At 40.2% G+C, this 60,948-nt stretch overlaps 4 protein-coding genes across 5 annotated transcripts; 1 reads left to right on the plus strand and 3 right to left on the minus strand.

Annotated features, from left to right (window-relative positions):
- Positions 1 to 5,483: 5,483 nt before the first annotated feature.
- Positions 5,484 to 16,182, minus strand: LOC143514807 (mitochondrial inner membrane protease ATP23 homolog). Of its 2 annotated transcripts, XM_077006444.1 has the most exons (6): positions 15,880 to 16,182; positions 15,452 to 15,497; positions 15,273 to 15,354; positions 7,704 to 7,841; positions 7,510 to 7,593; positions 5,493 to 6,922 (listed from the first exon to the last, which is right to left on the minus strand). In XM_077006444.1, the coding sequence occupies exons 1-6, from the start codon at positions 16,028 to 16,030 to the stop codon at positions 6,719 to 6,721; spliced, it is 705 nt and encodes a 234-aa protein (XP_076862559.1). In that variant the 5' UTR covers positions 16,031 to 16,182; the 3' UTR covers positions 5,493 to 6,718. The 2 variants fall into 2 exon arrangements, with proteins under 2 accessions (XP_076862560.1, XP_076862559.1); XM_077006445.1 differs by lacking the exon at positions 15,880 to 16,182 and having other exon boundaries at positions 5,484 to 6,922; positions 15,266 to 15,354; positions 15,452 to 15,500.
- A 1-nt stretch (position 16,183) lies between these two features.
- Positions 16,184 to 23,804, plus strand: rpap3 (RNA polymerase II associated protein 3). The gene is made up of 17 exons (XM_077006443.1): positions 16,184 to 16,329; positions 17,028 to 17,207; positions 17,294 to 17,443; positions 17,565 to 17,666; positions 17,946 to 18,073; positions 18,213 to 18,334; positions 18,588 to 18,658; positions 18,773 to 18,910; positions 19,101 to 19,228; positions 19,551 to 19,672; positions 19,973 to 20,043; positions 20,184 to 20,282; positions 20,593 to 20,822; positions 21,356 to 21,566; positions 21,680 to 21,777; positions 22,563 to 22,663; positions 23,138 to 23,804. Exons 2-17 carry the CDS (start codon positions 17,055 to 17,057, stop codon positions 23,221 to 23,223), a joined length of 2,010 nt encoding a protein of 669 aa, XP_076862558.1. The 5' UTR covers positions 16,184 to 16,329; positions 17,028 to 17,054; the 3' UTR covers positions 23,224 to 23,804.
- A 3,974-nt stretch (positions 23,805 to 27,778) lies between these two features.
- LOC143514808 (uncharacterized) lies at positions 27,779 to 46,743 on the minus strand. Its single transcript, XM_077006446.1, has 7 exons — positions 45,890 to 46,743; positions 42,553 to 42,883; positions 30,891 to 31,009; positions 30,599 to 30,664; positions 29,102 to 29,350; positions 28,753 to 29,004; positions 27,779 to 28,207 (listed from the first exon to the last, which is right to left on the minus strand). Exons 3-7 carry the CDS (start codon positions 30,949 to 30,951, stop codon positions 28,116 to 28,118), a joined length of 720 nt encoding a protein of 239 aa, XP_076862561.1. The 5' UTR covers positions 30,952 to 31,009; positions 42,553 to 42,883; positions 45,890 to 46,743; the 3' UTR covers positions 27,779 to 28,115.
- Positions 46,744 to 51,510: 4,767 nt separating this feature from the next.
- cradd (CARD and death domain containing adaptor protein) lies at positions 51,511 to 60,680 on the minus strand. Its single transcript, XM_077006447.1, has 2 exons — positions 59,977 to 60,680; positions 51,511 to 52,977 (listed from the first exon to the last, which is right to left on the minus strand). Exons 1-2 carry the CDS (start codon positions 60,278 to 60,280, stop codon positions 52,682 to 52,684), a joined length of 600 nt encoding a protein of 199 aa, XP_076862562.1. The 5' UTR covers positions 60,281 to 60,680; the 3' UTR covers positions 51,511 to 52,681.
- Positions 60,681 to 60,948: the final 268 nt, after the last annotated feature.

The raw sequence follows: 60,948 nt of genomic DNA on the forward strand, positions 1-60,948 counted from the left end.
ATAATAATAAATATAGCCGCAAGCGGCAATTACGGGGTCCAAGCTGAGGTTTGGCAAGATTTGTGCACCCACTGGTACATCATGTAAAGGTATATGAAATGTATATGAAAGTATATGAAGCACGTTCGTGAATGAAGTGCCTGCTAAAAAAACAGAATCTAAATTGCAGCTTTTTAAACTTATGGTGGTGTGCTGCCCAACGCGGGATTCGAACCGCCATTGTCCACATGCATTGTGGCTGGGAGCACCTTGCTCTACCCATTGAGCTAATGGGCCTGACCAGATTACAGGCTCAACTCTAGCTCTTTTGAGGAAAAGAATGACCTTTGATCAACATGCATGTTCAGCATGGAAAATGAAAATATTCACAGTACAACCATTTGTGGTGGTTTGTACCAAGTTTGGAGTTATTTGGGCAATCGGTGTGGGCAGGAGAGTTTTTTGGCCGTTATAGCGCCACCTAGGTGTGCATGTCTGCCAAAATGTATGTGCAGGTCTAGACACCCAATAGGTACATGTGTGTGAAATTTGGAGTGAATACGTGAAAGCATGCCTGAGATACAGCAGATTATGTGGATTTTTGGCGAAGAATTTTTTTACCTTTGACTTGTGAGGCATGTGGCTACGCCCATGTGTGGAAATGTGCACTTTTGCTCTGCTAGAATCAAAGTTCAGACTCTTCTGAACATTTTGATACCACATATGTGCATGTATGTGAAAAATCCAGGGACTAGTTTGCGCTCAAAAATGTGTGTGCATTTGCATATTATGCAAATTAGCTCGAAATGTAAGGGGCGGAGCTAATGGCTTCAAATTTATTTTTTGTAGAATTGAAGATGACTGATCAGATGCAATTAGAATTTTTTGTTTATGACATACGGTGTAGGCGTGACAATTTTTTGCGCTCTATAGCGCCACCTGTGGGCGGATCGAGCTGGCGTGTTGCGCCTGAGTAGCGGAGAGGAGTACTACAAGTTGGCCAAAGGAGAAGTCTGTAGGTGTTACGGTTTAGGCTGCACGATGCATTTTAGCGGACTGAAAGCTGATTGGTCGATAGCGGCGGCCATATTGGACATATGATGGTGCAGGTCAAGGACCTGTGTCGTAGGGGCATATAGATGATGCGTACCAAGTTTGGAGTTATTTGGCCAATCGGTGTGGGCAGGAGAGTTTTTTGGCCGTTATAGCGCCACCTAGGTGTGCATGTCTGCCAAAATGTATGTGCAGGTCTAGACACCCAATAGGTGCATGTGTGTGAAATTTGGTGTGAATACGTGAAAGCATGCCTGAGATATAGCAGAATATGTGTATTTTTGGCGAAGGATTTTTTGACCTTTGACTTGTGAGGTATGTGGCCACGCCCATGTGCAGAAATGTGCACTTTTGCTCTGCTAGAATCAGAGTTCAGACTCTTGTGAGCGCCTGGATACCACATATGTGCATGTATGTGAAAAATCCAGGGACTAGTTCGCGCTCAAAAATGTGTGCGTATTTGCATGTTATGCAAATTAGCTCGACATGTAAGGGGCGGAGCATATGGCTTCAATGAAACTTTTTTTAGATGAGCACATGCCTGATCAGATGAAGTTTACATTTTGTCTCTAGGACATACGGTTTAGGAGAAACACCTGTTTAAACTTTTTCATGCGTTTGTGTGCGCTATAGCGCCACCTATGGTCGGATCGGGCTGGCGTGTTGCGCCTGAGTAGCGGAGAGGAGTACTACAAGTTGGCCAAAGGAGAAGTCTGTAGGTCTTACGGTTTAGGCTGTACAACGCGTTTTAGCGGAGAAAAAGAATAATAATAATAATAAATATAGCCGCAAGCGGCAATTACGGGGTCCAAGCTGAGGTTTGGCAAGATTTGGGCACCCACTGGCACATTATGTAAAGCTATATGAAATATATATGAAAGTATATGAAGCACATTCGTGAATGAAGTGCCTGCTAAAAAAACAGAATCTAAATTGCAGCTTTTTAAACTTATGGTGGTGTGCTGCCCGACGCGGGATTCGAACCGCCATTGTCCACATGCATTGTGGCTGGGAGCACCTTGCTCTACCCATTGAGCTAATGGGCCTGACCCGATTACAGGCTCAACTCTAGCTCTTTTGAGGAAAAGAATGACCTTTGCATCAGCATGCATGTTCAGCATGGAAAATGAAAATATTCACAGTACAACCATTTGTGGTGGTTTGTACCAAGTTTGGAGTTATTTGGGCAATCGGTGTGGGCAGGAGAGTTTTTTGGCCGTTATAGCGCCACCTAGGTGTGCATGTCTGCCAAAATGTATGTGCAGGTCTAGACACCCAATAGGTACATGTGTGTGTAATTTGGAGTGAATACGTGAAAGCATGCCTGAGATACAGCAGATTATGTGGATTTTTGGCGAAGAATTTTTTTACCTTTGACTTGTGAGGCATGTGGCCACGCCCATGTGTGGAAATGTGCACTTTTGCTCTGCTAGAATCAAAGTTCAGACTCTTCTGAACATTTTGATACCACATATGTGCATGTATGTGAAAAATCCAGGGACTAGTTCGCGCTCAAAAATGTGTGTGTATTTGCATATTATGCAAATTAGCTCGAAATGTAAGGGGCGGAGCTAATGGCTTCAAATTTATTTTTTGTAGAATGGAAGATGACTGATCAGATGCAATTGGAATTTTTTGTTTATGACATGCGGTGTAGGCATGACAATTTTTTGCGCTCTATAGCGCCACCTATGGGCGGATCGAGCTGGCGTGTTGCGCCTGAGTAGCAGAGAGGAGTACTACAAGTTGGCCAAAGGAGAAGTCTGTAGGTGTTACGGATTAGGCTGCATGATGCATTTTAGCGGACTGAAAGCTGATTGGTCGATAGCGGCGGCCATATTGGACATATGATGGTGCAGGTCAAGGACCTGTGCCGTAGGTGCATATAGATGATGCGCACCAAGTTTGGAGTTATTTGGCCAATCGGTGTGGGCAGGAGAGTTTTTTGGCCGTTATAGCGCCACCTAGGTGTGCATGTCTGCCAAAATGTATGTGCAGGTGTAGACACCCAATAGGTGCATGTATGTGAAATTTGGAGTGAATACGTGAAAGCATGCCTGAGATATAGCAGAATATGTGTATTTTTGGCGAAGGATTTTTTGACCTTTGACTTGTGAGGCATGTGGCCACGCCCATGAGCAGAAATGTGCACTTTTGCTCTGCTAGAATCAAAGTTCAGACTCTTGTGAGCGCCTGGATACCACATATGTGCATGTATGTGAAAAATCCAGGGACTAGTTCGCGCTCAAAAATGTGTGCGTATTTGCATGTTATGCAAATTAGCTCGACATGTAAGGGGCGGAGCATATGGCTTCAATGGAACTTTTTTTAGATGAGCTCATGCCTGATCAGATGCAGTTTGAATTTTATCTCTAGGACATACGGTGTAGGAGAAACACCTGTGTAAACTTTTTCATGCGATTTTGTGCGCTATAGCGCCACCTATGGTCGGATCGGGCTGGCGTGTTGCGCCTGAGTAGCGGAGAGGAGTACTACAAGTTGGCCAAAGGAGAAGTCTGTAGGTCTTACGGTTTAGGCTGCACAACGCGTTTTAGCGGAGAAAAAGAATAATAATAATAATAATAATAAATATAGCCGCAAGCGGCAATTACGGGGTCCAAGCGCAGGGTATGGGCACCATCTGGCACGCCTGAGATGCGTAAGCATGTGTGTGTAATCACTGGGTAGGTATGGGTGAAGCAATGTGTATATGAAACCTATAGGTAGGCCATTGCATGTGTGTGCATGTGTAAGAAAGATGTAGGGGTAATTCAGGAAATTCTAGTATAGCGCCACCTAGTGGTGCAATTCCCGTCATACTTGAGCATGTCTTAGAGAGTGTGTAGATGAACATAATATGTGAGTTTCATGTTGATTGGCATATGATAAGCTTGTGAAATGTGAACTGAAAGCTGATTGGTCGATAGCGGCGGCCATATTGGACATATGATGGTGCAGGTCAAGGACCTGTGTCATAGGTGCATATAGATGATGCGTACCAAGTTTGGAGTTATTTGGCCCATCGGTGTGGGCAGGAGAGTTTTTTGGCCGTTATAGCGCCACCTAGGTGTGCATGTCTGCCAAAATGTATGTACCGGTCTAGACACCTAATAGGTACATGTGTGTGAAATTTGGAGTGAATACATGAAAGTATGCCTGAGATACAGCAGAATATGTGGATTTTTGCCGAAGAAATTTTCTACGCTTGACTTGTGATGCATGTGGCCACGCCCATGTGCAGAAATGTGCACTTTGGCTCCATAACAATTAAAGTTCAGACTCTTGTGAGCGCCTGGATACCACATATGTGCATGTATGTGAAAAATCCAGGGACTAGTACGCGCTCAAAAATGTGTGCAAATTTGCATATTATGCAAATTAGCTCGACATGTAAGGGGCGGAGCATATGGCTTCAATGGAACTTTTTTTAGATGAGCACATGCCTGATCAGGTGAAGTTTACATTTTGTCTCTAGGACATACGGTTTAGGAGAAACACCAGTTTAAACTTTTTCATGCGTTTTTGTGCGCTATAGCGCCACCTATGGTCGGATCGGGCTGGCGTGTTGCGCCTGAGTAGCGGAGAGGAGTACTACAAGTTGGCCAAAGGAGAAGTCTGTAGGTCTTACGGTTTAGGCTGCACAACGAGTTTTAAGGCAGAAAAAAAATTGGCATATGAAAAGCTTGTGAAAGGTGTACTGAAAGCTTATTGGTCGATAGCGGCGGCCATATTGGACATATGATGGTACAGGTCAAGGACCTGTGTCATAGGTGCATATAGATGATGCGTACCAAGTTTGGAGTTATTTGGCCAATCGGTGTGGGCAGGAGAGTTTTTTGGCCGTTATAGCGCCACCTAGATGTGCATGTCTGCCAAAATGCATGTGCAGGTCTAGACACCCAGTAGGTACATGTGTGTGAAATTTGGTATGAATACGTGAAAGAATGCCTGAGATATAGCAGAATATGTGGATTTTTGGCGAAGGAATTTTCTACGCTTGACTTGTGATGCATGTGGCCACGCCCATGTGCAGAAATGTGCACTTTGGCTCCATAACAATTAAAGTTCAGACTCTTCTGAGCGCCTGGATATCACATATGTGCATGTATGTGAAAAATCCAGGGACTAGTACGCGCTCAAAAATGTGTGCAAATTTGCATATTATGCAAATTAGCTCGACATGTAAGGGGCGGAGCATATGGCTTCAATGGAACTTTTTTTAGATGAGCACATGCCTGATCAGATGAAGTTTACATTTTGTCTCTAGGACATACGGTTTAGGAGAAACACCAGTTTAAACTTTTTCATGCGTTTTTGTGCGCTATAGCGCCACCTAGGGTCGTATCGGGCTGGCGTGTTGCGCCTGAGTAGCGGAGAGGAGTACTACAAGTTGGCCAAAGGAGAAGTCTGTAGGTCTTACGGTTTAGGCTGCACGATGCGTTTTAAGGCAGAAAAAAAATAATAATAATAATAATAATAATAATAAAAATCGGAACAAAAACAATAGGGTTCCAGCACCGGTGGTGCTTGGACCCCTAATAATAATCGGAACAAATACAATAGGGTTCCAGCACCGCTGGTGCTTGGACCCCTAATAATAATAATAATAATAATAATAATAATAATAATAATCGGAACAAATACAATAGGGTTCCAGCACCACTGGTGCTTGGACCCCTAATAATAATAATCGGAACAAATACAATAGGGTTCCAGCACCACTGGTGCTTGGACCCCTAATGATAGGCCTATGTCTATTCGGGGTTTTATAAGGCGTTCCCGACGAAGAACTCAGCGAATAAACTGAGTTTCAATATCCACATGATCCTAGAGGAAAGGACACGTCATGATGACGTGTTTGTAACTCTGGGTCAGGTCCAAGTTAACCTGCCAGCGAGCAGGTTAGCTTCAGAGCATAAGTTGCTACAGTAACTGACTCCGGTTCTCTTTAAGCTCGGTTTCTGGAACGGAAAACCTCGAGTTTCCGTGAACTCTGAGTTAACTTACCCGGGTTTTCTCGCTTAACCCGCTTTGTGGAACACCCCCCTGATCTGCACAAGGACAAAAAGCCCAATGCGTTAAAAAGACCACATAGCAGGTGAGTTGTGCTTGCAACGTGAGACAAACAGAAGATGACTTCTGTAGGCTTATGTAGGTTACTTACTCCCATTTTCACTCTGAACAATTACCATAGCTACATAGGCATTTAAACTTAGCCTAGTAGAAAATGTTTTGATAGCAAAGGTTCTTGTGTTTGTTTTCAAAACAAAAACATTGTGAAAATCCCAAATACCTCTTTAAAACAAACTGCACACCATCTTTTGACCATCTGCTGCCTTCTTACCATAATATACTAAAATATACTAATTTGTGTCCCTGTAATTTCTAAAAACATGTCAGCGTGAAGAAATCATTATATTGATACCAAAATGTTTGTGATTATCTTTGTTTAATGACTCTTTTCCATGTTTTGAATGATCTGACCCTTAAAACCTTATGGCCTCTCATTAAATCCTTTTTTTCCGTTTTAAGTTATTCTTTTGTATGTGTAACAACAAATCATATAATGAATTAAATACACATTGATAACAAATATGAAGTGGGACTCCTCTATTGTGTCTTTGTGAAATGGTGTTCTGTCCCATCGCAGACACAAGGTCTCATGACAAAGCATCGAAGAACACTCCTACAGGTTTGCATAATATCGATCTCGGCTCTCAAAGTCCCTGTAGGCAAATCTGGCATCTTTCTTGCTGTGGGGGATGCGGCCAAAGGGTGTGTGGTCATGAAAGCAGCTGTCAAACACCTCGTCGAGGACTTTCTCCGCCTTCTCCCTGCTGATCTTGCGCACAGCGAGGATGGATCGTAGTGCGCACCTCCGCACACACTCCTGAACGGAGGATTAGAGACAGCGTCAGCAGCATGTAGTGCTTTAGGCCACAAATGTTAGGGCCACTTATTAGTCATGAACATACAGTGTACTCGCGTTTATTCTGTAATCTACTTCTGGTGTTATAAATGCATGCTGATAATCTGAACAATGTATGAAAGATGTGCAGGTATGCTGTGGCTTTTTAACAACACGTGTAAGTAGCATTTGTGTTCAATTGAGAGAGAAGAGCAATGTGAAGCATCTCACAGCAATCCTAGGAACATTCACTGTTCCCATTTAAGAGACATTCACTTCTAACAGGTAGAAACAGCAACACTACGTTGTTGTGTCAGTAACACTCCTTTTATTTGTCATGTTACTGCCCGTCATATTATTTGAATAGGCCTTTTCAAATTTCCACAACAACATAAAACATAACTATTAGGCCTGAACTGAAATGTAATGATGGTTTTCAAATATTATTTATTTATCTGTTCTAAAACCTCTGCAGGAATAAGATCCTTGTAAAGGTATAAACAGTTTTAATGCTTAGAACTTCTTATTCCAATTTGTTAAGTAAAGTACATAGAGTATTGATACTTCACCTGATGCTGCTGATTGAGGCCAAAATTTAACCTGGACAGTTCATTGGTGAAGGAGCACTCTCCACTGAGGTTGGCTGCCCGAATCTAAGGAAATCAAGAGTAATATTTGGATTACTGCAGTTTCTCTACCTTGTTGCCCAAAACAGATACAAGAAGCACTTAAAACACTCTGACATCATCAAGCTCCCCCTCACCTCTGAGCAGGCCAGGTGCTTGAAGTTATTGAACCAGTCCACATGTGCGCGGCAGTGGTCAAAGGCGTGGATGAGCTCATGTGTGACTACCCTGTTCATATGGGCCTGCTGGTGAATGTTGTTTTGACATAGCACAATCTGAAAAACATGTGCAGGTCAGCACAATTAAAAGTAAAATATATCCTAACATCAGACAATTACATTATATGCAGTAATAGTACAACTATAATAACTGTTTAAATGTTTGAATTCAGATCACATGAGGAGCAATAAGGGAAGCTGAGAATGAACAGCTCTTTACATAGTTGCTTGCCTTAATTTATGAAGCATTCACCTGAACTTCATTACAAAAGAAATATACATTACACATGCACCATTGGTCATTATTTGTAATGTTTTTGATGTTTTTGTCACATTTGGCACTATGTTGCCAAAAGTATTTGCTCCCCCATCCAAATGATCAGAATCGTGTTTCAATCACTTACAAAGCCATAGGGGAATAAAATTAAGCACATTGGCAGCAGACTTTTTTTTTTACAAACATTTGTGAAAGAATGGGTCGCTCTCAGGAGGTCAGTGAATTCCAGTGTGGAAGAGTGATAGGATGCCACCTGTGCAATAAATCCAGTCATGAAGTTTCCTTGCTCCTAAATATCTCACAGTCAACTGTCAATAACACAAAAAAAAATGGAAGTGTTTGGGAACAACAGCAAGTCAGCCACAAAGTGGTAGGCCACGTAAACTCACAGAGCCGGGTCAGTGGATGCTGAAGCGCATAGTGCCAAGAGGTCACCAACTTTAGGCAAAGTCAATCACTACAGACATCCAAACTTCATGTGGCCTTCAGATTAGCTCAAGAGCAGTGCCCAGAGTATGGTGTGATTTTTGTTTCAATAGTTCCACAAAAGCAAAAGTAAATCCAAGAGCAGAAAGTATATGTTATGAATGCAAAACAGAAAAATATATATCAAAAGTATATATTTTTTATATAATTGGTTATTTGAAACTTATTTTCGTTTGCATTTTGACAAGTTTTTGGTTCCATTGTTTTAGTTTTTTTGGATTTTCCCAGTAAGGTCTTTTGCTTCTGGAATCTCTCTTTGCTTCTGGTTCGTTTTTTGCTTCTGACTTTTGGAACACATTTCACGTGTGGGAGGGTCTTAGATGAAGGCGTTCCTCTGCAATCTCCATTGGTCACTGATTCCGGACTGACACAGAGCTCTGAGACCGCCTCTGGGACCAAGCCACGCCCACCCCACCAGCCTCCCAGCGTTTTCAAACATGGCGGAACGCGGTGGTTCTGTTTCACAGTAGCATGTAAACTAAGTTTTACCATAAAAGTTTATACAAAGGTTATAATTAATTGGTAAATGGTCTGTAGATATTGCAAATGTACACTGTATAATAACTACATTAAGCATGCTCACCAGCACGAGCTTTTTAAAATTTTAGTGAACTGGATGGAGAGAACATTGATGTGTGGAAGAAATATGAGTATTTGCAATATCTGGTATGGCGACGGACGGGGGGTGGGGGGCAGCTGGTGTACGAGAGGTGATGCCAAATATAGTAAAATCCATAATAGTAAAAAATACCAAAATTAAAGCCAAATACAAAAATTAAAGCAATACTGAAAAGTGGCCACCCTATATACAACCAGCTTTGTTCACTCACACTGTTTTTCAGTGTTCTGCAGGTACCACACACAAACACACATCACATGCATCTTGTGCTGTCCATATTTTATTAAGAAGTGAACAATATTCATTGAACCATTGAACATAGAGATACTAAACATAATACATGTCAGACATGACATTCAGACACTGTCCGACTCAGAGATAAAAACAAAAAGATTTTTACTTGGAGGGGTGCGAGTAAGAAGAGTAGTCCATTGAAACGCAGAGTGCGGATTAATTTCCTTCTCACTTTAGACCCGCGGGGACGCTAGCGAATGATCCAGGAGGAGCGAGTAACTAGTCGCTACTATTGTGAATGTAGCAAAACGGTGACAGAAGCTACAGCAGCGATTAAATTAAAAATAATTTAAAGGCTAGCTTTAAACACGCTCTTCCCTGTTGACTTCTCTCACGGTAATGTCGCGCTGAAAAATATTGACCTGTCTTGTCAATATATGGAGCCAGATCCGTACACGCGAGCCGCTTTCGCCATTCCAGATGGCTCAGTCAAAACCATTACATTACCAATAAATAACATCTGCGGCAAAAATGAGTGTAAAAAATACCAGGGTTCATCATTTAGAACTACAAAAAAATCTTGTTTCTTATTTTACTATCTACCTATTTTTCATAAGAGTTTGTTTTACCGCAAAATACTTCAAAAACGGCGAATTTCGCCGCAAGGTGACAGATTTTCATGCCTGCATCCAGTTCACTAAAATTTTAAAAAGCTCGCGCTGGTGAAGTGTGCTAAATATTAACTGCCATGCTTAATGTAGTTATTATACAGTGTACATTTGCAATATCTACAGACCATTTACCAATTAATTATAACCTTTGTATAAACTTTTATGGTAAAACTTAGTTTACATGCTACTGTGAAACAGAACCACCGCGTTCCGCCATGTTTGAAAACGCTGGGAGGCTGGTGGGGTGGGCGTGGCTTGGTCCCAGAGGCGGTCTCAGAGCTCTGTGTCAGTCCAGAGCCGTAGAAAGAGAGAGTTGCGACACTCCCATAGACTCCTATTGTAATTCAGGAATGCGGAAGTAAACGTGCCATGGGGAGACCAATAGTTCCAAACATGCTATAGTTCCAGCATTGAACTGCGTATATTTGAAGCATTTCCGCGGCTGTTTTTCTGGTAAGTTAATGAATTATTCATCGTTTCCTATATAATCCTCCATATATGTGATTAGTATTACTGTTATAGTTAAGTGGTCACTTGTTGTTAGTTTATTTCTGCATTTTAAATGCCGTTAGCTTAAATTACACTTCGCTAGCATTAGCTATGCTATTAAAAGCAGGAATCGCTTAGCGGTGCATTAGCCTCAGAGTATTCAGTCATTAGGATAATTGTTAAATTCAGTAATACCTATATAGATTTGATCATATTGTAATTAATGGTAACTATCTGAAGTAGAAAAGATGGTTGGATTGTAATGAAGTTACTCTTTGGTTGATTAATTAATTAGCTAGTGTTTCAGTGACAGGTGATAAAACCAGCTGCTTGTACATGGATGACCACTATTTATACAGGATGCAACAATCAACAGCTCTATATATAATCTCAACACAATTTAGTAACACTTTTTTTAATTTAATTACGTATGATGCTTAGGATTGTCATTACCATCATAACATTTAAAATATTTTTTTTAGGCCAGTGGTGTGATGACCAGACCAGTGGAGCAATGCAGTGATTACTGCAGTAGCTGGTGGAGTGGGGATGAGAAAAACAGATCCTCCATACCTACTGAAGTTTAAGTAACACTGGGTGGCAGGACATTTGTAGGAGTTAAAGACAGACCAAGCACATTCATGGTAACAATGAAAGTATTTGATGGGGGTATATTTACAGGTGTTACATGGCTTTGCTGGCTTTTCTTAGACATTTTCATCTGGCTTTTACTTCCAAAATGGCCTGTTTTGGACAGTGTGTGTTTCTTCCTCTCAGCCTGGATGTGCTTTGCTGCGATTCTCAACCTCAGCCTGATGTATCTGTTAGCTATTTTTTGTTTAACATCATGGCATGAGGGAAGCCTACTGTCTAAGACCCTAGCCTCTATCTCCATTAAATGTTTTGCATTAGGGAGTGCCATAAGTGAGGCACTGGTCCTAGTTCGAAACAATTGATCGATTTTCCGAACTAGATCAAAAGCCTCCTGTGATGGCCGACAAAGTGCACCTGACTTGAATTCCTTCCATTTTAGTAAAATACTGTGCTCTTCTTCAGGGCTCTCGTTTCTGTGCTTAATTGCAATTTGACATTCATTACAAATTTTGGAATATTTGATTACTTGATTCACAATGTACACTGTCAGATGATAGAGAGCACAGGTCTCCATTTTTGTGTAGTCAGGTGAGGGTGTAGTCACAGGGTTGTGCTCCAACAGGTCATCCACTCTGATGCCAGGACTGGGAAATTCCTCTTTAGCATCCAGGAAGTCTGCCAATAGGCTACTGTCATCCTCCTGATAGCTTCCTGATTTTAGTGTAATAAGAAACTGTCCAACTGATATTGATCTTAGTGCCTGGTGAAACTCTACAGGAGTTGGGACTGGATTCCTCTGTCTTATGCAGCTAAACAGATTTTCAAGACAGTCTTGTGTAAACCTGCTTGTCAACACAAATAAGTGTCCCTGGGCCAGCATGTCTTCTTGGATTGACAATATTGTGGATGTTGCCATAATGATTCCTGTTTGCACAGGTTTCCAGCTACCCTGTCGACCAATCTTCAGACCATGAAACAACTGGATCATTTGCTGAAGGAACATGATTGATTTATGATATTGATCGTTATTATGCCTGCTCAGTGCCATTACTGGGTGGCGAGAAGACATGATGTCAAACCAGTGGTTCACCTGCTCCAGGAACCATGCTGTTGTCAGGTAAGAGTCAGGTCGTTGTTCTTGCTCCACCATGTATTTCAGCCCGGCAATTGTTGCTTTGCTAAAGACATTTAATGCAGGGCCTACCTTCATCTTGTCAAAATGACTGGGGTGAAGGGTTTTATGTGATCTTTTTTAGTGTCATCCCCTCTTGAAAAGCCACCAAATCTTGCAACGGGCCAATCAAAGCTTCACAGGAAGAGAGCTTCTCCCTCTCCACTATATCTGGAGGAATTGTAAACGTCTGTCCATGGACAAGGGCACTTCTCAAGTTCTTAACTAGATGTGGGACATCTGGCATAAAGTATAGCCTTCTGTCTGGTTTTGCTGGATGTGGAATAGATGTTTTATTATGGTCCACTCCGAAAGCCTTCCACATTGCCCGATTAGGGCTGCCCATGTCAGTGGTGATATTAATAACATGTAGCCCTATGGAGTCTGCTCTGTGAATAATGTCTAAAATGAGTGGTTTATAAACTGCCCCATCAGTGGAGTTACCACTGTAGTGGTAAGCCACTACTTGTTTCCAGCGTGTTGTGCTCCCTGTCAACATAAAAACACATGCATGCGTTGCTTCTCCTGTGTGGCCAGGTAAAGTCACATCCCCATAAAGCTTTCCTGTTCCCAGGTGCAGTTCCACGCTTGGTGTGATTGACATCTCATCAAGAGTCAGCACACATTCCTTCTCCATCTCATTTAGGCTATCTACCTTCAGCTTAAGCATGTCAAACACTTCCCCCAATATTCCTGTATCTGTAGAAGTATCTGTAGAAGTATATCTGTAGAAGTTCTGTAGAAGTTTGATGTGAAACGAAAATGTTAGGGATGAATTAATTTATGTATTTAATAATGTTATTTTAGTGTTGTAATGTGGCTAATGAATTAATTTATGTATTTAATGAGGTTTTTTTTGTGTTGTAATGTGGCTAATGAATTAATTTATGTATTTAATGATGTTATTTTAGTGTTGTAGTGTAGACTACAGAATAAATCTATGTATTAAATGTTAAATGTGTTTTTAGTGTTGTTTTGTGGACTAAATAAATCTATGCCTGAACCTTTTAATAGTGCAGGCTGCTTCAACAGGCTATTTGTAACTCTAGTTTTGTTCAAAGATACTATAAAAATTATATCAATAAATATTTATTGAAAGTTGATATAAATATTGATATAAAGCAGATTAAGTGTTATATCGCCGGTGGATGGCGCCAGAGCTAGCGAGCTAGTAACGTATTGAATCACATCTGTGGATCTGAGGTAAATAAACTGGATATTTTTTTTCGTCGTGAGATATCGGAAGTGTGGCGTGAGAGCGTGTGAAAACGGTCAAATGCGTGTTGGCAACCCTGTATGTTGTAATATTTACCAGGAATACGGTAACCGCAGATGTCTTTCCCGTTTAAAACCGTTCAGTGTTCGTGTTTGATTGGAACTATACGGTCCTCCATGAACCACGTGACCTCTGAGCGGCGAGATCACAGAGTGTCGCAACTCTCTCTTTCTACGGCTCTGTGTCAGTCCGGAATCAGTGACCAATGGAGATTGCAGAGGAACGCCTTCATCTAAGACCCTCCCACACGTGAAATGTGTTCCAAAAGTCAGAAGCAAAAAACGAACCAGAAGCAAAGAGAGATTCCAGAAGCAAAAGACCTTACTGGGAAAATCCAAAAAAACTAAAACAATGGAACCAAAAACTTGTCAAAATGCAAACGAAAATAAGTTTCAAATAACCAATTATATAAAAAATATATACTTTTGATATATATTTTTCTGTTTTGCATTCATAACATATACTTTCTGTTCTTGGATTTACTTTTGCTTTTGTGGAACTATTGAAACAAAAATCACACCATACCAGAGAGCTTCATGGTTTCCGTGGTTGAGCAGCTGCATCCAAGCCATTTGTCACCAAGTGCAATGCAAAGCGTTGCATGCAGCGGTGTAAAATACGCCGCCACTGGATCCTAGAGCAGTGCAGACGCATTCTCTGGAGTGATGAATCACATTTCTCCATCTGGCAATCCGATACACGAGTCTGGGTTTGGCGGTTGCCAGGAGAACGGTCCTTGTCTGACTGCATTGTACCAAGTGTAAAGTTTGGTGGAGGGAGGATTATGGTGTGGGGTTGTTTTTCAGGAACTGGCCTCTTAGTTCCAGTGAAAGGAACTCTGCATGCTTCAGCATACCAAGACATTTTGGACAATTCCATGCTCCCAACAGTGTACAAAGCAAGGTCCATGAAGTCATGGATGGCAGAGTCTGGTGTGGATTAACTTGACCGGCCTGCACAGAGACTTAACCTCAAACCGATAAACACCTTTGGGATGACTTAGAGCGAAGACTGAGAGCCAGGTCGTCTTGTCCAACATCAGTATGTGACCTCAAAAATACACTTCTGGAAGAATGGTCAAAATCACCATAAACACACTCATAAACCTTGTGGACAACCTTCCCAGAAGAGTTGAAGCTGTTCTAGTTGCAAAGGGTGGACCAACGTCATATTGAACCCTATGGATTAGGAATGGGATGTCACTTAAGCTCACATGTGAGTCAAGGATGGTGAGCGAAAACGTTTGGCAATATAGTGTATTTCTCATGTTTGCCCTCTAGTTTTACCGGTTTGTCTTCTTGTTCGTTATTTTCCTATGTATGCCCTCTACTTTTAGCCGATTTGTTGTTTTACGTTTTCTCTGCTCCAATTCCTGTGGTTTTGCTTCTTTGTCGCAGTTATTTTTAAATATTCTAATTCTAAAATTCATGTTGTACTTTCTTTTCTTATTTGATTTTTGCCTTGTGCATGTTCCTTGTTTCTGTTCATGTAGTGCCATGTAGTTCCCATAAAACCAGTCCTCGTCTGTATGTTGGAAATTTTACCCCAGCCCAGGCAGGCAAATTTGTTTTGGTAGCCTACTGGTAAAGGGCCACCGTAGAAAATATACAGTCACCATATTTAAATACCACAGTATACTGAAATATCATCATACCCAACCCTACCTCTTACTTGAGATGTTGTAGCATCAAAGCCACCACTAACAGTTCCATCACAGTCTTCGCAGGAGAAATGTCTGTCTTTGTAGACTGTGCTAAGAAAACACAGTTCAAACCAGAATCAGTGTCAGAATCGTTTACCCCACTACATTCAGGAGGCAATACCATAATGACTACAATAATGGTACATACCAGCCCGAGTTCTTCATGGCTCCAAGCAGTAGTTTTGCATATGGACCTGAAGGAAAAGAAGGTAATAGAATAGACTTATGTAGGTCCTTTTTGCTAAAAGGATTTGTATTTGTGAGCAGCTTCTTATTATTTTGTTAAAAATATGGAAGCCATTTTGAAATGTAATCGTTCTTCATAGAGAACGATATAGATGTTGATATCCTAAATGCTATCATAAACACCCCCCATGTCCTACATGCAGTCTGTTTTTGACACTCTTATTAGCTTCGACGTGAATCTCAAGTCTTCGCAGGAGTGAACATTGATGAGCCTGAATAATGAATAATGGCTCTATCAAATGTCGCGGTCTGGTTAGCTAGCTAACACGGTAACTAATACAAACATAATAAGAATACACCGTTCGCCTGTTAGCTAGTAAACGTGCTTACTTGTCTCCACTGCAAACTGCAGCATGGCCTGACATTTGTGATTGAACGTAAATAGACTTTCTACAATGGACCCTTTCTTGTATTTGCTTTTCTTTCTTCCCGGGAATAAGTTGTAGCCATAATCCTCTTCTTGTTGCTTCGTTTGATCCATCGGTCTATTTTACGTTCACCAAATCCGTGGTTTATCGGTTCTGAGCCTGAAGACAGGTCATTTTCAGTTCAGGTAGTCACGTCAAGAGGTGAAAGGTGAAACGGGATTCAGCGCTAGAAGCCAAAGATCTTTGAAGGAAGAGGTTAAAGTTTTCGGCGTGTCCAAAGAGTTAGCGAGCTAGGTGTGAGCTCTCTTGGCTTAGTTACGATCTTTGTTTAAACGCAAAGGCTGCTGGGAATTGGCTGTCATGGCGCTGATTCCAAACAACATGACAATTATTGAGCTTTGCTGACTTACATGTAAGTTACGTTTCTGTATATGGAGTGATGTCCATGTGGATGTTGGTTCTTTTGTCACTTGACATACGTTAGCTGTCTAGTTAGTTAGTTAGCGAGCTAGTATGTTCATAACGTCGCCACATTATTTTGTTGATCTATTAAACTACTTCAGTGCGTGTAGGAGTTAGCTAACCTAGCTAGCTCGCTAGTCTCAAGTGTTCAGTTTAAACTTAGTCACGGTGTGTTAGCCACGTATCTGTGCCCTTCGACCTACAGGGTAGTTATGTTAAGTTAGTAACTGTGTAGACAACTGTTATGAGACAGAAGTAATTGTTGGTTTCAGTCTTCTTTGTCTCGTTTTTTTGGAATTCACTATAAATTCTTAACACCATAAACTGTAAAAAGGGTAAAAGCTGTAACACCAATAGTGAAACCATGGTTCAGTACATCTTGACTTACATTACTCTGATTAGTATTTTCCTCATTGCAAAAGTCTGACGTGAAACATTTCAGCTCTGGACAATACATTTCACCTGTAGTCCTTCACTGTGGTTAATAATGATACAGTTCTTGAAGTGTAGGCTAGGCGTTTGTTTTCAGCTCACTCAAACTCAAGCAAGTGTAACTAAATTCTAAACATTATTATTGTGTATTTTGTCAATTGTTTTGCTGTTCGGTGTGGGCTACTATGGCAAATTTGTTTGATTTTAATTTGCTAGATTTCTGGTTAAGAGAAACGTGACATCATGTCAGGGTGCAGTAAAGCCATCGAGCTGCAAATGCAAATGCGTCAGAACGCAGAGGATATTCAGACCTTCATGAAGGAGCTTGACAGCTGGGAGGCAGACATAAAGAAGAAAGATGAGGCACTCCGTTCAGGAAACCAAGAGGACCCTCAGGTGCGTTCTTTGCCTTCATGACCCTTTGGCTGCTCCTCACCAACAACGCGTTGAGCAATGAACATGAGCATTTCTCATTATCACAGGTAAACCTACCACCTGTGAGAAACAAGGATTACAAAAAGAAGAAGAGGGTCAAAAGCAAAGGCCCTGCTCAGAATTGCCTGCAAGAGGAACAGAAGCCAGAACAGAGAATCAGATCTTACGACTACCAGTCCTGGGACAAATTTGATGTGGTAATGTCCCTTCTATTTTAGTCTCTTTGGTCTTCCATCTAACTAAGAACATGGAGTTGGTGCCAGAAGTGCAAAGTTTCCATTCTCATTGAGAATGAATGGTGCCTTTGTTACGATACAGAACAAGGCCCTTGAGACACTGGACAAGGAAGAGAGCCCAGCTGAGTCGGACCTGGAGGAGGTGCAGATGAACAGAGACCTAGCTATGAAGGAGAAGGAGAACGTAAGAACACAATTGGGGATTTTGGATGAGCAGATTTGCAGCACTGGCCCTAAAGGGTGGGAGGTGGGAGGTGGGTGCATGTGAGCGAGCATGTGTGTGTGTCTAGTGAAATGTACACATGGAGCTCTGAAAAAGCTCAGTTAATAACACTGAGGAGAGGGGGAGGAGAACTATTTTCTGTTCAACCTGACATGGAGCCACTTTAAAATCAGGTTTCACACAAAGAGCAGTTTGCATGTTGATTGTTAAAAACCGTGTTTAATATAAATCGTATCTCAGGGCAACAAGTTCTTCAAGGAGGGAAAGTATGATGAAGCTGTTGAGTGCTATTCCAGAGGGATGAGTGCTGACCCGTACAACCCTGTCCTACCAACCAACCGAGCAACGTGCTTCTTCAGACTTAAGAAGTAACAGAGCCATGTTCACACTCCACTATATTTTTCATGTTATGGTCCTTTATTTGCTATGACATGGTCAATGCTTCTCCCTGTACATTCGAGTTACCCATTGGTGGAATTTGCAGCTATGTTGGTGTTTATTTTGTAGGTATGCGGTTGCGGAGTCTGACTGTAACTTGGCCATAGCACTGGACAGCAAGTATATGAAAGCCTATGTGCGAAGAGGGGCTGCTCGTTTTGCTCTTCAGAACCTTCAAGATGCTCTAGAAGGTGAGGGCTTCTAGCCTCAGTTTTCTGTATGGGATCCTCGAGATAATGCCGCATTGCTCTCATGTGTACTGAATATGGAGCACTGAACACAGCAGTGGAGCCCTGAACGGAGTCTTCCTTTGCATGTTGCATTAAATTGTTTGTTAAAATATTGAAGCACATCAGAAAAAAACCCGATTATTATTTTATTGTCTCTTATTTTTTTATTATTATTAACTGAGCCATTCCATTCTATTCATCCCATTTCTACAAGATTATGAAATGGTTCTGAAGTTGGACCCTGAAAATCTAGACGCCCAGAATGAGATAAAGAAACTGAATCAGGTTGGTGCGCTCCCATTCCCCCCCACCCCACCCCACAGTCACTGCTTCTTGTGCCTGTAGCCAGGAGCTAGTATCTTGCTGAGTTGATACGCGGGCCTGCATTATCCGTCCTAGGCCATAGCATCCCAAAGGGAGAAAGAGGAAGAGGTGAAGAAGGATCCCCCGGAAGTGCCACTTGCAGTGACCTCCGAACCGAAGCAGGTGGAAGAGGAGCAACAACGCAGGCAGGAGGCAGTGGTGCAGAAAGACCGGGTGAGCCAAGCCAAGAAAACCTCACGTGCCTGATCATGAGCTCAGGATGGCATTGGTACTGCAACATCACAATGAGGTGTCATTGACCTTACAAGGCCATGCTCGCAACAACCTATAATAACACTCCTTGTTGGCACACTTGGAGGTTGTCCCAGCCAAACACGTGTTTTGCTGTTGGCTGCTCTCGTAGGGTAATGCATATTTTAAAGAGGGGAAGTACGAGGCCGCCATGGAGTGCTACAGTAAAGGGATGGAGGCAGATGCCTCCAACGCTCTGCTCGCTGCCAACAGAGCCATGGCTTACCTCAAGCTTGAAAGGTGTGGACATCTAAACATCTAAAATGGTTCAGATTCACACAGAACTGTTTACCTTTCACGTTCAAGTGTTTTAAATATGGATAATAATATCTGTATTTACACAAAGTTAGAGGGGTAAAGTTATGGGGTTAGGATGTAACATTTTCATTTGTTTGACCATAATGTGCATTTGCACATTGTTTCGATTTTTTATTCCACTATCATGTGTTTAGCTTTGTCCAAGGGTGGAATAGTTTTCTAAACTGTATATTGGCCCAAACCATTGTGCACCCCGTTCTTGTGTTGTGTTCGCAGCCTGAGTGTCTCCTCTATTTGTGGGCAGGTATTCCGAGGCTGAGGAGGACTGTGGCAGGGCCATCGCTCTAGACGGCACTTACACGAAAGCTTTCGCCAGGCGCGCCACTGCCAGAGCTGCCCTGGGGAGACTCGCTGAAGCCAGAGAAGGTTCATGCTCCACCTGGCCATGTGACACGCACAGCCCGCCTATGTGTTGTGTGCCGTCATGATTATAGCCAGTAACTGAGCAGATTTTTACAGCTGAATGCTTTAAAATGCTTTGCGTCTCTGTTAGTGGGATGGAAGTTGAAGGGTTTATTCCAACATGGTCAGCGTATAAGCTTTAAATAGCAGTCCAACCTGACAACAATGTGCTTGTTTTAAGAAGAATTGTCTTAAAGTGTTGATTGAACAGATGCTCCTAATACACTTTATTACAACCTTTTACTTTTTATTGTTCATATAAAGATTTTAAACAGGTGCTGAAACTTGAACCTGGAAACAAGCAGGCAGTGTCTGAGCTTAAGAAACTAGACATGGTAACATCTTGATTTTCTATGGTATTCACCCACAATTTGAATTTTAGGACTGTAATACTGAAAAAAATGTTTATTTAAGCAAACATAATGTAAATGACAAGGCATCTCTGCACATCAATCTTAATCTGCATATTAATAAGGAGATTAATAAGGATACAGCTGGTGGACAACAGCGATCAGATGCCACTCCAAGAAGAACAGTTCAGCCAATCAACAAACCAGAACATCTGAGATCCACCGTGAGTCAGTCTCAAACCATCACAGACCCTTAATTCAGCAGCTTTAAAAATGTTTAAGTCCTGCGGGTTATATTATAAACCTGATGATGTAGCTGATATCTTTCCACCCAAACCTTCAACATATTTTGCGTGCTGTGAAATTCTTTCATGTACATTCAGAGGGCTGTGTGTGACCAAGCCTTTGACTTCATAGAGGACATATAAGTGGCACGTGTTGATGATGTTTTAGTGATGTAAATAACTAAACCTATAGTGACCTTATGGTACTTTGCATGTGTGAATCTGTCCTGTTTCTGTTCTGGTACTATAGAAACCGATGAAAAGAATAGAAATTGAGGAAGTTGGTGAATTGCTCACACCCTTGGCGGTCCCTCAGAGAACCACACACCCCGCCAGCTCGTCGATGCCTGAGCTGGTGGCCAGAGTACCAGGCCTTTACTCGGAGGAGCAGGGGCAGGCCTCTCCACTCACATCTTCTCCCTCCGCCAAGATCCAGAAAATGGAGCAGCTCTCAGACTTTCAGTCGTTGCACCCTGTCGAGTATGGGCCTCTTTCAGTTTCATCCCTCTCTATGTCTGATAGTCTGTTATGTCAGCCTCAACTGTAAATCCTTTCATTTTATTACAAGTATTGCAGGGTTTTATGTTTGGCAGGGTTACTATTGATCATGGAATTACTGGAATGTGGAATTTTAGTCACTTCCTCAATATCAGGGAATTTTGTTTGTTGCATCTTTAAATTTTTATTGCAATTTATCAATGTTTTTTCAAATTATTCAGTCAAATTCATTAAATTAAATGTTTATCAAAACATTTCTGAGTGATTGTACAGAGTACAGAGTGTACACCGTACAGTGATTTTTCGAAGCCATTTTAACAAAGGTTGCCTGTTTTTCCATCTGTGATGTTGTAAATTTGACAGAGGGAGCCCTGATTTCACGTTAAGGCCTTGGATTCGTTGCACCAGTGGGCTTTTAAATAAATCCGTTGTTATGTGTACTATCAGACTGCTTATATCATATATCAACATGTATATACTGATCTCATACTGTTTAACTGATTGCTGCATTACAGAGGCCCAAATAGGAATTCTGGTGGAAAATCGGAATTACAGAAAGAGGATAAATTTGCTGGTTGCATGGAGCAAACTTCACCTTCATCATCCTCGTCTTCCTCTTCAGTCCATCCCGAAGTGATCCCTCCTCTTCCCACGAACAGCTTTCAGCTAGAGGCAGATTTGAGGAGGATCAGTGATCAGCCTGAAGCCAGTTATAAATACCTGAAGGTGATGCAGCTTCTCAGCATTTCTGAGTCTTGTTGCTGATTTGTTTCAAAACAATGAAAACATACTGCTGTCCCGGGTCAAATACAATCATATGTTTCCATGTTTTATTCCAGCAAATTCAGCCGGATGCTTATCAGAAGATTTTCCAGAACTCTCTGGAGCCGGACATTCTTAATAAGATTTTGAAAGTGCTTCAGAGCTTTTACATCAAGTAAGAATTGATCCGTACCAGATATAGATTCCTTGTTGCAAAAAAAAAAAAAAATGCACATACTCTATAACTGTCTCTAATATACCTAGCCTATAACTGTCCCTAATACACATACTCTATAACTGCCCATAATATACCTAGTCTACAACTGTCCATAATATACCTAGTCTATAACTGTCCCTAATACACATACTCTATAACTGTCCCTAATACACATACACTATAGCTGTCTAATATACCTAGTCTATAACTGTCCCTAATACACATTCTCTATAACTGTCACTAATACACCTACTTTGTAACTGTCCCTAATACACATTCTCTATAACTGTCCCTAATACACATATTCTCTATAACTGTCCCTAATACACATACTTTGTAACTGTCCCTAATACACATACTCTATAGCTGTCTAATATACCTAGTCTATAACTGTCCCTAATACACAGTTCTCTATAACTGTCCCTAATACACATACTCTATAGCTGTCTAATATACCTAGTCTATAACTGTCCCTAATACACAATTCTCTATAACTGTCCCTAATACACATACTCTATAGCTGTCTAATATACCTAGTCTATAACTGTCCCTAATACACATTCTCTATAACTGTCCCTAATACACATACTCTATAGCTGTCTAATATACAGCTAAAAAAAACCTAATAAACTAGCATTTTTGTATATGTAATTTTTATAGTATTTTATTGAGTTGTATTTTAAATTCTCAGTGTGAGTACTGTCTAATATCTGTCTCTAACTTTTTAATCTCTTGATTTTCAGGAATGAGGAGCCATCAGTCATTTTGGCAATCCTGAAAAGCTTGTCGTATGTGAAAAGATTTGACATGGCGGTCATGTTTATGTCATCTGCTGAAAAGAAAGGTATTCTAATTCTTTTTCTTTATAATATCTTAAGATTAGCATTCACCCTCATTTGGCCCCCCTGGCCTGTTCTTAACCTGTAGGTTAAGCTTATCTCACATAAACTGTGTGTGTAGTTTGCTACATGAGAAGTTTGGTGAGCTCAGCATAACTTACCTACATGTTGCAAGTGTACAGTTGTTAAAACAGGTCGACCTACACATATCCCCACTGTCTTTTTACTAGCCAGTATGCCAATCATTTTAAATCTCCATCTTAGGGTTTTTAGTGCATTTATATTCCCAGTATACTTTATTGACATTGATATATAACATCAGTTATTATCAGTTGCCAATATTTTGTGCACCTCTAGTGCTATGTGTTCTATTTCAGCAGCTTTTGTATTATATTGCTGTCATTTATAATGTGTTTCAGTCAAGGCAAATTGAGTCTTTTAACTTTTCAGTAAAATGACTCCTCCTTTTCTCCCCTCAGTGTTACAGGAGTTATTTGAGTGTGTTTCACACACTGCACTGGACGATGACTCTGTCCATGCTCTAAAGAAGAAATATGGAGTATAACCTCGGCCTTCGGGAGAGGGAGAACTAGGTTTGCCTAGTTCAGTGGACAAGGTTCAAAAACTTGAAACTAAAGATAGCAAGAACATGATCCAGTACAGCAGCAAAAAGATGCAAATGAAAAAGGTTCTTCCATTTTTTTTTTAGTTGGTGAAATTAAAGTTAACTTAACCTTCCTTCCTTGAATGTGAATGTTCCATGAATGTGTTGGGAACAGTATTTTGCTTGTGTTAAACCAAAATTTATCCTATACTTCCTGAACAAAATGGGCAGGTGGAAAACATGAATTTCAGAGGTCTCACAAACAGGTATCTAGGATAACGGAGTTTGCTTTAGAGAAGGAAAAGGTTCCAATGTGGTAAAGGACAGTAGGTGGTAAAGTGTGCTTTGCTGTTAGTAACCTTTAGCTTCAGCAGTGGTCTTGGCTCACACTCTTTTCTCACTCTCTCTTCTGTAATTCATTGTTTATTTCAAGTCCACACCATAGATTTTATACCTACGTTTGTTTTTTCAGTCTGTTGATTATAGCATTTCTTTAAAAAATGGATGGATTTGAAAAACGTGCTAATAAACTAATTATGCTATGTTATACTTAATGAAATAATTATAATATACCAGTTGAAAAATGCTGCACCTAAAAACAAAGAAGTGACATTATTGTTAAGCCAGCTGTTAAGGACAGTTGTTGTATGGACCTTTACAAAAAGGAAGCAGTCACACAGCATCCTGGTTCCATATTTTATAGGTAGATCAGTTCTGCCATCACTCCTCAGTTAATCTTACATACAGTCCACTCTTAATCATGCCATTTCAATAGGACACCCCTGATTCTGCATGGAATCTTATTGTAGATAATCATTGCTTTATCCCTTTCTGTCCTGGGTGTTCTATTGTATCTGGTTGCTCCTGCCCAACAGAAATGATTTGCCAGTTTGTTGATGACATTTTTATAACAAATGATTCAGTCCTAACCTACATATTCAGTCCTTACCAACATAGAACGCCTGAACAAACAAATGCTACCTGCCAACACCCTACTTTTTTCAGTAGACATTAAAGGTTCATAAACGCTTATGTCTAATGAAAATGGTTTGAGAGCTTTAAAGAGTTTTCATGATGAAAAAAAAGCAAACCCTTCCACAGATTATCCAAACTTGTGTTAACAAGCTTGTGAACAAATGTGAATTCTTTCATAACTAGAAGTCATAGATGATGCCTGTATAGATAATGGATGTAATGAATTCCTTTAGTTCTCACTTATCAACCTACAAATAATGAACAACGGTGGCTTATGTACGTCATCGAGAGTGACATAAATTACCATTCAGATATTATCAGGTACTGTAGACTGCAACTGCACTAAATGTGCAACATGTACATAATTTAACACAGCAACTATAACTGGCAGAAAATGATCAACTGTTCTCACCCATTTCTCCTCACGTATTCAAGAGATGTCTATTGTATTTCTTACAAGAGACATCGGCAGCTTTACCTTGGAGAAATTAAGAGAAAGCTTGCTAATTGTTCCGTTGAACACCTGTGAACTATCATATTGAAAGATTTGTTATTTTTAGTGACAGCATTTTAGTGCTGACTTGAAGAAAAATCATTGATTACACTCTCGTAAGTTAGAAACCTATTGAGTGTTCTTATTGAACGTCTAGTGGTAAGCACTTTGGTTTGGTTGTAAGAGCAAATTATTTGACAAAATATATTTGACGAAGTGTCTTGATTCTGCAGCATGTAATATTTCCTGATGTTCTAGCACTGTTTTGCAAAGTTTTTAGTCACATGGCTCAAGTCAGGTTTATGCTTGAGAAGTCAATGGTGCTATGTGCCTCCACTAAAGTCACACTCGAGGTGTATCTCAGTTCAGGGGCTGCAGCCCACGAAGTGCGCATTTGTAGGCCGGTTACGTCACTGCGCCGCGCCGAGGCTGTCCCAATTCGTGGGCTCCTTCTTATTAAATATGGACATTTATACTGCAGTGAGATGCTAAATAACATGCCAGTTATTAATGATATTGCAGGTAAACATGTGCTTTGAGTATTTACTAAAGAGTAATGTTTATAAAAATACATTGAATTTTGTTATGAAGTTATACTTCCCGCCAAACATGTGAATACATGTTCAACGCATTTTCTTTTAGGCATTTGTGGGTGATGTGATATTTGTCGGACAGCTCGCTAACACGTATGTAACGGGGCAGAGCGTGGTCACGCAAACATACGTCTTGCGAAGACTAGACTGTCTCATTTAACAGCCGTGAGATGCAGCCTACCCGGCCTTCGAAGTGTGTGGCCACCGTGGGCTGCGGTCTACGTAGGCTGCAGCCCCTGAATTGAGATTCAGCCTCAGTCTCTCTAACAGGTGCTGGCACAACGGACTCCACAAGAGTGCATGAGGGAGATGCTGATGGTGTCTGATTTCTTTTGGCGTACAATTGTATTCAAATAAAGTAATAATAAAAAAGAAACACATACTGTCAAAGCTTTAGATAACACTTGTTTATCCTGTATCTGTTTTAGCAATCAGATATGAATTCAAGCATAAACATATCCAAGAAGCAGAAGTGGTTTGAATAATTGGATAGAGTTGAAAGAAAACTACAATCCAAATACTAATTGAAAAAACTCTACATAGAAGTTGACCCAAATTGTATTTTTTATTACACATGGAACAAGAGCAATTAATAAATAAATGATAACAGACAAAAACAGACAAACTTACACTTCACTGTATTTTATTTGTATATTTAAGTCATTCTCCATATACTCTAGTGAAATTCTTCAGAATTAACCTTTTGCTGTTGTTCCAGCAAACAGACTCCTAATGGGTTTATCATTTGAAAAATACAGTCTATGGGTGTACACAACATTGGAACCTTTTATAAAAAGCACACGTCTAAGATCTATGGTGGCGAGTGAAGTTCAATTATAATCTACTAGCATTACCAAAGCCACTTTTCACATATGCCATTTATTAATAATTAGTGGTGGGGCGTTAACGGCGTTCGTTAATTTGATACTCTTATCGGGCGATATAAAAATTATCGCCGTTAATCTATTCTTAAAGTTGGGTTGGGAACTGGTATGGCGTTTTGTAATTGTAATATCTTAATGACAACCTGACTTATTTAATTTTTAATAAAATAAAATATAAAATAGACAATTATTGCCTAAATATATCTTATTATGTAGCTAGGACAAACCTAGAGTGCTCAGTGAAATAAGTTATAATCACAGTACCCGAACCCACCCCGATTAACAGGGGAGTACTGTGATTATAACTTATTTCACTGAGCACTCTAGGTTTGTCCTAGAGTATTTTATATTTTATTTAATTAAAAATTAAATTAGCTCGGCTGTATTCCTAACCAAATTGCACAGTAGGGGCGAGAACGAGTTTTCAAACCTGTGAATTACAAATCGTTCGTGTGTTTACATGGATGCAGCCACGAAGTCGCCAGGTTTACGTTCCTAAAAATGAATTTTCCATTAAGCAAAGTGTTACCGGAGCGGAGCTCGGAGCGGTCGTTTTCTGCATGGTCCTAGCGCTAGATTCGTCGCTATTTAAATATTTCTTTTTAACCGTTAAAACTGCAGAGGACCAAAACCGGCTTTTGAAAAAGTCCCCCCCAAATTATATCCGTGAGATTAAATGTACTAAATGTTGGCTTACATTTCAAATATCATGTTTGTTTGAATAAACATGTTATCAACCCCTTTTAATGTTCAGTATGTAGGCTTACAAATTCATGTTTAACTGAATAAACCATTGAACACGAGTAGCCTACATTTTATTGAGCTTTTTTTTTTTCTTCAAATATCAAAGTAGAAGCTTTTCAAGCAGTCATTGATGCATTTTGGAAACAGGAGATGAGCCCCTGGTGTAATGCACCCTCTGTATTAAGAAACCCTATCTCAAAAACTGACTTTTAGTCATTACTTGGGTAGCACGCATATGAGCCATTTTAATCTAGATTAATCTAGATTAATTTCAAGATTTCAGTGAGATTAATCTAGATTTAAAAAAAATCTATGCCCACCCCTATTAATAATACATTATCAGGGTTGCCAACTCTCACGCATTGAGCGTGAGACACACGCATTTGACCGTTTTCACACGCTCTCACGCCACACTTCCGATATCTCACGCCGAAAAAAATATCCAGTTTATTTACCTCAGATCCACATATATTATTTAATACGTTACTAGTTCGCTAGCTCTGGCGCCATCCACCGGCGATATAACACTGAATCTGTGTCCATTTTACGTTCGCCCCCCCCCCCCCCCCCCCCCGCCCTCCCCATCAGGAGAGGGAAACAACGCTGCTCTCCCCACCAAAGAACTGAGGTTATTCACACACGTCAACTAATCTTTGTTGCTGTAAGGACAGTCAAAGTGTTTTTGATGTCCAGTATGTATTTCCCATGAGTTTTATCAGTGACTGCCTATGCTTTTATAAACAAATATCCATTGTTGGGGCTCATAATGTGACTTGACAGGATGTTAATGTAAATGGCTAACAAAATTACCCTTAATTCAACTTACTTGCACAGTTAATCAAAGATTTTTCCACAGTTTAAATGAATTAATAAGAAAAAGGGTTAATACACTAATGCACATAACTACCTCAGACTGTTTTGAGCAATTCTTAACAGCCAGGCTTGCCTTACCAAGTGTTGTAGCCCGAAAATAATCAGAAAATAGCACAGTATGTATGATTAACTTAACACTCTCACATTTTTCTCTTAGGTTAATTCTAATACTACAGTGTTTTTTGTTTAAATTCTATTTTAGGTGCAGAATGGCACTACAGGAGTGAAATGACATGCAAATTAGTAAACACAACTGAGTGTTGTTAAGTATTATAGACCTCTACTGGACAATTATGGACTTACTACTGAGAAACCTGACATCAGACATGCAAACAGTACCAGCAGCAGTTCAGGTCTTTCTGACATGGACTTATTGTGCCGTCCTGCAAAAAAAACAGTTAAACCATGGTTAACAGTAAATATGACGCATATTTTAATGGTGAGTTGTACAATGAAGACGTAACTGCATTTTCTGATGTGACTGCAGTGTGCTGTGGTGCATGGCAGGGCTCTCAGAGAGAGTCAATCTCCAAGGAGCTTTACAGTGGTTTACTGCAGCTGCATTGTTTATAAACATACCATTGGAATCTCCAGCAACATTTCTGGCTCTGACAACATTTCATTAAGGAATTGTATATCAGATTATGTATTTTGGATTAATTATGCATTTAAAGAAAAAAACATAGTTCCTTTATACCTCCTTGTGAAAATGTATAGTCTTGGTGAAACCAGTTTATTTTAAATGCAATCCTGCCTAGTTACAGCACTAAACCCCTTTCTCCTCCATCCTGTGATACTTGTCACACTGCCCTACTCTGACCAAGGCAATAGGAAAGACTGCAAACTGACAAATAAAACTGATACTGGAATGGACAATAATTACATTTCATACCGTCTATGAATCCAAATATAATGCAGTGCAACTTACCCAGAACATTTATCTTTTGGGTGGCTGTAATAAACAGTCCAGACATGCTGTTCGTGGCCTTGCAGATGAGAACTCCTACGATGTCCTCTACAATTGGACTGATTACCACCTCGTCTCCATAGCCGGCAATCACATCTCCATTAATCATCCAGGTGTAATTACAGGAAGGCTTGCAGGTGGCGCTGCACAGGAACCGCTGAGAGTGTCCTGATGTGAAAGTCTGTTTTGTGATAGAAACATTTACTGGGCCCTCTGCAAAGACAAAAATCAATATACAAAACTGCAGCTTTTTCCTTGTCATGTAAAGTGAATGGTATCGTTAAGCCTGATGTCTGTAATCTCGCAGTACCCAAAATGCGCAGAGTTTTCCTGACGGTGGAGGATCTTCCTGTGACATTGTTTCTGCCTGTGCAGGTCACTGTTTTGGAGCTCACCCACCGTTTTAAGGTGAAAGCTACTTCAATGCCATCTCTAATGTGTTCATCAACACCAACTGTGTAGCTGCACTCAGGCGAGCACAGAGCCAAGCAAACAAAGCTACATGGCACACCCACTGTGACTGCATCAGGACCAGAAATGCTGAGACCCAATGGCCCGACTGAAAGAGACAGAAGGAACTCATCATTAATCAATGCTGGGAAAAACATGATACATTATTAACTGTTGCAAGTGCCTGCAGTAGACAGTATAAAAGTAAAAGTAAAAAGTCAAGTGCATTATAAAGTCTACTCAGGGGCACATATTCCTCTTTATGTGTGAGGAGGCTGGCCAGAAGGTGGGGGTCATTACCATTGTGTTCTATGTGCAGGTTCATGAAAAGGTGATCTAACATTATGTTAACATAAATAACATGCCCATTCCCTAGCAGAGCAACTTCCTGGATTGGTGGATGAACAGTGAGGACTTCCTGGTTGAATCAAAGACGATTGATTGAACGCTCTGCAGACGCAACAGAAAGGAAAGCCCCTATTCCTTCATTTAATTTGTTTGTGCATGATTGTAATGCGGATGAGTTTGCTGGTGTGGTCCTTGGTTTGTTAATCCCCAGTGTCAGATAAAGATCTGCATCACATAATTTAATAATACTTAAATAATACTTAGTGAAATTGTTTTAGAGAGTTCACAGTACAATCCACAAACAACATGGGAATATGATTGACTTCATTCAGAGAGCACACATATGATTGTATTCAAAAGCAGTTTCCTGGATTCATCAGCCATCAAAGTCACAGTAACAATTAGCAAACTCTATTCTCACACCTTCAGAACAGACACTTTCTTCTGTTGGTTTTTACAGAGGTGTAGTGGGTAATCTTTTTGAATTAAAATAATGGATAATGGATATGAGCTCATCAGTAAATGTACCTTCAAGGACAAAACCTATTGAAATGTATAATGCAGAGCACTATACTGAAATTTACTTAATATTGTGGCAAAAAAAAACCGTATACATTTAACAGTATTTGTAACAAATAGCACAGTTGGCTGTGACATAACATTTTGAAGATAATTACAACACATTATTCTACAGTTATTCACTGTAAGCCTTTGATACTTTGGGGAAAGCACTTTTCTCTTATATTCTCTTAGATATAGATTGCCGTGGCATGTTACACTGTATAATGTTCCCAGTTAACAATCTATGGTCAGTTTTTAAACCTAAAGTACTGAACATGTTGCTTGGTGATAAATGTATTTCCATGATAACGACCAGTTCACTCAAAAGTCACACAGTGATAACAATTTATAATCAAATACAGAGTTTTAACACAGTGTCACAAATCAAAGTGTTTCACTTTGATAACTATGTGGTTAAATTACAATTGACATATTTGCCATTACTCACAGGAAGTCATGTAGTCAGGCTTGGTGATCATAAGAAAGTCCTTCTCTTCCACAGCGACTCCACAAACTGAATGAAGTTTTGATGAAGCACACAAAACATGACATAAGCTCTAGCATTATAGTTTTGTATACATTTTTACTTTTGTCTAATTATCATTTTAATCTTTTATTTATGACAGCTCCTCAGGGCACGGTGTCTTCTTGCTGTCTGAAAGTTATGTTGTAAATATTGAATGTGAATTTTACCACAATGTTTACAGCTTGCAGAACAGACTTGTAAATGGTTTCCATACCTGTCATACCTGTTAAATGCAGGTGTAGAAGAACACAAAGCAAAACATGTGTGTAGTCCATGATGGGAAAACAACAGCAAACGTGTTAATGTAGAGGAACCATAGAGGTGAGATTGGCACTGCAAGGATAATAAAGCAAACATACCTTATCAGAGAAACCAACCAATGAGGCGGTACATGTACTCTCTCCTTAACTCAATCTCTCTGCCTTCCTCTCTTCTTCACCCTTAGCACCTCAGGATTTTCACATCATAGTATTGTTTTTTTCTGTAAATATGCACTGGACAATGACATTTGGCAAATGATGGAATTGTAACACTAAAACCCTTAAAAATATTCACCTGATTGACATTTTCCCATTTATATTGTGATCTATCTAGGTCTACTGTCCATCTAATGTGGGGATTAATAGCATTTAGGATACTAACTAAACTATACCAACACTATTACTTATGTACTGAGTAAGCTAAGATTAGTGTCAAGTTTCAACCCCGGACCCCTCGCTTCGGGTGTGAGTATACGTAGTCTGCATCCATATATGTATTTCCTGTCTGTGTGGTTGTGTGTGAAGGTGTTCACCCATCTCGTTAGTCTAAGGTGTTACGTGTGGTGCTCATTATGTTTTGAGTACATATTGTGCATGGTAGTCTTGTCCCATGCTTGTCTTTGTAAGTCAATGTTCTATGTTCTATGTAGGATGTATGCCACAAGCTACGTTCTTTTGTATGAACGCTCATCTCTGTATCCTCTGATACACGTGACAATTAGTTAGCTGACACTGAATGCTACATTGAGCTTCCCAGCAGTGATGTCACCAATGTACCCTGGTTGTGCCTCAACACTGACTCAGTTACTATTTCCCAAATCGATGGTTAAATCTAGTTAACTTCTCATTTTTCTTGAGGTGTTCAACATTTTCCAATCATGGACAAGCACTGAGTTTGTGCCAGTTGGAGTCTGACATATTCCATCATACACAGAAACTCTGTGTGCTACACTTGCCTAGATTAGCCCGCAGTCTTGACCACTGATGTGACTAATTGCAAACAAATTTTCCTTGACAGAAATGTAAGCCATCTTGAAAATGGTGGCTTTCTTGAATGTTTTAGTAGCTGATGGGCTTTAACATAAGAGTAGTACTCAAAGAGGATTTTTGTCAATATTAGTACATTTGAATTATTGTCAAATCTGCTCCACTATAGGGTTATAATATATACATGGGTAGTGTTTATATACATGATTAGCATGTCAACCGGTCCTGGACAGTATGAGTTTGTCATCTGTGCTGTTTATGTATTGAGACTTTGCTCTATATCAAATGTGGAAAATGTGTTGCACATTCTATGCATGTAAAGAATTTAGCATTCCATTGCAAAATAAATGCTTCAAAAGAATTCATTTAAAATTGTGAATTCAGATTATAAGTTGAACCCTGTTCTCAGTATCCATTGAACATGCCCTAAACAGCTATTCATTTTATTTATGTGTTGGGATTTTGAGCTTCAACAGGTTTTAGAAATGTACAAATCCTGTGATATAGTAATAGTTCACAGATAACTGTGATATAGTAATAGTTCACAGATTGAGCTGTCCTTAACTGAGAAATAAGACAGAGCCCTACAGTTTACCTTTGAAGTGGCTTTACATTTGTCAAAAAATAAATTGTATAAAATTACTATCAATTAATTAGATACAAAACCACAGTAAAACTAGGGACAAAATAAACAAGAATAAAGCAATATGGAACAGTGGCTTACTTTGCTCTGTGTAGCAAGCAACTTCCATGGAGACAAAAGAAAACATAATATTAGTCACTAACCAAACATGCTGGCTCACAGCTCAACAACCCAACCCAACATGGAGCAAATGTAAAGAAAACATGTTAGCCTAATTAACATTAATTCAGTTTTCATGCACAGAGACAGCATACAAAGTCAGTAACCACATTCAACACACAGACCTCACCACAGAGGCATAGCTCATTGGCTAGATCCACTTTACAGGTACATAAAAACAAGCAAGTCTGCAGAATCATTGGGTAAATAAAACTATTTAAAAATAAACATAGGTGTATCGTTACAAATACGAAGTAGAAATATACTTAAAATGTAAAAACATTCTCAGGTTTCATTTTATTGGTTTACTTCCCACACTGAATCTGTATGTGCTTTATACCACTCATTAGTCATGGCATTGCTAACCTACTAGCCAAAAACAAAAAACAAACATTTGAAGAAATTATCTTATAATGTTCACAATATAGTGCCCTCATCTGGCCACAACAAATGTACACTTTAGTCTGTTTCTATTACAACAAAGTGAAACTAGAAAGCTTTAAATCAAAAAGTGAATCAAAATGTCCTCTCATTTAGTTTGCCTTTGAACTCGGTGGAAACATCTTTGGTTTCCACTTATAGCTTTGTTCTTGCCTGTTAGTGTTGCACCATCATGAAGGGAGGCTCACTACATTCTACATCTTACAGATCAATTCATTTAATTTGGGGGGGATACATCGTTGAGTACATCCTGCTCTTTCTCCTCACTTAAAGAGTGCTATGAATCTATCTTGTTCTAGTTTGGAGCCTATGATATACAACACTTTCTGCAGCCAACATTCTGACCTATGGACATGTTTAATAGAACCATCTTGATGGCCAGACATGATGGAATATACTACTACACTTGTGGTGCACATTTAATCTTAAAACAGGCAAATCCTAGTGGGAACATTGTACTTTCTGTGGCTGCCCTTCTAGTACGTCTGGGCCAATGGCTTGTGCATGTGTCTGTGGAAATGTGTCTCATTCCAACATTGAGCTTGATCCTCCACTGTTGGTGCACTTGTTAATATGTCTTAATGTTAATATGTCTTAATGCTGCTGGTGTTCCTCCACCCATTCTTCTATTCGCTCTCCTCATACAGCTTCAATGTGGCCCAATAGGATTGTCATATCAAGAGATTTCCCATGAAATTACAAACTCTAGGTTGTACAAGTCAGCACACATCGCTCACAATCCTTACACCATTGTTCAATCTTGTTCATCATACCTGGCCAATAACATTTTGTGCATAAAAGCTGGATGGTCTGTTCTACCCCCCGGTGGCCTTGAGAACAACTCTCTGCAATTTCTGTGGAAGTGAATCAGAATCAGAATTGACTAAGACCTTTGTTTGTTTTGTCATGAGTTCTAAGTATCTGTGTTGGTGCTTTGACCTTGGATGGTCTAAATGACCTTGATTTGCCCCAATAAGTGTCAGCAAATCTTCTCAGCGAATGTGTCCACCTTTTGCAGCCAATCACCCTCTCAGCAGACATAATGATGAAGTCTGCCTTTGTCCTTGGCAATAGCAGCAGCATACCAAATGAAGGATAGAAGTGGACCATCAGCAGATCTGGCAGGTTGAACTTCTTCAACTTCTGCAAGAAGTACATCCATTGCTGTGCTTTCTTGGTGATGTAGCTGATATTCTGCTCACACTTGAGATCTTTGCTGATGGTGCCCAGAATGTGGATGATAACCATCTCCACTTTCTTCAATCTTCAGACTCTTCAATCTAAAGCAGTGTAAGCACATTTTTGCCTGTGTTGTTCAATTCCAATTTTTAGCTGAGATCAGGTTTGCCTATCATGATGGTTAACATTCATAATTGCAAGTGTTCTGTATGTCTACAATGTGAGTACATCTGTCTTTTGAAATCGCATTAATGTGCACAGTATGTTTTCACACCCATGTCATCAACAAACAATTCTGGTGACAGGTTATCAGCTATATCCCACATGGTCAGATCAAGAAGGTAAGAAAAATAAACCGACTGTTAGCATTTTTTGTCGTCGCTTCTGGTATAACTGCTAATGGCTCCTCCATTATTGTTTTGATGATGACAGTGCCAAGTGTGATGGGGTGTCTTGCCCACCCAGTAGGGGGTAAAGTACCTTTACTTTGGACAACTGGAGAGAGGAAGGATCCAAGTCCCCAGCCCCAGTATGATTAACATCAGTACTTATGTGTGCTAGTGTGTTTTGCCTATCCTGTTATATGGGATAACTCCTAGCTCACTAATAGATGTAAAGGTGACTCATTAGCTGAAATGGTGAGGTGGGCTTCGGAGAACTTTAATATGGCGGCAACCCATAGGGCTACTGTTAACTACTCTGTGTCTACTTACAGATGTGTTAACCTTTCCCTCCCTCCCCAGGTCAGGAAGGGACAGGTGAGGCGTGCCCTCACTCCAAGGTAAGTATATAAGGTGGGTGTGACACTGCAAGTTCCCAAAGTACACATGAAATGTAAATACTCAACTCTTAACTTGAACAAGTAACCATTGGTGCAATGTATTTCCTTAAAGGTGAAATCATTCTGGTTGCTTGTTTTGTTTCAGATGGAGTGAATGAAAATAATAAAAGCATTACAACTACCACCGTAAGCAAATTACAATACTGTTCCTGCTGTGCTTAAACTATTTTTTTGTTTGTTTATTTGTTTAGCCCTCAACGACCTGAAGAAAAGTCTAGGAACAGTTCTGTGAAGTTAGCCCATGAGCTAAGAGGATTACGAAGTACAGTATATCCTCAGATTGGTTTCTGCAGTTAACATTTGAACCCTTAAATGCTTCACATACAAATATCACTGAATAATGGTCAAAAATTCCCATAACACACTCATAAACCTTGTGGACAGCCTTCCCAGAAGAGTTGATGCTATTCTAGCTGGAAAGGGTGGACCAACGTCATATTGAATCCTATGGATTAGGAATGGGATGTCACTTAAGCTCATATGTGAGTCAAGGAAGGTGAGTGAATACTTTTGGCAATATAGTGTATATGCTGATGGTTGTTGGAAAATCTGAAGCTTTATGCACTAAATCTTTCAGTTTAGGTTAAGGCTTGGTGTAATGTGTAATTGATGTAACTTAATGCTAAAAGTAGAGACGTAGATTGCTCAGTCAGGTTAGAAAATATCTCCTATTCCTCATTTGAGGGACCACATAGCCAGAATATAACTGAATGAACAACAGCATCATGAATAATTCCTGATGGGGTAGCCACACCCACACTGCCACACCCACCCACACCCATGCAGGCAAAGTGTGTAATTATTTTTATTTTTTGCCACATCCTGATGTCACTACCCTCTTATTGCCCTTATTTTTATTAGTTAGGCAGACTGGGCCTGTCTGCTGCTAATATCTGATTATATTATTCCAATATATCATTCGTATGGTGTTATTGTAATTTCTTGTTATGCAGTCAAAAAAGCTATGAAATTGTTATATAAGCTTATAAAGTTATGTTTTATAAGCAATGCAATTTGTTAACATTGTGACTACATTAATATATGAAAAAACGAAGACAAAGTCCACACAAGTACATTAATTTTAAATGTGTGGGTAGGCAACACTTAATCAGAGTTACCGTTATACATTACCTGGTTTATTTATGCTATTGTGTGGAATAAACCCAATCAATCCTGTACAAACAATAACAAAGTGTATGTATTAGGTATGGCACGGAAATCATTTATTTTTCAAGGATTTGTGCACAAAACATCACAATAATATCCCTAATGCGCTTTTCATTTGTGTCTTCAAGTAAAAGTAAGTCACAAAAGAGCAAAAACAGCCTGTTGGAAGCAGTAAACCATCATAAATGTCACCAGATGGCGCTATAAACTCAAAGATACTTACTATATATGAAAGTGCCAAAAATGTAAGTAACAGACGCTCAGCAGTATTGGTTGAAGGCTAATTCTATTAAAACTGCGGTTAATATGCATTTATTTGAAATTAATATTACATATATTCACGTAATTTATGTTATCCTTTTAATAAACACGAATAATAGTAGGAAAGTAGTATTTTCATATGGTGTGAAAGGGTTGCCCTCTCTGCTATCATACAAAAGCAGTTACACTGCTGCACATCACATTCTGATGTTATACCTGACTTTAAACTATGATGTCTTAGTGTATTATCCACAGTAACCTTGGAAACAGTGGTGCCAGCTGTCTTCATGTCATTGACCGGCTCCTCCCCTGTAGTTCTGGGTTGATTCCTCACCTTTCTTAGGATCATTACCACGAGGTAAGATCACGCATGGAGCCCCAGTCCGAGGGAGATTGACAGTCATGTTCAGTGATGTCAGTAACGCGTTACTTAGTAACGCGTTACTCTAATCTTACCACTTTTTCAGTAACAATATAACGAGTTACTATTTCCAGTCCAGTAATCAGATTAAAGTTACTTATCCAAGTAACTGTGCGTTACTATTTTTATTTTCCTTAGTAAAAATATAGATTTTTTTCTTTATTCTTGGCTAGGGTTGCCACCTAGGTCTGACAAAAAACAAGGACACTGTCAAGTTGTTGAGCGGGTGGGTGGCGAACGTAAGTTGTTGAGCACGGGGGGGGGGGGGGGTTGGCGAACGTAAAATGTTACCGGAGGGGTTAAAAATGGACACAGCGAGGAAAAAAAACAGATTTAAAGTGTGCAGAAACAGTCTGAATCGTGGTTTGAACTAACCTAGTTTTTTTTTGCCGGGACCGAATATTAAAAAGAAGAAAAACCGGGACAAACCGGGACAGCCCGGGAAACGCGGGTCAGGCACGTGTAAACCCCGGGAAAACCAGGACAGGTGGCAACACTATTCTTGGCTCAGTTATACTTTTCCGTCTGACTGTAGCGCTCGACTCCGCACGATGCACGCGAACCTATATGAGAGCGCTTCCGCCGCTCGCGCAGATTCACGCGAGGTGTATTCTGTGCCGTGTTTTCCGTAACGATATGTGGTAGTGTAAAAAAGACCCCTCAAAAACAGGGGAAGGAACATTTACCGGACCGATTTTAATGTTGCATTGTGTTCTAGGTTTGAAAAGTGCTGGAATTTTGGCTAACGTAATCAGTAATTGTATTACTTTTCAAGGTAATTAAGCCATCACTGGTCATGTTTAGCTTCTTCCATTTTCTAATTCTTGTTCCAACAGTTGATCTTTTTTAACCAAGCTGCTTGGCAATAGCACCGTGTAGACCAGCCTTGTGGAGGTCTACAATTTTGTCTCTGGTGTCTTTGGACAGCTCTTAGAGGCGGACTAACAGGTCTTTTAGGGCCAGATTTTTTTGCTGATTGGCAGATGTTCAAATGCTTATTTGCAGCAGTAACACAAATAAATAATGAAAAAATCATACATTGTGATTTCTGGATTTTTTTTAGATTGTCTCTTACAGTGGACATGCACCTAAGATGAAAATTTCAGACCCCTCCATGATTTCTAAGTGAGAGAACTTGCAAAGTCGAAGGGTGTTCAAATACTTATTTTCCTCACTGTACATGGCCATGACAGAGGGTGTAGCTTTGCAAACACTAAAATACAATGGCATAATAAAACTGCTAACACATGCTCAAACAAACACAAGTACTCCTTATTCAGTTGGTTATTTCCTCTGTAGTCATCCTCTTGCTTTGTGCTGTTGTAGTCTTAGTAGGGCTTGTATTTAATGACACAATAATCACAGTATATCTGATTGTACTGACTTCTTACTCAAGAGTACAGGCTCAAACCTACCCCAGCTCCAGGAGGGATCAGTTCAACTAAATCAAAATAAAGAGTTTTGGTGATTTGACTGTGTAATTACACAAATGCAAGGTCATACACTTCACCAAAGCAAGTTGGCGAAACCAGCCAGTCACTATAGCAACCAATGGGGCCACATTCTTAGGATCTCCAGTTGCGGGAAGATCAATAGCACATTATCCCCTCTAATGTTCCGGGAAGACTAAAGGCCTTTCCAATAGGCAGGCGTGCTTCCATCTACACTGCAGCGCTCCTCAACCTGCTGACCTCAGACAACGGCTCATCCGAGTTCTCTTTTGTGGCCCAGACAGACTTGTATGTGCACTGTATTGGCTTAGACTAATGATCTTGGTGAGTCGTCATTGGCCCGCCTCAGGTTACATCATGGTCTTGGCTACTGGAGTCACAGCAAGGTTGCTGAGAAGAACACTGGATACATGCAGGCGGAAGGTAGAGTGTGTCTTCCTCGGCACTAGAGAAGACAGCCACCGGCAGGGATCAGCTGGCAGCATACTCCCAGCCTTTCAGAGAACTTGGGCAGGGCACCCTTCATAGAACTGCATACTCCTCTCACACACTCACACATATGAACTCCCACTCCCCGTCTTCTCAGTCATGGCAGAGAAAGGTACAGAAAATAACTCAAGAAAATATAGCCCAGCAGTGGCTAAGAAGGAGGCATCTGCTTTCAATAACCCTAGTTACTGCACATTATCTCATTATGATGGACTATTGAGCTTTCTGAGAATGATGATTGGTCACATAACAGAGCCAGGGCCTAGGACTCTCTCTGTGGGTTTACATGGGCCTAGGACTCTCTCTGAGGGTTTACATGGGCCTAGGACTCTCTCTGTGGGTTTACATGGGCCTAGGACTCTCTCTGTGGGTTTACATGGGCCTAGGACTCTCTCTGAGGGTTTACATGGGCCTAGGACTCTCTCTGTGGGTTTACATGGTCCTGAGGCTCTCTCTGTGGGTTTACATGGGCCTAGAACTCTCTGTGGGTTTACATGCTACATGAATGAACAAGAATGAGATAAGATAACAAAGCCCTGGAAGTGGTAGAAATGTATTGCCTATATACAGCAACTCAGTCAGTGGGGATTCTGGCAGTGAGATCGATCTCTGTTTATGTTTTGTGTACAACTGATTTGTATCCTGTGGGGCTACAAGAACACAAGTGTGTGTTTTGTGTGGGTGTGTAATTGACACAATACTGGAATAGATACTACACTCAGTAAACACTCCTACAAACTGTATTATCAGAACAAAATGCACAATAGTACCTTTCGCATACTAATATTTCAGGATAAAAAAAGATACAGTTAGATCAACAGAGTGCAATTTTTCTGCACTTTTCTTTCTTGCTGGCTTGCTTTTTTCTTTCCTTTCTTGTGAGTAATTAAAGGATTTATAAATGAGTAAACAAATTTGGATGCAAGAAAATAATTCCCCACAACTACAGAAAACACAAAGGTAGAGCATGCCAAGAACAGCACAACACACAGCAATAAACTGAACAACCAAGCTAAAACTTTTTTTAAAGTTTTGTTTTTTATACCTAAAATAAGTATACCATATCTAAACATAGTCAAATAATTCCAATTGTAAATATATATTTTTACTTCAAATCATAAAAACCAAAAATAAATAAATATACAATCATTTAAAAAACTTAAAAAGGGGGTACAGAAGAGAAGATATATCATGTGTTTCCCTCAGAGTTTAATTAGCTTGGCTGTGTTGAATTAGCTTGGCTGTGTTTAGATAATCACACGCTTCAAGCTCTAATGATACCAGATCACTTAAGTATTCTCAGCTGAGGGACAGGTGGTTATTTTACAGTTTATAGGCCTTGAGAGATAAACAGAGCACAAGAGAGTGAGCACTGCATTTAAAGCTCAGAGAGGAAGAAAGTTGAGTGTTCCTTTCGTTGCAATATAAAAATATTTTCTAAACTGTGTGGATGGTGGCTCTTGGCCCATGATGATGTGTGTAAGTGTTACCAGTTGTCTTAGAGTGTGTATATCATACATGTATTAGTTCCTTTTTCTGAATAGCTACTGAGAGAGAGAAACAAAGGGGGGGGGGGGGGTGTTGATGGGCGATCCTATTCACCTGGCCTGCTGCCAGTTCAACCTAATCACCATTTCCTGGAAATCCTTTTCCAGGTGTGTGGACTTCTAGGAAGTCTGTTGAACTGTAGGTAATCCCAGAGAAATTCCTCACATTTCTCATATCCTTAAAGCATGAAAGGAGATGTGGTCTGTGTGTGTGTATATGCACACACATAATCTCAGTGCTGCGTTGGTCTTTACTGGGAAGGGAGAATTCTGGGAAGTTTACATTTTACATGGTATTTAGCAGATGTTACTATCCAGAGTGAATACTTGGTTGTGTCCTCAGAAAAGTATCCTTAGCCAAAAATACACTTCAAGTGAGATACAGGTCTTCCTTGAATTTGGATGGTAGGGTAAGCTGGGGTGGACCTGAAGCTCAAAGACAAGGATCAGGTTTTGACCATTGCCATCAATTAGGAGGGATCAAGTCCATTTTTGGCTTTGTAGGTAAGCATGAGAGTTTTAAATATGATTTGAGCAGCCACAGGAAGCCAATGTAGCCAGGGGAGTAGATGGTTCTATGTAACAGGTAAGAAAAGGATTTCAGGAGTCAATGGAAATATATTTGCATTTATTGGTTCCTTCTGATTTTTAGTTTTCTTCACTGCGCATAATTGATGAGAGAAATGTTCATGTGACATATATGCGTGTGCATATGCGTGTTTGTGACTGCGTGTGCATGGGTGTATGCATGTGTGTGTTTGTGACTGCGTGTGTATGTGTGTGCATGTGTGTGGAGCTGTAAGAAGATAGGCTATGTGGGCGGCACTATGTAATGTTTCTGCTGAGCCTGTTAAGTCTTCTCTGTATTCCCTTCTCACCCTCCTCTTCCACTTGGTTAAAAATAGCTTCTAAAGATATGCACTAATATCAAGCTTTGTAAAACCAAGCCCAGCAGCATAAACACCCACACAACTAGAATCCCATACACTGATCTACACAACAGCTCAATGTCTAGCCTTAATCACTACACTTTAAGCCATAACTGATGAAATACCACAGCATTGATTTGTAAATGTATACCTGGCAGAAAACTTAGTTATAACCATCAGAGAAGGACTAGAATGTGTAGTCTATATATGTTGTATTCTGATCCTGATAAGTCCAGCTATGCTTGTGAGACTCTTCAGGTTGTAAGGGCTTCAAGAACTGCAGCAACAGTGCATGAGCCAATGGCTGTGGCCGTTTGAGCTGCGCCTAGGGTGTAATTTTGGGCACAGCCAGCTAAGTCTTATAACTTAGTAAGTATGATTTATTATAACATCCTGAAACACCAAAGTGCTATAATTATGGGTCTTTGTGCTAGAACAAAAGGACAGACAGAATATACAGAGAGACTATAGGATGTGGAAAGGCATGGGATTATCGGACGGCCACACACATATACCATAACCACAGGTGTTGTAGTCTGAGGTTACAGCCACTATGGCTTACACACCCTTGCACACATCCCAAATGTCCCCACATTTACACCACACCCAACAAAGGACACTCTCACTCTCTATATCTCTCTCTCTCTCTCTTTCTCTCTCTCTCTCTCTCTCTCTCTCTCTCTCTCTCTCTCTCTCTCTCACACACACACACACACACAGTGAAAAAAAGACAAAGAAGAAGATGGATAAAGAGAATATGAACACTGAGATAAAGAGACTCTACCCTCTCATTTCAGTGAAACAAAAACAATCACTAGAACAACAGAAAATGAAGCATTGCACAGTTGAATCTGCGACTACAGATGTGATGATGTGGGAGTAATGGACTCAGCAGCTTTGTTTCCACTTTCATGTCTGTTTTTGTCTTGCACCTGTAGCTACATGAGCTCGTACACCTGAAGCCAATGTAGCACCAAACAGTGACTGATGAATTAGTTTCAAACAAATGCAGCATGCATTGACTTACATGTGCAGCAAATGCATCAATTCTAAAGAAAATATTGATTTAGACTGGTGTAAAAGTGGCCCAAATGTACTTACAGGTACTTACAGGCATTCCTTCCATTTGGTCTGACATCAAGGAGAAGCCTCAACCAGTGCATTTTGGAGCTTTGTTTAAAATGGCGTTTGGAAACGCCTGAAGAGGAAGCGTTCTGCCACATTTAAAAAGACTGCAAGCCTCGACTGGCTAGTAGTCTGCATGGAGTAATCAACACTGTAAAGCAACGACAGCAAGTAAAGGTCTTCAGTGGAAAGAGATTGGACCATGTCCAAGGAATGCTGGAGCAAGATTCAGTTGTGATATAGTAGCAGGGACATCAAAAAAGCCAACAAAGAAAGGTCACAAATGTGCACCTCGCAAATATGGAATCTACAAAAGAAAAAAAGGGTTACTTTCAATCTCCATTGTCGTACAGGACATGCAGCCAGAGACAACAGTGGACAACTTACTCTTACAGCTAAAGCTTGCGTAAGCCACTGTCCCATGAGGTTGACCATCTACAGAAATGCAGACTTTTGCAACAGTGATGAAACAGGAAAGCAGAGCAGTGGAAAAGATTTTATTATTACCATTATTATTATTATTGTATTATTACTTAATAGTGTATTTTTCATTCAGGATTGAGTTATTGCAGCTAAATCCCTCATAAAGTAATCAGTCTACTGTATATAATGTGTGCATGAGTTTCGTATGAGTGGCCATTTTGTTCCAACTTGTATTAAACTTGTTATTCAGGCAAAACATCACACCTGATAATAGTGTCTCCAGGAAGCAGGCCTAGAGATAGTATAAACACTTTTAGTTGTGCTGTTAAAACAATTACAATTGTACATTGTAGCTGGTGATGCGACATATTTCACTGTGACAGCCGCAAAATGTAATGACACTCCACAAAATCCCCCAGTTAAAAATGACAGGGGATGTTCTCCCAAAGGTCTAAACATGGTTGGAAACCCCTGTCCTAGAATATAATAATTTGTTCTTATGTAATAGTTTTCCCCCTCTGGCATAATGAACGATGCTAACACCATGTTTCCTGGTATCTCTACCCAGGCTACAGGTATTTGCTTCATAGTCTCTACCCTGTCTTTGTTTGCTTCACAGTCCCTATCCTGTCTTGTGGTGTCTATAGGACCTGTGAATGATAGTCTTAAAGGTACAGATTTTACTCAAGCTAACAGGATTAGGGTGTTTGACATGAAAACATAATATGGCTCTGACATGTCAGTTCCCGAGGGCTCCTGAAACAATAGTAGTTACATGTGCTGTTTATACATAAACTCTTAAGAAAAAGTTCATATACAGCAGATTGGTGTAAAGTGACTTTGTCTGCTTTGTTTCTCTTGGTTTATCACTGAGACCAGGCCCCAAAAAAGAAAGAAATAATAATGATAACAATAGAGTACTTTTGACACATTTGTTTTATGTTCCCACATCTAAGCATCATTGTGTTTTTCAGTTTTTTAACTGAACATTTACTTGTGGGCTATGCTTTCCCCGGTAAAGAACGGAGGTCTGTGAGAACACCAAACTCTCCCTACAGTCGTGGCTAAAGGTTTTGAGAATGGCACAAATTTTGGTTTGCACAAAAAATGCTGCCTCATTTTTTTATGGTGGCAATTTGTATTAACTCCAGATTATGAAAAGTGAAACAGTAAAACAAAATGTGCAACAATTGTACGTACTTCATTGTACCATATAAAGATCTGACAAATAAATAAATAAATATGTGCCATTTTCAACATTTGTGGCCATAACTGTATAGTCTCAAACTCTGCCTATAGTACCAGACTCTTCCTACAGTGATTTGAAGCCCTTTCCTAGAGTGAATGGGAGTGGGGTTGTTCATTACCCTTTACTGGGAATCCCATCATTTAACGTTTTTAAAAACTCTCCTCTGACTTAATAGACTTGCGCTATCTGGACAAGAGTATGAGGAAACCTACAGGAGCTCTTATGGCATCCCTATCTAAAGACATCCATATGGAGTTGGTCTCCCGTTTTGCAGCTAAAATGGCTTCCAGCTTTCTGGGATGGCTTTCTACAAGATTTTGTGCTAATGTTTGTGCTTTACACCACTATCTGATGTTTGACAACGTAAGCTTGCACACAGTGGCTCAGCTATGGCAACCCATGCCATGTCTTTATACTGTTAATGCCAAAGGAGATTTGGAACTCGGCCGTTATTGAGTCAGCACAGCAATGGCGATTTTAACATACTATGCATCTCAGCTCTCAGCAAGTCCACTCTGTAACTCAGTCTATCACTTTGTGGCCAAGTCGCTGTGGTTCCTAAATGCTTCCACATTTCAATAATACCACAGTTAATTGTGGAACATATAGGAGGGAAGAAATTTCATGAACTGACTGACTGCAATGGTTGCATCCTATGGCAGCTATTACAGGGTCATATTTGAATTCATTGAGCTCTTTAGAACAATTTATTCTTTCACAAATGCTTGTAAAGAAAGATTGCATATCTAGGTGCGTGATTTTATTCACCTGTAGAAATGGGACTGAATAAAACCTGAATTCAGTAAGAGGTGTTTCCCCAAAATATTTCATCTTCATTTGTAAGTTTATATTAATTTGAAAGAAATATTGTTGTTTGTTTATAATAATTATTATTACTTATATAATGCCTTACTTAGAGGTTGGACAATGAAACTGAATGTCACGTATGGCCTCGCCCCCTCCCTTGGCTGTCACTCCGGGTTCCCTTGTGTCTGTGTTTCCGTGCCTGTTTCTCCCGCCCCGCTCGTTTGTCTTCGTGATTCCTTGTTTATTACCACGCCCCTCGCTATTACCGTCACCTGCCCCTCGTTTATGTCATTGTATTTAAGTCCCATCATTCCCCAGTCTGGTATCCGTGGTTTTGTCATTCCAGTTTGTTCATGCTGTTTGTGCTTTATGCTGTACGCTTTGTCTCTGTATCCTGCCCGTTATCCTGTCTCGTGAGTACTCCCCGTTTGCTGCCCAGTTGCCCTGTGTTATCTGTTTGTTTCAGTTATTCTACGTTTTACCCGTGTTTTGTTTTCCTAGTCCTTAGTTATGTCAGTTCGTGTTTCGTGTTCGGATTGCCTCAACGTTATGACCCCTGCCTGTTTTGTCAACTCCGAGTTTCCCTGTATTAAATCTCGCTCATCTCAGCATTTGTGTCCGTCTCCTCGCTCCGTGGCGCAAGCCGCGTTACACTGAAACTCCTGTCATTTTAGTGTAGGAGGATTCATGACTAAATAGTACCAGCCTGGTCGCCAATCTTCATTAATTGCACATTACACCAGTAAGAGCAGAGTGTGAAGGTTCAATTAGCAGGGTAAGAGCACAGTTTTGCTCAAAATATTGAAATGAACCAAACATTATGTGGGGACATACCAGAGTTCAAAAGAGGACAAATTGTTGGTGCACGTCTTGCTGGCGCATCTGTGACCAAGATTGCAAGACTTTGTGATGTATCAAGAGCCGCGGTATCCATGGTAATGTCAGCATAACACCAAGAAGGACGAACCACATCCAACAGGATTAACTGTGGATGCAAGAGGAAGCTGTCTGAAAGGAATGTTTGGGTGCTAACCTGGATTGTATCCAGAAAACATAAAACCATGGCTGCCAAAATCACGGCAGAAATAAATGTGCACCTCAACTCTCCTGTTTCCACCAAAACTGTCCATTGGGAGCACCACAGGGTCAATATACATGGCCGTGCTGCTATTGTCCAACCTTTGGTAACTCGTGCCTATGCCAAACGTCGGTTTCAATGGTGCAAGAAGTGCAAATCTTGGGCTGTGGACAATGTGAGACATGTATTGTTCTCTGATGAGTCCACCTTTACTGTTTTCCCCACATCCAGGAGAGTTATGGTGCCTCAAAGAAGCGTACCACCCAGACTGTTGCATGCCCAGAATGAAGCATGGGGGTGGATCAGTGATAGTTTGGGCTGCCATATTATGGCATTCCATTGGCTCAATACTGGGCACGTCATTACCAAGGACTACCGAACCATTTTGGAGGCATCCAGTGGTTCAAACATTGTATCCTGAAGGCGATGCTGTGTATCAGGATGACAATGCACCAATACACACAGTGGCGAACGTAAGTTGTTGAGCGGGGGTGGCAAACGTAACACTCATGACGGAGTGTTTTTTCAATAGCCCTGAAATAAATGCTCCGTTTTTTTTTTTGGTTCGTATCCAGTTAATCAGGAATGAGATTGGGTCCGGACTGGACTGCGTTCGGGTCCGGATCCGGACCGCGGTCCGCCAGTTGAGTACCCCTGGTCCAACCCCTGTATATAATTCTTATACTCACTTGTTGATCAGTTAGTTGAAACTGGTTGTTGTATCTCCTTTACTAGGGAATGTATTGTAGCATTTTCCTTTGAAATCTGCAAATCCATTGAAATCTGATTTCAAACCTGCATGGGTCACACTGATGGACAAGACTCATCAAATGCAGCAATATGTGGCTGTGTTCAGTTGAGTCCTCCCTGAGATCCTCATAAATATTTAAAGCGCACGTGGCAATGACTGTAAGGTAGGCATGCAGAAAACCACAGAACTATAGAAGCAGCAGAGCAGGAGGTGACCTTAGGCTTTAGTAGAATGAGGCGAGTTTCTTCTCCTGGTTTGACAAGTGCTCAGGTTCTGGTGTCCAACCTAGAGACCCTCTCTTAAAAGTGCTGTATGGGGAATAGCTGCAAAATGAAGAAACAGTTGTGTTAGTGTTAGCTCGTTCTAAAGTGAACCACACAGTACAGCTAATTTAAATTAATCTTAAGTTTTCTACAATATAATTCTACGTTGTATATGGTCAGCGTGCCTGCAAAACAGACACATGCTGTAGCTTAATTCTTAATCATCCGTTTGCATACAAACGTTTAATACAATGTGCACTTAAAAGGGAGCTGAATGAATAAGGACTGTTGGACTCTGGTGCATGCCTCCATGTTCGACTAAAGTAACATTCTGCCCTGTGCATTGCAGCTTTCATGTGGTCCCTTTGTTTTCTCTCTCTCTGGCTCTTTGCCTCTCATTCTGTGTGTGTGTGTATGTGTGTTGAGCTAACACTGCTGTGATGGAAATTTTGTTTATTTAGTGATGAATCTATGTTCTAGTTGATTAAATGTCTATATACAATAAGGTCTAGTTTAATACCCAGCCCTAAGTGGAAAAAAAGTTACTCAAGGTTACCAAACGTGCATGCCAAACTAGGCTTAATTCCGACACACGATAAAGAACTGAGCTTCCAGAGGGCAAGAGAGGGGTATAAAGTGTGTGTGAGTGACTTTGGGGCTCCTCTCCTCTCAGATACTGTGCAAGTGAGACTGTGCGTTCTTTTCCATCTGATTAACACCTTCTCTTGTAATAACCCTATCCTTTTTAATAGGGAGGCCTCGGGTGTGATCAATCTCCAGAAATTCCACAGCAAGCTCTGCGAGGATGGGATTGCATGTCTGAAGAGTCTGAACCCAGTGACCTGTGACGGGGTCGCTCCCCTGGAAATTAAATTCTCTCTGGCCTCAACCTTGATGTGAGATCAGAGACAGGGACATTGTAGGCCGGGGTCGGATAACCTTCAGTGCTGCATTCTGAAAGAATGGTAGGCATTTTGCTAGGTATATCCTATGTACTAGGTTTGTGGGAACAGTGTCTAAGGGAGACACTACAGCTGTAATAAACTAGAGTAATAAACTAGTAATTAACAATTACATATTATTGTATTGTCACAACTGTGTATCTTTGTAGTATAAACAAACAAACAGGATGGCAAAGCCACTGGCATATTATAAGAGTAGATGGGGCAAATTCAAATCTGGACCCTTATTACTTTCTAAAAAATGTAACAAATTTGAGAAGTATATGGCAGTCACAGAGTAAAAAGAAAGAACATACACTAGTTATAATTACTTCATGAGAACTAATTATGGGGAGACATCAGTCACAAAGTGTGATGAATGAGTGTGGGTTTCCTGAAAGGGGGAGGTTTTAACCTATTTTAGCTAGAGCTACTGAGGGATATTTCAGAAAACAAGAGAAGTGAAAAAGATAACCTAATAGGTTTAATTGGATAGCATTTAACATGTGGAAAGTAGAAGCAGAGATGAGGAATAAACAAAGGACAGTTCAACAAAAGTCAGGAACAGAAGTGGCCAGGCAGAGACAGAAAATAACCCATATATCCAGTGTGTCAAATTCCAGGGCCCGGATCTGAACTCCGCCCCACCGAGACGTGCGACACAGAAGCCCAAGATGCATGACGGAACCAAGCTCAAAGTGGACCAGAGGGAAGGAAACAGCAAACCAGAGCGGGAAGACCACAGCCCGCAGAGCCGACCACACCCCCAACATTGAGCTCTGTCCAACCATTCCACCCAGATGAGCCCCTTGATTCTCCCCCCACACACCCGCACGGAACAGATCTACAGAGGACTACCCAAACCCGGACGAGCGACCGAGCTATGCGATTACATCGACGATGATGGAAGTGGCAGGTCCTGATGGTCCGATCCAGGATCACCATCCATGGACCATGAGCGACACGAAAAAGGCCATGTCACATCTCTCACTGCCAAGAAGGGCCAGGGGACTCAAGTTCACTGAAGAAGATTACAACCTTGCACGAAATACATGATACAGGGAAGCTTCAACAAGGCTCAGTGATTCAAAACTGAAGCCCCAGCAAAAATGGATATGACCAAACTAACAATGTGCAAACAGGACAATGAAGAGACAGTTAAGAGAATACCAAGCCTGGCTGACTGAAATGTACAATGAGTTCAGAGGCCGGACCCACCGGCAAACATCTGTGCTCCAGAGATAACAACATACGAGGCTCTCCTAATTAGTTATTTACTACATGGTGTGAAACCAGAGATTTCAGCAATGGTCAAACAGAACTGTATAACATGGGACAAACTGTGGCTCATCAAGAAACATGCTATCCATGCTGAGCAGAGACTCAGCATTGAGACATGAGCATTAGGCACTGTTCTGGTCAGGCCACACGAGCTCCTGAGACTACCCAGTGGTCTGCAACTTGAACAGTTTAAAGCATCTAATTCATTTCTTTGGCAGGCCATGTTCTTACTTAGCACTCAACACAAACTCCTGTAATTCAAAATAACTTTTTGTTTTTTATACTTGACCTATGGATAAAAGCAGTGTGGGTTTAGAAGTGTCAGTGTTTACACTGTTTGCAGCTACCAATAGTGCACAAAATATCTCAGAACAGATGTTGTGTGATTATGAACAGCAGTATGTTTGTAACATATTCCGGCCAACAAGAGAGATCTGCCAGAATCATCATGGTGAAATATAGGGCCTTCATAAAAACAAACCCTGACAGAGACGTGTGCTCCCCCACTGGGGAAAGTTTAGTCATTTAGCCCTGGCTGCTATACATACATTCACTTACAGGCAGTTTCTACTTCCCCATTTTTTCTTCATTAACTGTGAACTTTACATTTCATTTTCACTCTAGCAATCTCATGACTCATAGAGCAAACTGGGATTGCTACAAATACTACATTTTCAAGCGTACCACACTCTTCAAACCACATAATTAATTTTTTGCAGTATTTTGTTATTGAACCCTACTGTTTTCCTTCGTTATATTCATAACACACTCCTTATTCTATGTGATAGTTATTGTTCTATGCTCAGTCACATGCTTGATATACAATTGATGATTATACAGTAACTACATTACTACATGTTGCATTTTGACCATATAATCCTTATACTTGTTTTGTTCCATGATCCTTAGAACAGAGGTCACTATGAATAAGACGTAGGTGTAATGACTCCACCAGCAGACCAGGAGAGCACTGTGCACCTACACACTCAAGTGTAAACAGTCTTCTATGCCTTCATATCCAGGAAACCTTGACATGGCATGTCTGCTCAAATCTGACGGTGTTTGGGTTGGTGACTAGGAATAGGAGAGTAGTGGGATAAGCTTAATCGGCTACTTGTCTGGTTTATCCCATCGCTGTAGGTCAGGCATACATACTGGTAGTAGTGTGGAGAGAGGGGTTCATTTCCCTTAATGAACCTGCTTGTGCTATAACGAAATGGATAGGGGTGGCATGGTTACTAGTGACATGGCGTGGTATGGGAGGGTGCTGGAACTACCAAGTTCAGCTGAGGAATGTAAATGTGCTAAGGCAAGTCATGAGGTGATTTTATTAGGATCGAAGGATGTGTCGATAAAAGCCTCTGCGTTAGACACAACAGCAGAGGGAGAAGGTGGAATCTGCCAGAGGTGGTTAATTCAGAGAGATGTGACAGGGCAGGTTCAAAGCGGAAGGGCAGGGCTTAGGGCCACTGATTCATGGCATTTAGTGAGGCCACGTCAACAGAGAGGAGGCAAATGATTACTGGCTCAGACATGAGAATTCAGAGAAGCGAAGAATCACCTGTCAGGAATTATGGGCGAAGGATGAGAATCACATAAATTTTTTGTTTGAAGCAGCATACAATGTCCTCACAACCCTACAAAACCTTGGACAGTGGATAGGTGCAGATTCTGGTTGTAAATTATGTGCGAGGGCTGGAACATTAGCCTCAGGGCTGCATCTCGTGGAGGCACGGTTAGGTGCTTAGCTATTTTGCATTTTAATTCAACAATAAGCTCACAGAGGTTACTTCTTTTCCCAATATTAGTACCAGTGCAACTAGGTTTTCTGTCATTGTTTTGTTCAAGAAAAGCTGATGCTCTGGTGCCCCATTGCACATCATTTGACCATACCCCAGATTCCAGAATGAGTGGCAGAAGGCTAAAAATACAGGATGTGTGTTAGGGTCAAAAGATTCCTTAAGCGTATGCTGCACAGATCCATACAGGAAAATGAGTGACTGCTGTCAGTCATATCCTAATTATGAAACAGGCACACCTCATGATTCAGGGGCCTAAACACATCTTGATCTAAACACGAGTGTGTGAGGAGGCCTGGACGCTCGGACAAACCCTGTTGATTGAACCCATCAGCACGTGACTCTTCTGAACACCACTCCCAGGTTTATTCATACAGGCTGATATGTTCTGAAGACTGTTTACAATATCTTCTCAGTTTCTGAGAAACACATAAAACCTGAGCTGCATTTTAGTGCCTATCCTAATGGAAGCTAGCAGTGAACAAAGAAGCATGTGTGTGGTTATAATAACAGTTTGTATAAATGTTTGTGAGAATAACAGTCTGAGTGTTGTAGCTGGTCAGAAAAATTACATGGGCTTGGTACACATCACCAAATCAATCTGACACAAATGCTCTAAACCTCACTGTAGACACTCCGTGTATATATAAGAAATGTGTAATTTCATATTATCTGTTTCAGACAGCCTGACACCGTGTACCTCTTTCAAGTCTACCATTGCCGTGTGCTAAAGGTTTTAATTACAAATAACTAGGTCACCTTGACCTAGTCTCAGAGCATACAAACACCTGCATTTTTGGTGTCCCAAAGTCAACTTTGACAACTGGCTGCATGCCATTGTCCATCTACCACTTACAAGACACACATTTTATGATGTTCATTGATCAGCCATGCTGGTGGACAACTGTTTGTACCACATCTGTTCATGTGGTCTACATAATGATGTCAAAGCACTAGCAACAAGAGTTCAAGAGTCTGACGTAATTTGACCCTGAACTTATTTTGATCACAAATACAAGGTACATTTTATCACTTATCCTAAATCATACCTCTACAGGACTCCACTGAAAAAGCTCATAAGGTAGAGCGAACATGTTACATTGAACACCAAGACAGCAATCAACACAAACATTCTGGCAATAAAATTCAGTATTTTGAAGCTTTTTTTTCTTTTTTCAATTACCGGTACATTTTTCCTTTCAAACCCTTTCAAACAAGCCTTTCACACAAATAATTCTTTAAAAATAAATAAATAAAAAAACAATCTTATAAATAGAATTGTCAATGTCAAATGATCCTGCTTGGGTGCCTAGATTCAAGCAGTAACACTAGGAGTACTTTGAGTCTATAAAGTGTCTCTTATATATAACCAGAAATGTAACAATCTCCTACGCTGCTGTTAACAGGCCTAAGAGATCCCTGGCGTGGCATACAGTGTCTGCTCATCTCTGATGGAATGCTGCTGTTTGGGTAGAGCGTGGTAGAGGGCCTGGGTCTGCCCTCTCTCCCATCATCAGAGGAACACTTGGTTGAGGACAGAGGGATGGACGTCTGCAGCCTGCAGGCTCTGGAGCAGGTGCTGTACCGTGGCCTTCCGTCCGTGCGACTGCTTCCACATCACCAGTCCTGCCAGCACCTGGCTCTGAACGCTGAGTGGGTGGTCCGCACGGCAACGATACAGCTCCTCCCGTGACAGGTCCAAGTCCATTAGCACCGTCTCCCACTCGGGGCCGAGACGAGAGGCCAGCTTGTTCAACTGCTGAAGGGAAGGGACTGTGTGGAGAAGGTGCTGGGGAACACTCCACTGAGCTAGACATGGAGACAACAGGAAAAGACTGTTACCATCAAACCAGCCTTACTGTCATGCGGTTCATCGACCTGTAATCATGTGGAAGCATCACACAACTCGATCAATAGCAGAAAATCATAGTAATCAAAGGTTACAAAGTTACACGTCTGCAATAACGTTTTCCATTGTTGGCAAGTACAACTCTTTAAATATGTCATGATTCACACTGCATGATCCAAATGCCTGTAAGTACCATGTGTTATTCAGAATCCAATGCCCTGTGAAAAATAAATATATACTCAGTAAGGAAACAACAAAGAACTGCTTTTACTTGGAGGCATGTTTAAACCATCAATGTCACACTGAAACAACCACTGTGCAAATAGTTGAACAGCACAACACATGAAAAATAGAAGAACTCCATCATTCCTCATCATGCAAACTTGTGATCATGCAGGTTTCATTCAGGTGAGAGACAGGCTTGCCTCAGATGTTTGATATCTGCACCAAGTGATCTTAAATGTCTCTTTTTTGATCTTTAAATTATATTTTTTGTTGTTTTTCCAGAAGAGGTGTGAAATGTGTTTTATTTGAACAGTGGTGGGGACAAAAAGAACAAAGTTCAGATTGGCAGTTTGTTTTGAAAGTAGTTTTTTTTTTTTTTTTATAAACGCCTCGCAGAAGCAAGGACAGCCATTGGGTGAGGACTGGGGTCACAGCAGAGCTTCAGAGTCCTTGGTCTGAAAACAAACCACAGGTGGAACTTGACAGTTGACAGAGTTGTGTTTTAAGGTGTAATGTAGATCTAATCCAATGATAAAGCTTGCCAGTCTGGAGATGCCCCTAAACTAGCTGTAAATATATTGTTATAATCAGTAGAGATCAACTGTCTTGTACTGCATTCTTGTATGCTAGATCACATTTGTATAGTTCCGTTAAGGCTCTGTTTGTAACAAGACATACAATAAGTGTATAAGGCCCAAACATTTTTAACATGCACCTAGAATCATTTCAAATACAATTTATGATTTAGACATAGCAAATGGGAAATGACACTGCAAAGTCAAATCCTCCAAGGTACCTCCAGGATTTAGCGCATGTTTCTGGTTCCAGTATCTTGCCTAAAATCTGTATAATAAACCTCCAGTTGAGATCCCATTAGGAGTAACACAGTAATCCCACCACTTGTTCATATTGAATGTCAAAATGATGAAAAATGTGATGCAAGACATTTAACCATGTCATGATTGCTGGTGAAAGATTAGCAGATTTTAGCATTCTAGAGTATGCTGATCTCCTGGGATTTTAACACACAACAACAGTTTGGAAAATGCCGGGTGGAAATGCCTTGTTGAGTGAGATCAGAGAATGGCTAGGTTGGTGTGTGCTGACAGGAAGGCTATGGTAACTCAAATAACCTTTCTGTACAATCGCGGTGAGTGAAATGCATTTCAATGTAGAACACATTATACCTTGAGGTGGATGGGCTATAACAACAGGTTCTAACTACAGAGCTATAAGTGTATCAGGTTCCACTCTTGTCAGCTGAGAACATTTACCCATCTTACAATGGCCATGTCACAGCTCAATGTGAACTTCAAAGGCCTATAGTCACCAGATCTAATGGAGCGCCTTTGGGATAAGAGAAAATATGAGATATTACAGCATAAATTACATGATGTAATCACATCAATGTAATCTCTAAGGAATTTTTCCAACACCTTATGGAATCTATGCCACACAGAAGTGAGGTTTAGAACAAATGGGGTTCTTCTACACAGCATTACTACATGTGTTACTAATTAAGGGGCCACTGAATGCCACCAAACAATCACAAATTTCCATTAGTCCATTCCTTGTTAATTCTGTTAGCCTTGTGGCTAGAGTACAAACACGCCACAGAAGCAAAATCTGGGCACTAAACATGTCTTAACTGATTGACTACAATATAAAAAATCCATTTTAAATTACATTTTCTCTCAAACTAATGTTTTAAATTACAAATGAGATTATACATACAGTTGAGAGAACAACAGAATCCAGCACAGAGACAATTAGACTTTTTTGTATCCTGTTTCCAAGGCCGTTATCTCTTTACACTGGCAAAACCTGAGAATGTAAAGGAAAGTCTCTCGTGCCTGCTCACTTATTGATGTGTCTGTCAGTACATGTAAATGTTTACAAAAAGATTTGAAATGTTTTTAAGTGCATGATTATTATTCATTTCTAAAAGATTCACAATAATGCATTAATATAGCATACACAAAGGCTAGGGTACCGTTCTCAAAGTTAAATGTCAATCCTAAAGTTTAAAAACGTCCACTAGAATGGAAACAATAGCCCTTGGTCTTGAGCAGTTAAAGCCTGTGCAGTTAAAGTTAAATTATACATGTCAGATAGCTACAGTAAGATAATCATATGACCACTATTATCTCTCACTTATCAGTGTACACTTACAGACAGACCCATCACCACCATTCAGTAGTACTGGTTTGCAAGTAGGACATGATGTGTGGGGTGCAGATTTAGGTAGAGACAGAAGAGGAAGAGGAAACATTTTAAAGTTCAGATTTCCATATGAGAAACAAAGTAGAACCTTAGCCCATCTCATTACAAAGCAAGTGCTGATCGGCCAACATGGGAATGCAAAAATCCAAATATGACCACAGAACGTATGCAAAATGTGCTGTTAGCAAAGACAGACGTGCCACAGAAAGTTACTTATTATACTAAACATTTTGCTTTGTATTACTAATCTTGCTCTGAGGTATAATAGCCTACCTTTGGACAAGGTTTAAAAGAACATTACTGAACTGTGTAGAACCATAAATTTATTATTTTATTTTTTTTATGATAAAAAGGGCAGATCAGGAATAAATGTAGAAAATGAGGGTGGTCCACTGATGAGGAGTATTCAAACCATGACACTCTTTTGGTGCGTCACGGACTTACCAAAACCTTAGTCATTTCAGGATTTTATTTTGCATTTATTTCTTTTTTGCATTGTTTTGTTTGTTACTTGTACAGTTCTTTGTTTGGAATACAAAGATAAAGATGCACATATAGAAACAAAACCCTCTTCCAGTTCATAATTTGCATAACACTCACCCCCAAACTGCCACATAAAATAGACAAAGTTAACCATTATGATATTGAGTATACAAATGTATAAAAACATACACATAGGCAAATAAACTCTTCGTATCTTCGTGAGGATGATAGCTGGTACAACCAATTAAAATGTGGGAACTTCCATTTTCATAAATTGCTATGCAAAAGTGAAATTAAATAAAACTAGTTGTAAGATTACCCAACTTACCAAACCCAATAAAGATTAGAAAATGCTTTTCTGAAACCAAAGGTACTAAATCATGTTTCACTAAGACCAACTTTATCATATATTCCATATCAAATATCTCCTAGACCTAGTTACTGAGGTGCTATGCACCTATCCTTGCGCTGAACATTAGGACAAGCTCTAGGACAAGCTTAGAGCTCAAGCTGATGTATACAGTTCCTGCACTTAAGGAACAAAGAGAAGCAGTATGTGGACGGCTAGGATTCGACTGCAGCAGCGTGCACAGGGCTGAGCTTTGAGGTACTTCAGTAGGAGACAGTGCTGTTTATCTGGGACGGGCTCTGGATCCAGGAGGGATGAAAAACATCCGCTGCAATGGTACAGAGTCTACATAATGTACTTGTGGATCAAAGGAAGGGGAATATGTAACTGGGGTCATATAAACTTTGTGATCACAGTTACGCATTGCTCCAAATTTATTATAAAGGGTAAGTCAGATCTGTCCTCAGACTGTAATCCTGGTGTCCGTTTTACAAATGGTAAGAGATGCAGGATATCTCCCCATCCTGTCTGTTATTGTACATCAGAATGAACAGTGTAATATGTTACCAGTCATTACATCTGATTTGAATTTCCCAGTCTTACGATCATTCACTGGACCATCACCAAAGTCATAAACTTGTTCAAATCAAGAGGACATGGAATACATAAGCTACGCCAATGTGTTGATCTGTTTTTGGAATTCATTTCTTTAGATTTCGATGCTTTAATTTTTTGAGTGCTTGTGAGCACCTTCAAATTTCCAGGTTTGACATTTTCACATCTTCTACAACATATCACCCTACTGCTTGATTGCAACCAAATGCAGCAGCTATTCCACTCATGCTATGATGCAGGATACCTGAATCCGACAGCTGAGGAATATATTTGCTCCAACTGTTGTTGGTGTTATTTAACAGAGAGCAGGTCATAAAATGCTGAGGTTGTAGGCTACTTACATCACAGAAATAGCATGCAAAAATCAAATATTGTAGTTAACCAAGAACTACATAAATGCATTAGGTGTTTCACTGTGAGCAATAATATTAAATCTTTACTTTTCCAAAAAGTCCGAAGCACATAAATAATCTCCAACAAGCTTGTATTTGAAAAAAGCTTAAGGCAAATAGAGGATCTGGTCAACACTAATGCAAGACTGACAGGAAAAGGTTAGACTGCACCTGCACCATATGCACATGGACCTTCTTCCACTCGGATACCTTAGGTCAGGTAAAAGTGCAGGTACGAAAAACTGACTGCCTACAGTGCTTCTTTATAAGACATGGCAACCTCCTGGCCCTCTCAGAATGTTTAATAAAGTCACAGGAGGAAACAGGCCAGCTGGACTGTGGCTAAAACGCTGCTAGGAGGAGCCTGGCTCAAGAACAGGGCCTTCTGCATGTTTCTGCAATGACAACATGATTTTATTCAGCCCAAAATTCCTGGAAAGCACACTGGTCCGGAGGGCGGGGATAGTGCCAAATACAAACAAACAGGGTTCCTTTGAGAGCCAATTATTAAATGTGCCTACTTTTCTGTACTGTTATTGTAAGGGCTAAGCAGTGTGGCGCAACGAGAGAAGGCCATATATGTCCTCAGAATAATGTCAGAACTCTGTTGAAAAAAGTGAAAGTGAATTGTGTAGTAACCCATAGAATAGACTGGACCTGAAATACTGAAACTAGAGATTTACGGTATACTACAGTAAAGGACTAACATGCAGATGAGGATACTGATGTTGTCTGTGAGAGACAATCTAGAATTAACAACATCAAATGAGAACATCTGAAATAGCCTATATCATGTTTCCATGCCAACGGAATAATATTATCTGCTGCCATGACAAAGGCTTCCCAAACAAATGCAATCATGAATTTTAATTGTATAGACACCACTGCATCTTTGCTGAACAAAACCAAAAGTACCCATATTCCTTTTTTTTGGTTTGTTCCCCACCCTCCAAAAATGTCTAATGTTGCCTAGTGTAGACAACATTAAGCAATGCAATCAGCATTTGCTAATTAAAGTTGGATTTTGTCACAGTAGGGATTTCTTGTTCATTTGAATGGTTATATTCTGTTTCCTAGAAATGTGTTTTGTATTTATAGGGAGTGCATTTTTCATTTACTGTATCCGCAGGCCTCTCCCATATATTATAAGTCAAACTACTGCGAGTCAATAAAGCCTTCATTTCAGAAGTAAGGGAGACGGGAAAGGGAGGGAGAGCAGCCAACAAATGGCTTTGATTGGGTGATTTTTCCTAGAAAGGAGGATGCAGGGCGAGAGTGCTGGGCCTCAGAGCTGCTGCCAGGAACTAATGTAGCTTTCATGGAAACCAGGGCAGTCAGCCTGGCCTTGACAAACTGAAAACACAACTTGGAATTTTTTTCCACATCCTTCTGACTCTCTCTGTAGTCATTTCATTCTGTCAAACCACGTTAAAAGTTTTGGCTTTGCCCCACAGCATGGCTTTTGGTTAAAAATAACAATAAAGGTCCAATTAAGGATGTTTTTAGTTAGTCTGACAATACAGTTGTTAGAATTGTACTTTTCTGCTGAAGTATACACAAGCTGCTTGAATTTGGGATGAAATATCAATATCAAAAGTATTATTTTTCATATAACTTTGTTGTTTCGATTTTATTTAGGCCCATGTTAAATCTTCCAACCTGCTTATGAAAGATAAATTCAAGGATAAGAATAAAACAAACTCAGCCAGACTCTCAAGTGAACACTACTCTGTGGAACACATCCCGTTATTTCTATAATAGAAGGCCAGACCACATTTTACATCAAGTACATAGATAAGTGACTAGTTACATAAAAAAATTCTAACAGATGAAGCAAAGCCAAACCTGTTTGTATAAATTGTAATTGTATAAATTATAAAAGGATCTACATACCTACAAACAAAATGGAGGTAGTGGCATATATTGAGTATATACAGCTGCCTCTGCAATTAATTCATTTATTGTTAACCAATAGTGATAAATATTATTTGTACTTTTTACATTACTTTAGTTATAAATCAGTTCATGTGCCTATGTGCAAGACTATACCAGCAGACTCACTGGGCTGCACTTCATCTGCGATAAGACAAAAACCTGACACGTTTATCAGGGGATGGGAGGGGGTGTCAATAGTGTGTTATTTCACTTTCTACAAAATTATATAAATTGGGGCTAAAATGGTAAACAATAAATGAATTGGCAGATTGCATGCTTGATGCTGTTACAAATAGCAAAAGATTCATAACCAATATGAGAATGTTATAAAGTATTACTTAAGCTTTTTCGCCCTATATTAATGTATGTATAGCTGAACCAAACCACGCTGACGTGTTTTTTAAGTATTATTCGTTCTTTTCGGAAGTCCACATTGAATAATAGTTTTCGTTGAACTGGGCTACTACGAGCCTCATCATGGATCTCACCAGTAGGCTAAACCAACCGCTTAACTTCGAGTTCAGTTCAGCTTAGTTCGCTTCAGAGTTTAATCGAATATTTATTACTTCCTTCAACCCTAAACGATCCTCAACACGAACCACTGGTAGCGAATTTCACAGCAAAATACATAGTACAGTTATTATACATAGTACCAACATTCGTAGTTGGTAAATCTAACTAGTTGGTAGTAATAAATCCACAGCAATAAAAAGTTGAAATCATTAGCCACTGCTCACCGGGTTCAGAAGGATTTGTGCTCCCCTCCTCTAATAATAGCACCAATGTTTGTTTTATCCAGGGAAAGTCTTGTTCTAGTGATTTCAGAAACACGTTGAAAGCATTAGGGCCACGAGTGGGAAGAAAGTGAAGAAGCCTCAATGTCTTGCTTTTGTTAGAAGTTTGTGACTGAATTTCCTCTACTTGGGTCTCGGTTAAGATGTCCTCTTGATACAGATATTGAATGATCGTGTCATCAACTATAAGTTGCTCGGAGAGCTGTAGTCTGTGCGCTCGAAGAATTTCTTTGTGCTTGGGGTCCATAATTTAATGTCATACCTAGCAAAACGTTAAAACTAAGCTTGCTCGCAAAGACGTTTCCCGTGCTAGCAAGCTAACTAAATTAGTCGTGGATGTGGCGTTACAAAGGAGCCGCTCTTTGGCTAGACCTTAAAACCTATGTGAAATTTAATGAAACACGACCGCCTCACTAAACCGCACCTCTGAACACAATGCTGTCTAACTTAGCCGTATCATATATTAAAGTTTGTTATTGCTGAGTGGTTTTTGTTTACGTCGTTTCCTCATGTTACATCTTCGTATGCCGACTAGAAACGAAATACGAGGAACCAAAGTTTTGCCGGTATATATTTTTTAACGTGAATTCCTCCGTTTAGTGTCATTATTTCAGTTGTTTTACAATATACAAATTTATTCCGAGCTTTGCGATCACATAAATCTGTGCAAATGTCCTCCCCTCAATCAGCTCCTTTCTTTTTGTCTTAACTGCCTACAAAGCTCCATTTCCTTCTGCTCAGAAGTATTACTGCATTTACTGTAGTTTCAGCACAAGGTAATTGCATATATACGTTAAAGTTTGTTTGTTTTTTTCACATAAAAATCAGGCATTATCCTAATTTTGATAGTATACAATGCTTACTTTGGTCATATTAATTGTTGTTCTACACACAAAATCCATCTCAAAATATTTG

This window comes from Brachyhypopomus gauderio, chromosome 5 (assembly GCF_052324685.1).
Source record: "Brachyhypopomus gauderio isolate BG-103 chromosome 5, BGAUD_0.2, whole genome shotgun sequence".
Taxonomy (NCBI): Eukaryota; Metazoa; Chordata; class Actinopteri; order Gymnotiformes; family Hypopomidae; genus Brachyhypopomus; species Brachyhypopomus gauderio.

Excerpts from the sequence above, each read along its gene's own strand:
- rpap3 (XM_077006443.1), top strand. The coding sequence starts at position 17,055 with ATGTCAGGGTGCAGTAAAGCCATCGAGCTGCAAATGCAAATGCGTCAG. Across the intron at positions 19,673-19,972 it reads ACTCGCTGAAGCCAGAGAAG|ATTTTAAACAGGTGCTGAAA; the intron begins GTTCATGCTCCA and ends GTTCATATAAAG. Across the intron at positions 20,044-20,183 it reads AGCTTAAGAAACTAGACATG|GAGATTAATAAGGATACAGC; the intron begins GTAACATCTTGA and ends CATATTAATAAG.
- LOC143514808 (XM_077006446.1), bottom strand. The coding sequence starts at position 30,951 with ATGGACTACACACATGTTTTGCTTTGTGTTCTTCTACACCTGCATTTA. Across the intron at positions 30,665-30,890 it reads GCATTTAACAGGTATGACAG|TTTGTGGAGTCGCTGTGGAA; the intron begins GTATGGAAACCA and ends AACTTCATTCAG. Across the intron at positions 29,005-29,101 it reads GAAAACTCTGCGCATTTTGG|AGGGCCCAGTAAATGTTTCT; the intron begins GTACTGCGAGAT and ends TTGTCTTTGCAG.
- LOC143514807 (XM_077006444.1), bottom strand. The coding sequence starts at position 16,030 with ATGGATCAAACGAAGCAACAAGAAGAGGATTATGGCTACAACTTATTC. Across the intron at positions 15,355-15,451 it reads GCCATGAAGAACTCGGGCTG|CACAGTCTACAAAGACAGAC; the intron begins GTATGTACCATT and ends GTGTTTTCTTAG. Across the intron at positions 6,923-7,509 it reads GCCTCAATCAGCAGCATCAG|GAGTGTGTGCGGAGGTGCGC; the intron begins GTGAAGTATCAA and ends TCCTCCGTTCAG.
- cradd (XM_077006447.1), bottom strand. The coding sequence starts at position 60,280 with ATGGACCCCAAGCACAAAGAAATTCTTCGAGCGCACAGACTACAGCTC. Across the intron at positions 52,978-59,976 it reads CACAAATCCTTCTGAACCCG|CTCAGTGGAGTGTTCCCCAG; the intron begins GTGAGCAGTGGC and ends CTCCATGTCTAG.